Genomic DNA, 72,089 nt, shown 5'->3' on the forward strand with positions numbered 1-72,089 from the left:
TACAGAGATAATACACACAGTGATGTCACAGTACAGGGATAATACACACAGTGATGTCACAGTACAGGGATAACACACACAGTGATGTCACAGTACAGGATAATACACACAGTGATGTCACAGTACAGGGATAATACACACAGTGATGTCACAGTACAGGGATAAGACACACAGTGATGTCACAGTACAGGATAATACACACAGTGATGTCACAGTACAGGGATAATACACACAGTGATGTCACAGTACAGGGATAATACACACAGTGATGTCACAGTACAGGATAATACACACAGTGATGTCACAGTACAGGGATAATACACACATTGATGTCACAGTACAGGGATAATACACACAGTGATGTCACAGTACAGGGATAACACACACAGTGATGTCACAGTACAGGGATAATACACACAGTGATGTCACAGTACAGGGATAATACACACAGTGATGTCACAGTACAGGGATAATACACACAGTGATGTCACAGTACAGGATAATACACACAGTGATGTCACAGTACAGGGATAATACTCACAGTGATGTCACAGTACAGGGATAATACACACAGTGATGTCACAGTACAGGGATAATACACACAGTGATGTCACAGTACAGGGATAATACACACAGTGATGTCACAGTACAGGGATAATACACACAGTGATGTCACAGTACAGGATAATACACACAGTGATGTCACAGTACAGAGATAATACACACAGTGATGTCACAGTACAGGATAATGCACACAGTGATGTCACAGTACAGGATAATACACCCAGTGATGTCACAGTACAGGGATAGTACACACAGTGATGTCACAGTACAGGGATAATACACACAGTGATGTCACAGTACAGGGATAATACACACAGTGATGTCACAGTACAGGATAATACACACAGTGATGTCACAGTACAGGATAATACACACAGTGATGTCACAGTACAGGATAATACACACAGTGATGTCACAGTACAGGATAATACACACAGTGATGTCACAGTACAGGATAATACACACAGTGATGTCACAGTACAGGATAATACACACAGTGATGTCACAGTACAGGGATAATACACACAGTGATGTCACAGTTCAGGGATAATACGCACAGTGATGTCACAGAACAGAGATAATTCACACAGTGATGTCACAGTACAGGATAATACACACAGTGATGTCACAGTACAGGGATAATACACACAGTGATGTCACAGTACAGGATAATACACACAGTGATGTCACAGTACAGGATAATACACACAGTGATGTCACAGTACAGGGAGAATACACACAGTGATGTCACAGTACAGGATAATACATACAGTGATGTCACAGTACAGAGATAATACACACTGTGATGTCACAGTACAGGGATAATACACACAGTGATGTCACAGTACAGGATAATAAACACAGTGATGTCACAGTACAGAGATAATACACACAGTGATGTCACAGTACAGGATAATACACACAGTGATGTCACAGTACAGAGATAATACACACAGTGATGTCACAGTACAGGGATAATACACACAGTGATGTCACAGTACAGGATAATACAGACAGTGATGTCACAGTACAGGGAGAATACACACAGTGATGTCACAGTACAGGATAATACATACAGTGATGTCACAGTACAGAGATAATACACACAGTGATGTCACAGTACAGAGATAATGCACACAGTGATGTCACAGTACAGGATAATACATACAGTGATGTCACAGTACAGGATAATACACACAGTGATGTCACAGTACAGAGATAATACACACAGTGATGTCACAGTACAGAGATAATACACACAGTGATGTCACAGTACAGAGATAATACACACAGTGATGTCACAGTACAGGGATAATACACACAGTGATGTCACAGTACAGGGATAACACACACAGTGATGTCACAGTACAGGATAATACACACAGTGATGTCACAGTACAGGGATAATACACACAGTGATGTCACAGTACAGGGATAAGACACACAGTGATGTCACAGTACAGGATAATACACACAGTGATGTCACAGTACAGGGATAATACACACAGTGATGTCACAGTACAGGGATAATACACACAGTGATGTCACAGTACAGGATAATACACACAGTGATGTCACAGTACAGGGATAATACACACAGTGATGTCACAGTACAGGGATAATACACACAGTGATGTCACAGTACAGGGATAACACACACAGTGATGTCACAGTACAGGGATAATACACACAGTGATGTCACAGTACAGGGATAATACACACAGTGATGTCACAGTACAGGGATAATACACACAGTGATGTCACAGTACAGGATAATACACACAGTGATGTCACAGTACAGGGATAATACTCACAGTGATGTCACAGTACAGGGATAATACACACAGTGATGTCACAGTACAGGGATAATACACACAGTGATGTCACAGTACAGGGATAATACACACAGTGATGTCACAGTACAGGGATAATACACACAGTGATGTCACAGTACAGGATAATACACACAGTGATGTCACAGTACAGGATAATACACACAGTGATGTCACAGTACAGGGATAATACACACAGTGATGTCACAGTACAGCGATAACACACACAGTGATGTCACAGTACAGGATAATACACACAGTGATGTCACAGTACAGAGATAATGCACACAGTGATGTCACAGTACAGGATAATACATACAGTGATGTCACAGTACAGGATAATACACACAGTGATGTCACAGTACAGGGATAATACACACAGTGATGTCACAGTACAGGGATAACAAACACAGTGATGTCACAGTACAGGATAATACACACAGTGATGTCACAGTACAGAGATAATGCACACAGTGATGTCACAGTACAGGATAATACATACAGTGATGTCACAATACAGGATAATACACACAGTGATGTCACAGTACAGGGATAATACACACAGTGATGTCACAGTACAGGGATAACAAACACAGTGATGTCACAGTACAGGATAATACACACAGTGATGTCACAGTACAGAGATAATGCACACAGTGATGTCACAGTACAAGATAATACATACAGTGATGTCACAGTACAGGATAATACACACAGTGATGTCACAGTACAGGGATAATACACACAGTGATATCACAGTACAGAGATAATACACACAGTGATGTCACAGTACAGGGATAATACACACAGTGTTGTCACAGTACAGGTATAATACACACAGTGATGTCACAGTACAGGGATAATACACACAGTGATGTCACAGTACAGGGATAATACACACAGTGATGTCACAGTACAGGATAATACACACAGTGATGTCACAGTACAGAGATAATACACACAGTGATGTCACAGTACAGGATAATACACACAGTGATGTCACAGTACAGGATAATACACACAGTGATGTCACAGTACAGGATAATACACACAGTGATGTCACAGTACAGGATAATACACACAGTGATGTCACAGTACAGGGATAATACACACATTGATGTCACAGTACAGGGATAATACACACAGTGATGTCACAGTACAGGGATAATACACACAGTGATGTCACAGTACAGGGATAATATACACAGTGATGTCACAGTATAGAGATAATACACACAGTGATGTCACAGTACAGGATAATACACACAGTGATGTCACAGTACAGGGATAATACGCACAGTGATGTCACAGAACAGAGATAATTCACACAGTGATGTCACAGTACAGGGATAATACACACAGTGATGTCACAGTACAGGATAATACACACAGTGATGTCACAGAACAGAGATACTTCACACAGTGATGTCACAGTACAGGATAATACACACAGTGATGTCACAGTACAGGGATAATACACACAGTGATGTCACAGTACAGGATAATACACACAGTGATGTCACAGTACAGGGATAATACACACAGTGATGTCACAGTACAGGGATAATACACACAGTGATGTCACAGTACAGGGATAACACACACAGTGATGTCACAGTACAGGATAATACACACAGTGATGTCACAGTACAGAGATAATGCACACAGTGATGTCACAGTACAGGATAATACATACAGTGATGTCACAGTACAGGATAATACACACAGTGATGTCACAGTACAGAGATAATACACACAGTGATGTCACAGTACAGAGATAATACACACAGTGATGTCACAGTACAGAGATAATACACACAGTGATGTCACAGTACAGGGATAATACACACAGTGATGTCACAGTACAGGGATAACACACACAGTGATGTCACAGTACAGGATAATACACACAGTGATGTCACAGTACAGGGATAATACACACAGTGATGTCACAGTACAGGGATAAGACACACAGTGATGTCACAGTACAGGATAATACACACAGTGATGTCACAGTACAGGGATAATACACACAGTGATGTCACAGTACAGGGATAATACACACAGTGATGTCACAGTACAGGATAATACACACAGTGATGTCACAGTACAGGGATAATACACACATTGATGTCACAGTACAGGGATAATACACACAGTGATGTCACAGTACAGGGATAACACACACAGTGATGTCACAGTACAGGGATAATACACACAGTGATGTCACAGTACAGGGATAATACACACAGTGATGTCACAGTACAGGGATAATACACACAGTGATGTCACAGTACAGGATAATACACACAGTGATGTCACAGTACAGGGATAATACTCACAGTGATGTCACAGTACAGGGATAATACACACAGTGATGTCACAGTACAGGGATAATACACACAGTGATGTCACAGTACAGGGATAATACACACAGTGATGTCACAGTACAGGGATAATACACACAGTGATGTCACAGTACAGGATAATACACACAGTGATGTCACAGTACAGAGATAATACACACAGTGATGTCACAGTACAGGATAATGCACACAGTGATGTCACAGTACAGGATAATACACCCAGTGATGTCACAGTACAGGGATAGTACACACAGTGATGTCACAGTACAGGGATAATACACACAGTGATGTCACAGTACAGGGATAATACACACAGTGATGTCACAGTACAGGATAATACACACAGTGATGTCACAGTACAGGATAATACACACAGTGATGTCACAGTACAGGATAATACACACAGTGATGTCACAGTACAGGATAATACACACAGTGATGTCACAGTACAGGATAATACACACAGTGATGTCACAGTACAGGATAATACACACAGTGATGTCACAGTACAGGGATAATACACACAGTGATGTCACAGTTCAGGGATAATACGCACAGTGATGTCACAGAACAGAGATAATTCACACAGTGATGTCACAGTATAGGATAATACACACAGTGATGTCACAGTACAGGGATAATACACACAGTGATGTCACAGTACAGGATAATACACACAGTGATGTCACAGTACAGGATAATACACACAGTGATGTCACAGTACAGGGAGAATACACACAGTGATGTCACAGTACAGGATAATACATACAGTGATGTCACAGTACAGAGATAATACACACTGTGATGTCACAGTACAGGGATAATACACACAGTGATGTCACAGTACAGGATAATAAACACAGTGATGTCACAGTACAGAGATAATACACACAGTGATGTCACAGTACAGGATAATACACACAGTGATGTCACAGTACAGAGATAATACACACAGTGATGTCACAGTACAGGGATAATACACACAGTGATGTCACAGTACAGGATAATACAGACAGTGATGTCACAGTACAGGGAGAATACACACAGTGATGTCACAGTACAGGATAATACATACAGTGATGTCACAGTACAGAGATAATACACACAGTGATGTCACAGTACAGAGATAATGCACACAGTGATGTCACAGTACAGGATAATACATACAGTGATGTCACAGTACAGGATAATACACACAGTGATGTCACAGTACAGAGATAATACACACAGTGATGTCACAGTACAGAGATAATACACACAGTGATGTCACAGTACAGAGATAATACACACAGTGATGTCACAGTACAGGGATAATACACACAGTGATGTCACAGTACAGGGATAACACACACAGTGATGTCACAGTACAGGATAATACACACAGTGATGTCACAGTACAGGGATAATACACACAGTGATGTCACAGTACAGGGATAAGACACACAGTGATTTCACAGTACAGGATAATACACACAGTGATGTCACAGTACAGGGATAATACACACAGTGATGTCACAGTACAGGGATAATACACACAGTGATGTCACAGTACAGGATAATACACACAGTGATGTCACAGTACAGGGATAATACACACAGTGATGTCACAGTACAGGGATAATACACACAGTGATGTCACAGTACAGGGATAACACACACAGTGATGTCACAGTACAGGGATAATACACACAGTGATGTCACAGTACAGGGATAATACACACAGTGATGTCACAGTACAGGGATAATACACACAGTGATGTCACAGTACAGGATAATACACACAGTGATGTCACAGTACAGGGATAATACTCACAGTGATGTCACAGTACAGGGATAATACACACAGTGATGTCACAGTACAGGGATAATACACACAGTGATGTCACAGTACAGGGATAATACACACAGTGATGTCACAGTACAGGGATAATACACACAGTGATGTCACAGTACAGGATAATACACACAGTGATGTCACAGTACAGAGATAATACACACAGTGATGTCACAGTACAGGATAATGCACACAGTGATGTCACAGTACAGGATAATACACCCAGTGATGTCACAGTACAGGGATAGTACACACAGTGATGTCACAGTACAGGGATAATACACACAGTGATGTCACAGTACAGGGATAATACACACAGTGATGTCACAGTACAGGATAATACACACAGTGATGTCACAGTACAGGATAATACACACAGTGATGTCACAGTACAGAGATAATACACACAGTGATGTCACAGTACAGGATAATACACACAGTGATGTCACAGTACAGGATAATACACACAGTGATGTCACAGTACAGGATAATACACACAGTGATGTCACAGTACAGGATAATACACACAGTGATGTCACAGTACAGGGATAATACACACAGTGATGTCACAGTTCAGGGATAATACGCACAGTGATGTCACAGAACAGAGATAATTCACACAGTGATGTCACAGTACAGGATAATACACACAGTGATGTCACAGTACAGGGATAATACACACAGTGATGTCACAGTACAGGATAATACACACAGTGATGTCACAGTACAGGATAATACACACAGTGATGTCACAGTACAGGGAGAATACACACAGTGATGTCACAGTACAGGATAATACATACAGTGATGTCACAGTACAGAGATAATACACACAGTGATGTCACAGTACAGGGATAATACACACAGTGATGTCACAGTACAGGATAATAAACACAGTGATGTCACAGTACAGAGATAATACACACAGTGATGTCACAGTACAGGATAATACACACAGTGATGTCACAGTACAGAGATAATACACACAGTGATGTCACAGTACAGGGATAATACACACAGTGATGTCACAGTACAGGATAATACAGACAGTGATGTCACAGTACAGGGAGAATACACACAGTGATGTCACAGTACAGGATAATACATACAGTGATGTCACAGTACAGAGATAATACACACAGTGATGTCACAGTACAGGGATAATACACACAGTGATGTCACAGTACAGGATAATAAACACAGTGATGTCACAGTACAGAGATAATACACACAGTGATGTCACAGTACAGGGATAAGACACACAGTGATGTCACAGTACTGAGATAATGCACACAAAGTGATGTCACAGTACAGGATAATACAGACAGTGATGTCACAGTACAGGGATAATACACACAGTGATGTCACAGTACAGGGATAATACACACAGTGATGTCACAGTACAGAGATAATACACACAGTGATGTCACAGTACAGGGATAATACACACAGTGATGTCACAGTACAGAGATAATACACACAGTGATGTCACAGTACAGGGATAATACACACAGTGATGTCACAGTACAGAGATAATTCACACAGTGATGTCACAGTACAGGATAATACACACAGTGATGTCACAGTACAGAGATAATACACACAGTGATGTCACAGTACAGGGATAATACACACAGTGATGTCACAGTACAGGATAATACACACAGTGATGTCACAGTACAGGATAATACACACAGTGATGTCACAGTACAGAGATAATACACACAGTGATGTCACAGTACAGGATAATACACACAGTGATGTCACAGTACAGAGATAATACACACAGTGATGTCACAGTACAGAGATAATACACACAGTGATGTCACAGAACAGAGATAATTCACACAGTGATGTCACAGTACAGGATAATACACACAGTGATGTCACAGTACAGGATAATACACACAGTGATGTCACAGTACAGGATAATACACACAGTGATGTCACAGTACAGAGATAATACACACAGTGATGTCACAGTACAGAGATAATACACTCAAAAAGATATCTGTGTGACTGTGATATCACAACACACAAAGAAAGTAATTCTAATGATGTCATACAAGCATTAGTGAAGTGATGGAGGTTCCTTTGGTTTTCCACATCCTCTCCCGTCATTCATAATTATCGCTAATTACATCCTAGTTCTCTATGGCTATGACCTTCCTTACTTGTTGGGCCCCTTCGCGGCCTCTTTGCTTGCTATACTAGTAGTAGTGCTCATGGCTGCGGCAGTGACCTTAGAACAAGGGGAAGTCACAAGAAGATGTCGTCCAGCACTGACAGCAGTTACATTTACAAGCTAAACCATCTTCAGCCTTTAGATACATTTTTTCCAACATTTAATCTGGGTTTTTTTTTCCTGACAATCTGCGTTTTTCTCAAGAACATGAAATTCTTCCAGTTTTGCATACATCAAGCTTCATCTGTGAATAAGCAGTGCGCTGCTCCCTTGCTGCCTCCTGGTATTGTATCTGTGAATCACACTTACACTGTTTGTTTAAAAAGCTTTAAAAATACATTTCAATTACCAATTCCATCAATCGGGGTGTTAATTAGACAATTATCCATCATAAATACAAAACACAATGTAACAAATCTGATGTTTTTCTCAGCTTCTCGATTGCGTCAATTCACTGAGAGACAACCTGTTACATTCAGCAGATGGACATTTACTTTATTTAGATTATTACATGTGTAACATTGTAACGACGTGTGCGGTAACATTCCCATCATTCACAGCATTGTGTGATAGAAGCTGCTAAGATTTCATCTTCTCCAAGATATGCACAGCAGTGCAAAAGTTTTAGGTAGGTGCATATAAAGTGCTGCAAAGTAAGAAGGTGTTCAGAATTAATACTTTATTTAGTTCAAGTTACAAAATGAAGCGATTAAATGTAAATCCCATCAATATTCGGTGTGACCTTTGCCCTTTGCCTTCCATCAGTTCTTCCCGGTACTTGCAGACACTTTTTGGCAAAACTTGCCAGGAAGGTTGTTGCCGCCGCCATCTTGGAGAACTAAGCACAGATCTTCCGTGGATGTCGGCTCGCTCCAATCCGTCTGTCTCTTCATGTCATCCCAGACAGACTGGATGATGATGAGATCAGGGCTATATCTGCGGGGGTCATATCATCACTTCCAGGACTCCTCCTTCAAAGGGTAAAGGTCAAATATCGATTGGATTTACATTTCTTTTTCATCCACTTAATTTTGTTAGTTGATTTAAAAAAAAAAATAATCTATTAACCCTTCTATTTCCGAAAGTATTCTCACTTTGCAGCATTTTTTCCACTCCTGTCTGACCTCAGCTTCTTTACCAGACTCTGACCGTGTTCTACCTGCCCTAACCCATTGCCTGTATTTCAAATTGAAAAACTCTGCCTTCCCTGACCTCGGCTTGTCCACTGACTATATCTATGCCTATCCCTTTAGTGCTGCATACCAATATATATTGACCATCCTGGGCTAGCTACCATGATACAGAGACTAATCCTGGTGGTTCTTTCCAGTAAAGTCAAGTTCCAATTTCCAATTTTGAACTCCAATGGCCGATCTGTTCACCATTTGGTTAAGGGCTCCAATTTCTCAAGAAACCAATTCAACACAATATCACAAGATTCTAACCAAACCTTAGAGAGGCTGCAATTCACAACACAACCACTAGGAAGCCACAAATAGATCCATAACGAAGTAGATATCTTGCGACAGAGTATCAAAAAATCATGTTGTTATGAAAAGCTGATCACACAGACCTGGATATGTCCAATCAGGTGGAAAGGTACAGAAGGACACGTGTATATCACCACAAAGTGTTTCAATGAATAATAACTCCTAATTAGAGATGAGCGAGTAGTACTCGATCGAGTAGGTATTCGATCAAATACTGCGATATTCAAAATACTCGTACTCGATCGAGTACCACTCGCTATTCGAATGGAAAAGTTTGATGCAGAACCAGCACTGATTTTCCGAATGCTATACAGTCGGCCAATCAACGCTGGTTCTTCTCCTACCTTTAGAAGTCTTCTCCGTGCAGCTTCCCCGCGGCGTCTTCCGGCTCTGAATTCACTCTGCCAGGCATCGGGCCTGGGCAGAGCCGACTGCGCATGTCCGCTTGTAGTGCGGACATGCGCAGTCGGGATCTGCCCAGGCCCGATGCCCGGCAGAGTGAATTCAGAGCTGGAAGATGCCGCGGGGACGCTGCATGGAGAAGACTTCTCGGAGGATCCAGCCCGACCCTCACTCGTGGACTTGGTAAGTATAATTTGATCGAATGTTGCCTACCCCTGAAACGAGCATTTTTCCCCCATAGACTATAATAGGGTTCGATATTCGATTCGAGTAGTCGACTATTGAGGGGCTACTCGAAACAAATATCGAATATCGAACATTTTACTGTTCGCTCATCTCTACTCCTAATACATCCCCATATTAAGAACGTTCTAGGATAGGCTTACTTTTGCAGATGCACATCCATTTTTAAGAGCAGTGTCCCTTTAAGCCGTCATACTTGTAATATTAAGGTTGTATTAACATCCTTTGGCTTTGTATAAATGCAGACGCCATAAAATATTGCAAAATAAAGCGCCTCGCCCTCCTGCGGATGATGTGTACTGATGTATATGGTTAATGCATACATCTGTCACCTCATCATCAGACTGAAATCATCAGAAAATTGCCCACAGTGATGATGATAAATACTCTCTAATGGTTTATTCGGAGCTCCAATGTTTTTCTTTTTGTAAGATTTGCAGCAGTTAAAACATTTTCCCCTGAAAAGTAATTATCTTGTAGCGCAGAAATGAAGAAAACAGAATATTTCATGAAAGTAATGGAAAATCCTTTTAAGTCATCTGTCTACTTATTTACTGCATCGATTGAGATGAAACTTTCGAGCCATGTTCACTTCTTGCCTCGTGACTACTCAGGTTGGCATTGTATGTGTCAGGCATAACTTAAATCTTCGGGGGCATAATGCAAAATCTGTAGCAGGTCTCCACATATATGGCGGGGGGTTGGAAGGTCAATGCGTAACTATGATGTCTGCACGCCCTATAGATCTGCCACTGACTCTCATCGACACCTGCATTTGTATCCATTTAAGGACCAAGGAAAATGGTTGTTATAGGAGTTTTTGGAGTACGGACCTTTATGACACATAGAGAGGATTGTTGAAGGTTCAGCCACTGTGGCACCCCCAACTCAATAGGGGCCTCATCATGGGAAACCTATAGATAATGGTCAACTATGCAAACCTTTGAATAAAGGAGTTGTCCAGGAACTACGTTTTTTATGGCTGATATCTGTGGTGGCGAACCTATGGAAGGTGGCACGCATAGCCCTCCTTGTGGGATCCCATCTGTGGAACAGATGGACTATGTGGGGGTCACTTTATAGCAGATTATACTCTGTGGCAGTCACTGTGGAGCAGATTGTACTGTGTGGGGATCACTGTGGAGCAGATTGTACTGTGTGGGGATCACTGTGGAGCAGATTGTACTGTGTGGGGGCCACTGCGGAGCAGATTGTACTATGTGGGGATCACTGTGTAGCAGATTATTATGGTGTGGGGGCCACTGCATAGCAGATCGTACTGTGTGGGGATCACTGTGAAGCAGATTGTACTGTGTGGGGATCACTGTGAAGCAGATTGTACTGTGTGGGGATCACTGTGGAGCAGATTGTGCTGTGTGGGGATCACTGTGGAGCAGATTGTACTGTGTGGGGATCACTGTGGAGCAGATTGTACTGTGTGGAGTCTCTTCACTATTTATATCACACAGTATCTGTTTTATAGCAGACGTGATATTAGTACAGGCTGTAATAACATTGCACGATCACTATAAAACAGATCCTGTGTTATGTAAATAGTGAACATTAATTGCTCAAAATTATGCCAAATGCATACGTCTACCTTTCAGTACAAAGTGGTTTTTTATCATTGATAGCTCTCTTAGGCCTGGTTCAAACATGCATTCGGGTTTCCGTTTGTGGAGTCCACTTGAGGACCTCCAAACAGAAACCTATACACATTATAAAGCAGTAACTTAAGGAAACCTGACATAGACATAGAAACGTAGACTATAATGGTGTCCATGTGGTTTCCGCTTGGTGTCCGCCCGAATCATACGAAGAGAAAAGTTCTGCTTGAAGGACTTTTCTCTCCACATGTTTCGTGCGGAAAACGAGCAGAAAACCATACAGACCCCATTATATTCTGTGGGGTCCATGGATTTCCCAGGTAACCGCTTTTTAATGCATATAGGTTTCCATTCGGAGAGTCCCCAAGTGGATTCCACAAACGGAAACCCAAACACAGAGCCTAAAGTCCCATTCGCATGACAGTACTTTGCAGGTCCATAATTGTCAGCAACTGTGGATCTGCATAGTATTACAGTTAAGTTGCCGTGTTGGCACATTGCCATAAATTTATGGATTTTGGGTTGTAATTTGGGCACTCGGTCTCTAAAAGGTTCTCCATTACTGGCCTATATCATACATGTAGGAACAAGACAGCACATGCTATCATTTTCTTCAGTATTGGATGGAGGGGTCCAAATGAGGATGGATGTGCTCTCCCTTCTGGGACCAGTAGGATGGGTTATAGGGATGGGTTATAAGTAGAGATGAGCGAACACTAAAATGTTCGAGGTTCGAAATTCGATTCGAACAGCCGCTCACTGTTCGAGTGTTCGAATGGGTTTCGAACCCCATTATAGTCTATGGGGAACATAAACTCGTTAAGGGGGAAACCCAAATTCGTGTCTGGAGGGTCACCAAGTCCACTATGACACCCCAGGAAATGATACCAACACCCTGGAATGACACTGGGACAGCAGGGGAAGCATGTCTGGGGGCATAAAAGTCACTTTATTTCATGGAAATCCCTGTCAGTTTGCGATTTTCGCAAGCTAACTTTTCCCCATAGAAATGCATTGGCCAGTGCTGATTGGCCAGAGTACGGAACTCGACCAATCAGCGCTGGCTCTGCTGGAGGAGGCGGAGTCTAAGATAGCTCCACACCAGTCTCCATTCAGGTCCGACCTTAGACTCCGCCTCCTCCGGCAGAGCCAGCGCTGATTGGCCGAAGGCTGGCCAATGCATTCCTATGCGAATGCAGACTTAGCAGTGCTGAGCCATTTCTGCTCAACTACACATCTGATGCACACTCGGCACTGCTACATCAGATGTAGCAATCTGATGTAGCAGAGCCGAGGGTGCACTAGAACCCCTGTGCAAACTCAGTTCACGCTAATAGAATGCATTGGCCAGCGCTGATTGGCCAATGCATTCTATTAGCCCGATGAAGTAGAGCTGAATGTGTGTGCTAAGCACACACATTCAGCACTGCTTCATCAAGCCAATACAATGCATTAGCCAGTGCTGATTGGCCAGAGTACGGAATTCGGCCAATCAGCGCTGGCCAATGCATTCTATTAGCCCGATGAAGTAGAGCTGAATGTGTGTGCTAAGCACACACATTCAGCACTGCTTCATCAAGCCAATACAATGCATTAGCCAGTGCTGATTGGCCAGAGTACGGAATTCGGCCAATCAGCGCTGGCTCTGCTGGAGGAGGCGGAGTCTAAGGTCGCTCCACACCAGTCTCCATTCAGGTCCGACCTTAGACTCCGCCTCCTCCGGCAGAGCCAGCGCTGATTGGCCGAAGGCTGGCCAATGCATTCCTATGCGAATGCAGACTTAGCAGTGCTGAGTCAGTTTTGCTCAACTACACATCTGATGCACACTCGGCACTGCTACATCAGATGTAGCAATCTGATGTAGCAGAGCCGAGGGTGCACTAGAACCCCTGTGCAAACTCAGTTCACGCTAATAGAATGCATTGGCCAGCGCTGATTGGCCAATGCATTCTATTAGCCCGATGAAGTAGAGCTGAATGTGTGTGCTAAGCACACACATTCAGCACTGCTTCATCAAGCCAATACAATGCATTAGCCAGTGCTGATTGGCCAGAGTACGGAATTCGGCCAATCAGCGCTGGCCAATGCATTCTATTAGCCCGATGAAGTAGAGCTGAATGTGTGTGCTAAGCACACACATTCAGCACTGCTTCATCAAGCCAATACAATGCATTAGCCAGTGCTGATTGGCCAGAGTACGGAATTCGGCCAATCAGCGCTGGCTCTGCTGGAGGAGGCGGAGTCTAAGGTCGGACCTGAATGGAGACTGGTGTGGAGCGATCTTAGACTCCGCCTCCTCCAGCAGAGCCAGCGCTGATTGGTCGAGTTCCGTACTCTGGCCAATCAGCGCTGGCCAATGCATTCTATTAGCCCGATGAAGTAGAGCTGAATGTGTGTGCTTAGCACACACATTCAGCTCTACTTCATCAGGCTAATAGAATACATTGGCCAATCAGCGCTGGCCAATGCATTCTATTAGCTTGATGAAGCAGAGTGTGCACAAGGGTTCAAGCGCACCCTCGGCTCTGATGTAGCAGAGCCGAGGCTGCACAAGGGTTCAAGTGCACCCTCGGCTCTCCTACATCAGAGCCGAGGGTGCGCTTGAACCCTTGTGCAGCCTCGGCTCTGCTACATCAGAGCCGAGGGTGCGCTTGAACCCTTGTGCACACTCTGCTTCATCAAGCTAATAGAATGCATTGGCCAGCACTGATTGGCCAGAGTACGGAATTCGGCCAATCAGCGCTGGCCAATGCATCCCTATGGGAAAAAGTTTATCTCACAAAAATCACAATTACACACCCGATAGAGCCCCAAAAAGTTATTTTTAATAACATTCCCCCCTAAATAAAGGTTATCCCTAGCTATCCCTGCCTGTACAGCTATCCCTGTCTCATAGTCACAAAGTTCACATTCTCATATGACCCGGATTTGAAATCCACTATTCGTCTAAAATGGAGGTCACCTGATTTCGGCAGCCAATGACTTTTTCCAATTTTTTTCAATGCCCCCAGTGTCGTAGTTCCTGTCCCACCTCCCCTGCGCTGTTATTGGTGCAAAAAAGGCGCCAGGGAAGGTGGGAGGGGAATCGAATTTTGGCGCACTTTACCACGTGGTGTTCGATTCGATTCGAACATGGCGAACACCCTGATATCCGATCGAACATGTGTTCGATAGAACACTGTTCGCTCATCTCTAGTTATAAGTTTGCTAAAACATGCTATGGCAGTCAGGATGAGTGACCTTCTGTACCCTTCACTTCGACATTGTAGCTAGATCATCCTCTCACTGAACGTTGTCTGTTGCCGGATTATCAGGCAATGCTGAGGGTGTATCGCCAACGATTGAGTGGAATTTTCTTTGTGTCCTGCGCTTGAGGACCACATCGCAAGTATCCAAATGGGTACCTATGACCTTTCTTATTAATTTGTCCATTTTTCTCCCAATTGGAAGCCATTGCCTTCCCCCCATATGATCACACCAAAGACCACTGCCCCTGCTATGACAAAATGGTCGAGGTCTCAAGGATATATTACACAGTTCTCCATACTCACCTGTACTATCCATCGATGTAACGTTACTTTAGAATACGGGGTACACTTTACCTATGCACTGCTTATATCTACATTATGACAAGGGGTGTTATTTAGAGATGAGCGAACACTAAAATGTTCGAGGTTCGAAATTCGATTCGAACAGCCGCTCACTGTTCGAGTGTTCGAATGGGTTTCGAACCCCATTATAGTCTATGGGGAACATAAACTCGTTAAGGGGGAAACCCAAATTCGTGTCTGGAGGGTCACCAAGTCCACTATGACACCCCAGGAAATGATACCAACACCCTGGAATGACACTGGGACAGCAGGGGAAGCATGTCTGGGGGCATAAAAGTCACTTTATTTCATGGAAATCCCTGTCAGTTTGCGATTTTCGCAAGCTAACTTTTCCCCATAGAAATGCATTGGCCAGTGCTGATTGGCCAGAGTACGGAACTCGACCAATCAGCGCTGGCTCTGCTGGAGGAGGCGGAGTCTAACATCGCTCCACACCAGTCTCCATTCAGGTCCGACCTTAGACTCCGCCTCCTCCGGCAGAGCCAGCGCTGATTGGCCGAAGGCTGGCCAATGCATTCCTATGCGAATGCAGAGACTTAGCAGTGCTGAGTCAGTTTTGCTCAACTACACATCTGATGCACACTCGGCACTGCTACATCAGATGTAGCAATCTGATGTAGCAGAGCCGAGGGTGCACTAGAACCCCTGTGCAAACTCAGTTCACGCTAATAGAATGCATTGGCCAGCGCTGATTGGCCAATGCATTCTATTAGCCCGATGAAGTAGAGCTGAATGTGTGTGCTAAGCACACACATTCAGCACTGCTTCATCAAGCCAATACAATGCATTAGCCAGTGCTGATTGGCCAGAGTACGGAATTCGGCCAATCAGCGCTGGCTCTGTTGGAGGAGGCGGAGTCTAAGGTCGGACCTGAATGGAGACTGGTGTGGAGCGATCTTAGACTCCGCCTCCTCCAGCAGAGCCAGCGCTGATTGGCCGAATTCCGTACTCTGGCCAATCAGCACTGGCTAATGCATTGTATTGGCGTGATGAAGCAGTGCTGAATGTGTGTGCTTAGCACACACATTCAGCTCTACTTCATCGGGCTAATAGAATGCATTGGCCAGCGCTGATTGGCCGAATTCCGTACTCTGGCCAATCAGTGCTGGCCAATGCATTCTATTAGCTTGATGAAGCAGAGTGTGCACAAGGGTTCAAGCGCACCCTCGGCTCTGATGTAGCAGAGCCGAGGCTGCACAAGGGTTCAAGCGCACCCTCGGCTCTGATGTAGGAGAGCCGAGGGTGCACTTGAACCCTTGTGCAGCCTCGGCTCTGCTACATCAGAGCCGAGGGTGCGCTTGAACCCTTGTGCACACTCTGCTTCATCAAGCTAATAGAATGCATTGGCCAGCGCTGATTGGCCAATGTATTCTATTAGCCTGATGAAGTAGAGCTGAATGTGTGTGCTAAGCACACACATTCAGCTCTACTTCATCGGGCTAATAGAATGCATTGGCCAGCGCTGATTGGCCAGAGTACGGAACTCGACCAATCAGCGCTGGCTCTGCTGGAGGAGGCGGAGTCTAAGATCGCTCCACACCAGTCTCCATTCAGGTCCGACCTTAGACTCCGCCTCCTCCAGCAGAGCCAGCGCTGATTGGCCGAATTCCGTACTCTGGCCAATCAGCACTGGCTAATGCATTGTATTGGCGTGATGAAGCAGTGCTGAATGTGTGTGCTTAGCACACACATTCAGCTCTACTTCATCGGGCTAATAGAATGCATTGGCCAATCAGCGCTGGCCAATGCATTCTATTAGCGTGAACTGAGTTTGCACAGGGGTTCTAGTGCACCCTCGGCTCTGCTACATCAGATTGCTACATCTGATGTAGCAGTGCCGAGTGTGCATCAGATGTGTAGTTGAGCAAAACTGACTCAGCACTGCTAAGTCTCTGCATTCGCATAGGAATGCATTGGCCAGCCTTCGGCCAATCAGCGCTGGCTCTGCCGGAGGAGGCGGAGTCTAAGGTCGGACCTGAATGGAGACTGGTGTGGAGCGATCTTAGACTCCGCCTCCTCCAGCAGAGCCAGCGCTGATTGGTCGAGTTCCGTACTCTGGCCAATCAGCGCTGGCCAATGCATTCTATTAGCCCGATGAAGTAGAGCTGAATGTGTGTGCTTAGCACACACATTCAGCTCTACTTCATCAGGCTAATAGAATACATTGGCCAATCAGCGCTGGCCAATGCATTCTATTAGCTTGATGAAGCAGAGTGTGCACAAGGGTTCAAGCGCACCCTCGGCTCTGATGTAGCAGAGCCGAGGCTGCACAAGGGTTCAAGTGCACCCTCGGCTCTCCTACATCAGAGCCGAGGGTGCGCTTGAACCCTTGTGCAGCCTCGGCTCTGCTACATCAGAGCCGAGGGTGCGCTTGAACCCTTGTGCACACTCTGCTTCATCAAGCTAATAGAATGCATTGGCCAGCACTGATTGGCCAGAGTACGGAATTCGGCCAATCAGCGCTGGCCAATGCATCCCTATGGGAAAAAGTTTATCTCACAAAAATCACAATTACACACCCGATAGAGCCCCAAAAAGTTATTTTTAATAACATTCCCCCCTAAATAAAGGTTATCCCTAGCTATCCCTGCCTGTACAGCTATCCCTGTCTCATAGTCTCAAAGTTCACATTCTCATATGACCCGGATTTGAAATCCACTATTCGTCTAAAATGGAGGTCACCTGATTTCGGCAGCCAATGACTTTTTCCAATTTTTTTCAATGCCCCCAGTGTCGTAGTTCCTGTCCCACCTCCCCTGCGCTGTTATTGGTGCAAAAAAGGCGCCAGGGAAGGTGGGAGGGGAATCGAATTTTGGCGCACTTTACCACGTGGTGTTCGATTCGATTCGAACATGGCGAACACCCTGATATCCGATCGAACATGTGTTCGATAGAACACTGTTCGCTCATCTCTAGTGTTATTGAGTTGGAAACGGAGCTTAAAGAGGAGCTTTCACCGATTTGGGCACAGGCAGTTCTATATACTGCTGGAAAGCTGACAGTGCGCTGAATTCTCACTTTCCCAATCTGTGCCCCAGGTAAAGCACTATCGTCCTGGTACCGTAGCTCTTCACAGTCAGAGGGGCGTTCCTGACAGTCAGTCAGGAACGTCCTTCTTCACAGCAGCACCTATCGCGCTGTGTTGTGTAAGCAGGGAGGAACGCCCCCTCCCCTCCTGATAATACTCATCTATGGAGGAGCACTGTGAGCACAGGGAGGGGGCGTTCCTCCCCGCTCACACTCTACAGCGCTATTGGCGCTGCTGTGGAGAAGGACGTTCCTGACAGACTGTCAGGAACGCTCTTCTGACTGTAAAGAGCTACGGTACCGGGAATGATAGCTCTTCACCCGGGGCACAGATTGGGAAAGCCGACAGTGTGCTGAATTCATTGCACTGTCGGCTTTCCAGCAGTATATAGAACTGCCTGTGCCCAAATCGGTGAAAGATCCTCTTTAATTTTCAAGAAATAATTTCCTCCTGAGATTTATAACATCTCCGGCTTCGCCGTCGCCATCGCTAAGCATCTCTTTATGGCAGATAGTTTGCAGAAAGTAAACTTTGGATCACGGCTTCGGATACATTTTCTGCTATGACATTATTATGACATTATTGTTAGTAATCCGAAACTGAAAAAGAAACATTTTATCAATATTAATCCATCTCTGCCGGGCTTTCAAAATAAATATTCATTCGGATTTTCCCCGCGCTGCGCAATTTGTTGTGTTTCGTATTCATTATCTGCAAATCTCCCGGGAAGCGCGGGAAATGAAGTTAACCGTAGCATAAACAGCGGTCTATAAACAAGGCGTACAGCGGCCATACAGTACGACGCTAATGGATACATTTTGTGCACTGACGATGGGTTCTGTTATTTTAGTCTTATTCTATTGTTACATGTAATAGTCACAAAAGGCAACAAATAAACAAGATCGGAATAAACACAAGTATAAGCTGTTTATTTTACGAGGGGAACAATCAGATGTTTGACTGTTGTGATCATAAATTGGAAGACGGATGTCTCTGGCATTTACAAGGCACAATCAACATCAGTTATACGCGGGATCGGTTGACACGTTTGGAATATATCCAACAGTGATATAAGTGTCAGCGGGGGATACAAAGTATACATTGTTAACTTAGCATCAATCCTCGTTTGCTATGTGGTAAGAATTTCAGATTTTTTTTAATTAAAAAAATATGTTTCATGACAAAGAGGACTATTTAAGTGATGACCTATTTTTAAGATCGAAGATCACCGGGAGTCCGACACCGGGGACCGACGCAGATCAGCAGGAGTGCTCACTGAGCTCCAAATCCACTGTATAAGATACGTGTTTGTTAAGTACTAAAGAGACTAACACTTACCTGAACACTGAGGCCTCTTCATACAGCTGGTTGGATGGGGGGCCCGGTGTTGGCCCCCTGCTGATCTTTAATTGATGACCTATCGATTACTTGGAACAATCCTATTCCAAGATTAGGAAGAATTTTAAAAAATACTACCCTTTTTCCCCTAGATACAGTGCAATTCTGGTAGTGATGGGAAAATTGTTTGTTAATGGATCGGATTCAAACAAATCTCAGCTTTTCACACTTTCTGGCTAAAATGGAAGCCACCAGATGAAGCATGAAGAAAGTAGAGAATAATATCTGGAATCATGCAGGGGTCTTCATGGTGCCTTGCAGAATAGCCTCATGGTGGGGCAGGGAATCTTTCGGAACTATAGCTCAAAGGCAGTGGCGTAACTAGGAATGGCGGGGCCCCGTGGCGAACTTTTGACTTGACCCCCCCCCCCGACCGACACCGAAGACCCCGACTGACCCCCTCCTCTGCATTCCTTCTCGCTCTATTATGCCCCATAGTGGCCCCTGAACACAGTATTATCCCCATAGTGGCCCCTGCACACAGTATTATCCCCCATAGTGGCCCCTGCACACAGTATTATACCCCATAGTGGCCCCTGCACACAGTATTATGTCCCATAGTAGCTCCTGCACACAGTATTATGTCCCATAGTAGCTCCTGCACACAGTATTATCCCCATAGTGGCTCCTGCACACAGTATTATCCCCCATAGTGGCCTCTGCACACAGTATTATCCCCATCGTGGCCCCTGCACACAGTATTATGCCCCACTGTGGACACCCATAAACAATTATTATACTCTGGGGTCTTTTCAGGGGTCTGACCCCCTCCTCTGCATTCCTTCTCGCTCTATTATGCCCCATAGTGGCCCCTGAACACAGTATTATCCCCATAGTGGCCCCTGCACACAGTATTATCCCCCATAGTGGCCCCTGCACACAGTATTATACCCCATAGTGGCCCCTGCACACAGTATTATGTCCCATAGTAGCTCCTGCACACAGTATTATGTCCCATAGTAGCTCCTGCACACAGTATTATCCCCATAGTGGCTCCTGCACACAGTATTATCCCCCATAGTGGCCTCTGCACACAGTATTATCCCCATCGTGGCCCCTGCACACAGTATTATGCCCCACTGTGGACACCCATAAACAATTATTATACTCTGGGGTCTTTTCAGACCCCAGAGTATAATAATTGGAGACCCATGGGGAGAAGAACATAAAAATCCTCTGTTACTCACCTATCTCCCGGCTCCTAAGCTGTCGGCCTCCAAAGTAGTCCATCTTCAATGACGTCAGACGTCACATGACCCGGGACACAGGCTGGGGTCATGATACGTCAGACAACTAGGCCTGAAGCCTGCCCAGATCGTGGAGAGGTAAGTAACAGTGTTTTTTTATGTTTCTTGCCTCTCCCGGGCCTCCAATCATTATACCCGAGGGTCTGAAAAGACCCCCGAGTATAATGATAGTGTTTTTGGGCCCGGGGTGTCACTTACCGATTCCAGCCCTGCCAGGATCAGTAAGTAAATAGGGCCCGTTACTGGCTAGAGTAACTCCTGCCGGTAACGGCCTATTAAGAGAAAATTAAAAACCGCAGCGGTAGCGGCTGTCACCGGGCCCCTAATGTCCTGGGCCCTGTGGCCGCTGCCTCCGCTGCTATGGCGGTAGTTACGCCCCTGTTCAAAGGTCATTGATAACAGTGATAAGCCATTTAGCCTCATAGACATTATAAAAGGCCAAGGCAGGAGGTGAAGGTGGGGAGAGATCAGACAGATAGGAGAGAGATAGGAAATGCAGATATACAGATAATACAATGTGAAGACGTGTACTGTGTTAGGACTGGAGAAGACTTAGATTTACTTGACAGAGAGAGATAGGAGAATAGAGCCAGTGGGGAGAATTTATTATCCCATGTACCTGGTGTAGATGGGTAATAATGTGGCATATCTTTGGCTCAAGGCCCTTTCTCAAGACAAACATGCAACACATCCCCAGTTCTGCGCCTCGCTCGCCACTTTATCTAAATATGGGTGGAACAGAGCGGAGAACGGGGCGGCAGCTACAGCTGGGCTATGAGACGGCATAGGAGAGGCATGGGAAGGAGAGTATCAGTGTTTATTATTTTGGGGGGGTCTTGTGAGCCTCTAGAATGTCCCCAAAGTATAATAACAACTCGTGGGTGGTGAGACCTAAAAATTTCTGGATGGGTCCTTTTTTTTTTAATTTTAAAAAAGTTAATAAAATTCCTACAGTGCAATGTGTTACTAAACAGGCTTGCGAACTCTGTTGTCGTCACTTTGACATTACTTTGACCGTGGTTGCGTAAGGGGTTGTATCGAGTCCTCGGATCCCCAGATGTCCCTGTTCACTCTGCAAGAGTATATCATCTCTAGTTCTTCTGACCAATAATACAGAACCAATGCGAGAGCTTGTCCTCTTAGTGTAACTCTGTACAAAACAGATTAAATAGTAAGGCGATAAGTGAAGTTTTCACATGAAAAATATTTGGCATGTTCCGTCATGAAGAGGTGTTTCTTCTTCTACAGCTTACACATATGTACTGAAATATTCCTAGAATTTTCCAAAAATAGACATATGTCATAAAACAGAGATCACTTGACATGACTGCTGCTTTCAAGACTGAAATATCATGATGGACCGAAATCTGACTGAAGAAGAGAAGAACAGTGGGATCGAAGACGCGTTGCAACACTATACACCTGTAATGCACATGGCTGTTACTGTTTTTTCAGATCGATCAAGGTGAGGGGTTCCCTGCCACAAATAGTTACTGAATGGTACAGGGATTGACATGTTTGATTAAAAATATGGGTTCTGCATTTGCCATTTCCAGAGGTTGGTTAATGGACAGAGCAAATCTATTCTCGTTAAGAATTTTCCCAAAAAATTGTGGTCAAAGCATCATTAGCTCAACAACAACAAGGGACTGCTGAGGTCCAATCATGGCCCCAATGGTGTCCTAAGGCTGATGAAGTGAGTAAAGTGGCAGAAGAAGCAGGAGACACCAGGGGAAAGAAGACAAATGTATGTTTGGTGTACATGTCAGGGGAAATGTATGCTAAACATTACATTTTTTGTACCTTCCATGGTCTCCAATACATTGTCTACCAATAAGTATTTGGACACCCATGCAAATGAAGATATTTGTGGCCATGATGTACGTCACGCCTTCCACCATTAAATAGGAAACAGCATTGGCGCTGGTCTCATGAAAGATGCCACAAAGTGCAGAGTTGTCCCATTTCGATAAAGGGTTAATTGTGGTGTACCACAGAAATGGTTGATCCTTAAGGGACATAGCAAGCGAACTGAATTACCCAAAATCGACAGTGGCCTATGTGATTACCAAGTGGAAGGTGAACGGTGATTATCAGAATGTGCCCCGAGTTGGCAGACCCCCGAAAGTGAGAGATAGACACCGACGAGTGCTGGCCAGACAGACCGCACCCAACCGATGGCTCACATACACCAGGAGTGTCACCAGGCATCCGGGAGTATTGTGTCCATCAATCCCATCTGTGAGGAAGCGTCTGCTGGAGTCTACCAACTATTGGATAGGAAGAAATGTTGTTTTTCTATTCTACCAGTTTTCCAAATACTTATTGGTAGACGGTGTATACAGCCTGGAGTCTGAAGAGATCCCAGAGTAAAAAATAGCACTTCCAGTTTGAACCAAACTGGTTTGGCTCAGAATTAAATTTGCAGATAAACCTCATGAATAGTCACAAAACCAACCTTGAGAGTTTTAGCCACCACTAGACAATGGACAAATAATTTTCTGTTTTCATATCACCCATAGATCTCAAAACCATCGGGGCTTCCATAGATAAAACAGACCTAAATTTTACCGTCTCGGTGTGTTATAGACGATTGAAGTGTGAAAACTCTTTAGATAAGTTTTTGAGGTCACCTCAGGTCCTCCATTCCTATGGTTTTTGTTCTTACATTTGTTCATGTTTCGGCCTGAAATCAGATTTCTATCAGTTCAATAGACAAGAAAGATAGCTAGAGATTAGGGTTAGTGTTCCTGTAACATGTGGGTATTTTGCAATAAGGAAATCAGATTTGTGACAGAGTCATCATTCATTCACCCTACCTCAAGCTTCTAAAGTTGCAAAGGGTAACAGTTCACACCTGTTCCTCTCCCCGTCTCCTAATTCTGAAATACTCCTCCTCCAAAAGATGATAGCTCAAAATGTTGAGAGGAATTACATATTTTCTTTTCTTCATTCACTTCATTTTGGTACTGGACTAAAATGAAAACTAAAAACTCTTCTATTTTTGAATGCATTTTGAAACATTGTTTCCACACCTGCCTAAAACATTTACACAGTTCTGTAGGTCTCCTTAAGGTGCTTTCAGGCCACCATTTGCAGGTAAGCAAGGTCCTACAGATTGTTCAGGTTCTGTGAAGAATCCTTGGAAGGGATAGGCGAATAAGCTCTCCTTGATGGAAAAAAAGAAAACTGTCTCTAGCACCACCTTTTGGAAAGTAGCTCCCTATAAATCAATGCTTGGTGACATGACCTGGGATGAATGCCAAATTATAATATCTCCTCCAAAATGGGAAGAAACCCATCTTCTCACAACTGGTTGTCTGATGAGAGGCCATGAATGTGGGTCAGGAGGGGGAATATGTTTCCTTTGCACATAATACTTAAAAATGACCAGTCTGGCCAATACTTGGCTTTGGTTATACTATTGTATATTGTTCACAATACCTTTAATATTGCTTTTTTACATTCCAGGTTTTCCTAAAAAGGGCCAAGATTCCTTGATGTCTTGGAGGGCAGGGCGCGTCTTCCTGCTATTTGTATTCTTCTATTGCATTCCGTTACTTGTCAAATCCTTGAAACCTAAATAAAAATTACCAAGAAATGCAAAAATAAGACGATGATTTAGAGATGAACGTTCCTTTCGAAATTTTTGAAAGCACTGGAGAATGGGTGGATCGTAGAGAGCAATCCCTCCTGATTATCCAGATTTTTTTTATTTATCGAATAAAGGGCCTTCAGATTCTCTTCCAGACAAAAGCTGTAACACTAACAATATGATTGGGAGATGAGATCAGTTTTCACGGCATTTCTGATGAAAGACATATTACATGTCTGCACAAGTGACTTGCATTTACTTCGGTTTCACCGCAATGTCAACTTGAATTTATTTACATTTCTACGCAAAGAAAGTCCAGGTTGGGTAACATCTCGATGAGGACATATACATATCACATTCTGACAGGGAACAAACAAGATGCAAACAAGGAGCCAACTCAAATTTGTCAAAGTAGTGCGAGAACTTTCTATGTTTACAGAAGCATTCAACCATGGCTCGTGCTGCAGTTAGTCTGGAATATTTTTATCCGTGTGAGTGACAGCTATTGAAACATCACCAGATGGATTCGTCAGTTGTACCTAAGTTATTCGAGGTCTTTATATAGACAGATAAGTAAGAACGAGTCATGAACTCTCTCGTTCTCCCCATGTTCCATTCTCTTCCTGTAGGAGGTGAACCTTTAAGGGACCCTCTGAGATAAATACGGGAATCTAAACCCCCCAGGGTGATGGTAGTGTCCCAAAGATGCCAATTGTAAGCCTGTTCAGCCTAGGGATATTAAAAAAAATCCCTAAAACCTACTGAGAAGTAAGTCCAACTGGTTTATCTTTGGTGATCCTGCAGTTCTCCAAAAAAGTTTGGGCTGCGCACATCAACTTTACTGACCATGCAATCAACATTGAGTACAGTGAAGGCGAAATTTATGTAGGTGCTAGTAGCAGATATTGGGAAAAAGGATTGGGGATGTTGTTTTTTTGGGAATTTTCACTATCCTCATTCAAAAAACATGCATGCTTGGTCACATCCAGTGTGTATGTTTTTGATAGTCAAGTAGACAGCTCATTTATAGAGATGAGCGAGTAGTTAAATACTCAATATTCGATATTCGTTTAGAGTAGCCCCTCAATATTTGACTACTCGAATCGAATATCGAACCCTATTATAGTCTATGGGGGGAAAATGCTTGTTTCAGGGGTAGGCAACATTCAATGAAATAGAACTTACCAAGTCCACGAGTGAGGGTCGGGCTGGATTCTCCAAGTAGTCTTCTCTGTGCAGCATCCCCGTGGTGTCTTCCGGCTCTGAATTCAGTCTGCCAGGCATCGGGCCTGGGCAGAGCCGACCGCGCATGCCCGCACTACAAGAAAATGGCCGCTTACAGTCAAGCGGCCATTTTCTTGTAGCACGGTCATGCGCAGTCGGCTCTACCCAGGCCCGATGCCTGGCAGAGAGAATTCAGAGCCGGAAGACGCCGCAGGGACGCTGCACGAAGAAGTCTTCTAATGGTAGGAGAAGAACCAGCGTTGATTGGCCGACTGTATAGCATTCGGCAAATCAATGCTGGTTCTGCATCAAATTTTTACATTCGAATAGCGAGTGGTACTCGATCGAGTATGAGTATTTTGAATACCGTAGTATTCGATCAAATACCTACTCGATCAAATACTACTCGCTCATCTCTACTCATTTAGCCAATCAAGTACAAAATATCAGATCAATGGGGTCCGGTGAAGGTCCAAGTGAAAAAAGGAGCTGAGCTCCTATAGTGTGGCATGACCCCTACATAGTGCATGGAGCAGTCTCCTTCGCGCTTTGTGAACAATGCAGATATAGGCTGAATGGTTGGGTTGTTGGGCTTCAGACCCTCACAGTCCAATATGGATGACCGCGAAGATACATCGTGGAGAACGGAGAAAAAAAAATTATAACAAATAAATTCCCAGATGCTTTAGTGGTCGATGATTGTCTCGCATGAGTTACCAGATGGATATTTTTTTTTTGTTTGTTTTTTTACTATTTTCCCAGATTTTTATTATTTTACCATTTCTTTACTCTTAGACAACCCATTGGACCTGGAAGAAAATATCTCATGTCACGTTATCGACCCCGGTTGAGTGATGTACTTCTTATTCCAAGTCAAGAGGAGTGACGGGACATAAAATAATCATAACCCTGGGCATAGACCTCCTTTACAAGTCAATCCACCCAATGGTCTGATATACCCACCAAAATATCTCTGCGTTATCAGCTCTTATGCTACTTCTGTCTGACAGAACATGGGTGCGAATGGGGATGAGAATTTTTATATCTGGCTGGAGTCGCTCTATAAAGACTAGAACTTCATAAATATTAACCAGCATGGAAGTTTTTCAATCTCTTGGAGCTTAGAGGGATAAGATAATCTTGTATATTGTATGTTTGACTTTCTCCGCGTGGCTGCTCTCTCTGATCCCACAACATCTGTGAGCTTTGCTTATAGTCAAAAAATTACATTTTAGGGTCTTTCTTGCGTGACTGGTTTTGATACTTTCTGTATCTACTAGAGCATGTCTTTATAGAAAACCAACATTCACTTCGGGTTGAGATGTCGGAAATGACTCTGATGTAAATTACGATCAAGATGGGAAATGTTTACATACATGTATTCATGGAAGGTGCATTTTTATGAAGTTCCGATTATGGTTCTTAAGGATATCCTTCTCCTAAACTTTGTCAAAAGTCTTATACACCTCCATAAAATCCACCTTCGAAAAATCATGTAGATCCTTCGCGTTCCACCAAAACAGCTCTGACATGTCAATATGTGGTCTCTATAAGACGTTTGAAGGAGTCCTGTGCTAGCTGGCACTGAGATGCTAGCCACAAATCCTATAAGTCCTGTAAGTTGTGAGGTGGGGGCCTCCATGAATCAGACTTGTTTTTTCAGCAGATCCCACAGAGACTTGATCACTTGGAGATTTGAGGAATTTGGAGGCCAAGACAACACCTTGAACTCTTTGACGTGTTCCTCAAACCGTTCCTGAATTTATTTTCCAATGTGACGGGGAACATTATCCTGCTGAAAGGGGTCACTACCACTAGGGAATATTAAATACATTATTTAGTTAGGTGGTACTTGTCAAAGTAATGTCTACACGAATTCCAGTACCCTGAGCTTACCTCCTTCTTCTTCCTCCCCAATGCACGGGAATCCTCCACCACATGACATAAAAGAAAATATGATTCACTATACCAAGCTAGCTTCTTCCATTGCTTCATGGTTCAGTTCTGGTTTCATGCCCAATGTGGACAGATATCAGCATGGTCTCTGACCGGACTATGAATACGAGACACCATATGCACTAAACTGTGATGCAATGACTTCCTCCAGCAGTAACTCCCTCAGCAGTTGCGTTGCTATAGCTCTTTTTTGGGATCTGACCAAATGGTCTAACCTTCACCTAGTCTGTGCATTAGTGAGCCTTGATCCCCCATGATCTGTTAACTTTCCAACTTTTGATCACTTTTGGTAGGTAACCACTACATACCAAGAAGTGCCAACAAGACATACCATTTTGTACATGCCCCAATCCAGTTGACTAGTCATTTTGGTCCTGGTTAGGTTAGGGCTACATTACAACTGAGTGCACCACTCGCCTCAAGTGAACAGAGACTCATGTGTTAGCTTGGGACTCCTTCTTCAATGTAAGTGAATAAAGTTGCATTGAGACTACAAGGGTGCTGCAACTGTGACATCTAGTTGCAAAAAAAGCCACCAACGTTTGATCTTTTTGCAACTCGATGTTGCAGTGGCATCACCCTCGAGGTCGTAGTATGACTCCATTCACTTACATTTGGGAGGGAGTCATAGCATGACTCAAGGTCAAGGTCACCATGTAACCTTGGTTCCTTATAGAGATGAGCGAACACTAAAATGTCTGAGGTTCAAAATCCGATTCGAACAGCCGCACACTATTCGACTGTTCGAACGGATTTCAAACCCAATTATAGTCTATGAGGGGAAATGCTCGTTTCAGGAGTACGCAAAATTCGATAAAATTATACTTACCAAGTCCACGAGTGACGGTCGGGCTGGATTCTGCTTGAAATCTTCTCCCGGCGCAGCGCCCCCGCGGCATCTTCCGGCTGGAATTCACTCTGCCTAGGCATCGGGGCCTAGGCAGAGCCAACTGCGCATGCGCGGTCATGCGCGGACATACGCAGTCGGCTCTAACCGGCCCGACGCCTGAGCAGTCGGCTCTGCCTAGGCCGGAAGCCTACTCAGAGTGAATTCCAGCCGGAAGACGCCGCGGGGACGCTGCATGGAGAAGACTTCTAAAGGTAAGAGAAGAACCAGCGTTGATTGGCAGAATGTATAGCATTCTGCCAATCAACGCTGGTTCTGCATCGAACTTTTCCATTCGAACCTTAAACTTCGAACAGCTAGTAGTGTTCGATCGAGTACGAGTATTTCGAATACCGTAGTATTCGATCGAACACCTACTCGATCATCTCTAGTTCCTTAGAGTCTTACTTCCAAAACATTAACCTTTCAGATCATTCATTGCTAATAATATACCTAAGGACTTGACAGGTGACAATATAACAAGATAAATACCTCTGAGCATGTCTAACACTATAGCCGAGCTGTACATATATATATATATATATATATATATATATATATATATATATACTGTACTCCATACATAGGAGTGAAAGTAGGTCATGTTTCTTCTGATGTGTCATATAGGATACTATTGTTCCAGATGTTGCAGTGTTTTTGCACTCAGCTTGCTAGGCAGGAACACAGAGCCTGAATATTTATTTTACGGCGCGGCACAATTTATGTGATCTTATCATTTTATAGCTGAAATTTATGACAGTTAAATGGTGCGCTCTTTGGATATAAGATGCGGGTTACAAAGAATATTGCAATAATAAAATATATTAATATATGGGGAGATTCGTGCACATCTGTTTGCTTGGAAAATAATTATCTTCCCGTTCTGTTTGTATATTTTGCATTTGCTGACAAAGCTGGATTTTGACTTTTCTTTGATTTTTTTCCCTTCCCGATTTGACATTTGAAAGACTTACTAGCCCCTCGTCCTATTCTATTAATATGCATATCTAGGTGTTAGTAATCTTACTACGTGCACTTGTACGGTTTTATAGTATTTTATATGATTATGTTGCAATTCAGTTTTAGGGGTTTTACCATGATGAGCAGTGATGGAAACCCTCACGATACTCCATAAATACATAACAGGTGCCGTTCCATCTCTGGGACACGCACCATTAAGGTTAAAGGTGGTCAGATGTACCCATTCAACGATCCATTTTGTAAGTAGATTTTCCCACCGATAGCGATGGAGAGGTGACTCTGTATGTACACAGCTCTTTCTATGGGAAATATGGAAAAAAACTAAATTTCTATAGGAAATTGCTACAATTTATTTAAAGGCCACTGGGGTTCAACCAGACATGTCGGCAGCAATGGCCTCTAAATGTTACGTTACAGGGAAGCCATTCAAATGAATGGACTTCCAAGTGGATGACTTCACTTCGCCATGATGGTAATAATGTGTCATAGAGACTAGAGATGTGCGAGGAGTATTCGAAATACTCGTACTCGATCAAGTACCACTCACTGTTCGAATGTAAAAGTTCGATGCAGAACCAGCGTTGATTGGCCGAATGCTATACAGTCGGCCAATCAAGGCTGGTTCTTCTCCTACCTTTAGAAGTCTTCTCCGTGCAGCTTCCCCACGGCGTCTTCCGGCTCTTCATTCACTCTGCCAGGCATTGGGCCTGGGTAGAGCCGACTGCGCATGTCCGCTTGTAGTGCGGGCACCTCCACCTCCACCAACTCCAACTCTTTGACTTCTTCGATGGGTGCTGCTCAACTGATTCTGGTGCATTTTGATTTTTTTTTCTCTAGCCCTGACCTTCCCCTAGCAATCATTGCTGTTATTTTTAGCACTTTTATGATCTCTTTCTATAAGTCCTAGGGTCTAGGGCAGAAACGCAAGGACCACCCACCTGACAGTAGAGACCATAAATGTGCTGAAACTAACCACAAGGTTTCCTCATGAATGGTGGGGGCTAGAGAGAAAAATAATCCAACTGTGCAGGAATCAGTGGGGCTTCACCTATTTAGGGAGTCAAAAAGTTGGAGTTGATGGAGGTGGTGAAAGATATTCTTTAAAGGATCATATGTTTTTAGCAATATAATCTATACTCTGATACATATCCCTTTTCCTAATGGTATTGTAGAGGTTATCCTATGTTTTGCACAGGATTTTAGTTGCAGCCATCTTGCCTGAGCTGTGACATGTCTCCAGCACTTTAAGATTAAGTAGACAGACAGAAAGGATTAGTAAAGATCTCTTCCCTAACTAGCGTGATGGGCTCATATTCCCAAATGGCCATTTACTTGTGATTGGAATGTAATGAACGCGATGGATTCGATATATTAGAGCAGACATATGCTTATCTAATGCAAATGACATGACCATTACGTTTAACCACAATTATATCCTGTTCACATTCAGCCTAGCAACAACCTGATACAAATATTCATGACTTTAAGGAAAAATCACATCATCAATTTTTATATCTCAGACTGAATGCTGTCACAGTGTGTTTAACCTTTGTTACATTTTTGGTTTTAGGCGGATCCGGTGTGAGATTCTGTTTTCACTATACGTGACTTGTACATAGAGCCTGTACAGCTGCACGTGAGAAGCAAGGTATATACACTGCGATCCACGTTTACTCTTGTAGGTCCAACAATTATCTGCCCCTATGTGTGCTGCTGTGCGGGGCCTCCATGTATGACATGTTCTAATCTACTAGCAATGTCTCTAAGGCAAGAATATTAAAAGATTATCTTATCTTATCTTATACCACCATAGTTTGGCATCTATTGGAATGTGACCATATAGTATAGGATAGGTGAAGTTGGTGCATTGGGATCTGCACACAATGCGATGCAATGCTTTACTGTAGAAATCTATTAATGAGCATAAGGGTTACAAGGCCACTCAATGAATGAGAGCAGCACAATGTTGGTGGTGGGATCACATACTTCAGAAAGCGGGTCTAGTGCCATCTGGGGCTGCGACTGTGATGGCTGAACATTGCACCCCCAGACTGTAGCTGCTATTTCTTTCCTGTATGATGTCCTGACTACTTAAGAAGTCTTAAATCCTGCATACTATTTCCAGCCAATCTACTGCTCATGTCTAGAGATGAGCAAGTAGTACTCGATTGAGTAGGTATTTGATCGAATACTACGGTATTCAAAATACTCGCACTCGATGGAGTACCACTCGCTGTTCGAATATAAAAGTTTGATGCAGAACCAGCATTGATTGGCCGAATGCTATACAGTCAGCCAATCAACGCTGGTTCTTCTACCTTTAGAAGTCTTCTCCATGCAGCGTCCCCGCGGCGTCTCCCGGCTCTTCATTCACTCTGCCAGGCATCGGGCCTGGGTAGAGCTGACTGCACATGTCCGCTTGTAGTGCGGGCATGCGCAGTCGGCTCTGCCCAAGCCCGATGCCTGGCAGAGTGAATGAAGAGCCGGAAGACGCCGCGGGGACGCTGCAAGGAGAAGACTTCTCGGAGGATCCAGCCCGACCCTCACTCGTGGACTTGGTAAGTATAATTTGATTGAACGTTGCTTACCCCTTAAACGAGCATTTTCCCCCATAGAGTATAATAGGGTTCAATATTCGATTCGAGTAGTAGAACATTTTACTGTTCGTTCATCTCTACTCATGTCGACTATTTAAGGCATCTCCAAAGAAGTTTCTCTGTACTCTGCCTAATAACCATTTTTCTGATCTTGGATCTGTTTCCTTACCGGACTCTGCCCCATGCCCTGACCTGTGCCTGTATACCAACTCTCAACCTGTATCACCTTCCCTGACCTGCTTGATCACTGTGCTGAACATACTCTTCCTGTCTTGACCTCTGCTTGTCCTCTGACCACGTCTGTATCTTGACTAGCCTGAGATAGGTGTCACTGTATAGAGATAAATCCTAAAGATAGCGAATTGTTTGTGTGTGATTTGGTGGTCACTGCCAGGTACCACCAGGGTGCGAAGATAAATCTCCTAGGCTGATCAAGGGACACCACTGGTACTGACACGGCAAACATATTCAGAGGACAGGCCTAGGTCAGGGGAGGCATATTGAGAAGTGAAAACCAGGCTGAAAGTTAGGAAGAACTCAAGAACAGCCCCAAGTCCATCCATGGGCTCCGTAGTTCCACACCTGTTACATTAAAACGAAATGGAGAGAGGCAACTGTTGTCTGGTCAGAATGGAACGTACTATGACTAAAAGACATTACTGTAGCCCCGGTAGCAGTTCCAGCAGAATTCTCTTACTTATTGAGTCTCAGCCACTGTTGTCAGCTCATAGGATGGTAGTGACAGATTAACCATCTAAAAATCTCTGTAGCATACAGCTGAATAGTCTAAATTTCCACTGAAGAGGTTTATGGTTTTATCCCTGATGGTCTAGGGCTGTGATGGGGCTAATGGTATCATTATTAGTGGTCTAGGGCAATGAAGAAAGTTATAGATTTATTCATGATATTGTGGGTCTGTGATACAACAACCACAGTGGTCTAGAAAAGTGGGGGGTTACCAGTAATCTCAGTGGTGGAGGTAACTTCCACCATTTACGTGCCACCAAGGGTATTGTGACTGAATCATAACCCAGTAAGGTGAGAGGCTATCTGGTCAACCCATTTTCTACACTCAAATACCCATCTTGGTACCGTCAAATACTACTCTTAGTGTGCTCGGTGCCTCTTCTCTTCCATTTCTGATGGAGGCAGAGAAGGGGTAATGAAAACATCCCTTGTAGGCCGGGACAGTGAAGTGACTCATGATATTTCTGCCAAGTTGCAAGACCTGATGGTCCATCAGGTCCATCCTGTGAGTTGGTCAAAAATGTGCATGGTAGGAAATGACTTTAAAGAGAGTCTATCACCAGAACCCAGCATATAAACCAAGTCCAGCTTATAGATAGGTTAGGATTAGAGATGACCGAGTAGTACTCGATTGAGTAGGTATTCGATCGAATACTACGGTATTCGAAATACTCGTACTCGATCGAGTACCACTCGCTATTCGAATGTAAAAGTTCGATGCAGAACCAGCATTGATTGGCCGAATGCTATACAGTCGGCCAATCAACGCTGGTTCTTCTCCTTCCTTTAGAAGTCTTCTCCGTGCAGCTTCCCCGCGGCGTCTTCCGGCTCTTCATTCACTCTGCCAGGCATCGGGCCTGGGCAGAGCCGACTGCGCATGTCCACTTGTAGTGCGAGCATGCGCAGCCGGCTCTGCCTAGGCCCGATGCCTGGCGGAGTGAATTCAGAGCCGGAAGATGCCGCGGGGACGCTGCAAGGAGAAGACTGCTCGGAGGATACAGTCCGACCCTCACTCGTGGACTTGGTAAGTATAATTTGATTGAACGTTGCCTACCCCTGAAACGAGCACTTTCTCCCCATAGACTATAATAGGGTTCGATATTCGATTCGAGTAGTCGAATATTGAGGGGCTACTCAAAACGAATATCGAACCTCGAACATTTTACTGTTCGCTCATCTCTAGTTAGGATCACCTGAGTGATATATTTTTTTCCCCTTGTGAATCGCTGCCTGTTTTGCAAAGATAGAGCAGTTTTTGTCAACATGCAAATAAGTTTTTTGAAGCAACACATTTGCAATATCTTGGTAATGGGGGCAACAATTCACAAGTAGAGAACACTATTCAATTTAGTTGACCCCCTAACCTATCTATTGGGTTGCTTTGCTGGATTCTGGTGGCACACTCCCTTTAAAATGTAAAGAATTAGCTTTAGCTTCTTGCAGGAAGATCCTATGTGACCATTTCTATTGATTCCTGATGAATTCTAATTCCCAGAGTCTCTTGTTTTTCAGCTGTTACAAGACACGCTATATTTTAGCTCTTTATTTATACCCGGTCATCAACCTAGATTACTCCGGAGGATTATTTTATTTTCTTAAAGTTCTAAATCGTGACAGACAATGAAACGTTCCTTCTCCCTGAGTGACAACTATAGGTGCATTATGTTAAACTCATACCTAGAGGAAACATGAGCGACACAATTTTGTAAAGATTTTGCATTCTAAATTAGGCATCGAAAACTGTCAGCCTGCTCGTGTATTGTGAACGCTTCAGGACTCTCAGTCTGTTATTATGAAACAATACTTATTATGTAGAGACATTATTCTACTTAGTTAATTGTTCCGAGCTGCCAAGAAAAAAAAAAAAAAGGAATTTTAGTACAAAGCATAAAATATTTCATTGGAATCAAAGCAATTTGAAAATAAAAAGAATTGAATTCATCGGGTTTACTGATATACAGAGGAAACTTTTTAAAGAGTCAAAAATAGGAACAGCCATACTGTATTACCACTGTCCTGGTTCCACCACGCCTTGGGTTTTACAGGTTAACGTTTCACATGTACAAACTGTGCACCCCAAAAAAATCCACAAAATTGTGGCCATTTCCAGTATAGCGACAGTATGTTTGGGTTTTCCATCCCTGAATCCTGCAAATATGACTTTTCTCTCTGCATTTTTCCATCTTTTTCAAGTGGAAACTGGGCGGAAATCTGGCGGAACCCAGTATAGTCTATGGGGTCTGTGGGTTCCTGTGGGTAACCACATTTTAAGTGGATTATGTTTCCATCCTTTGGGCCCCTAAGTGCACTTATGGAATAGAAACCCGAACACAGGTGTAAGCCTACCGTAAAAGGTGTGGTTTTGCTGCTCCATACAGACAATAAGGCCCACAATGGACTTGTAGAATTTTTGCACAAAAATTTTACCTCCCATTCATTGCAACAAGAGGGAGATGCCTCATTATCCACCATCTAAAAATTCAGAAGAAAGAAGTGCTCTGCTGAATCTTCGGGCAGATTCGGCCAAACTGCCCATCGAAGTCAACGGGTGTAGGAAATTTTTCTCCAACTTGGACATCATCTTATAGACCCCAAAATCTCCAATGAACCTACCTACCAACATGCTGTGACTAAAACCTAGTACGAAGTGACTTGTGTTACAAGTCAATTTTTGCCCTGGGATTCCTCCAGGTATACCGCAGTAAAACTTACCAAATTTCCGGTGCTCATTGCCGGCCTGATGGAAATTCCATAGTGTGTCCATCCCATGTGACCCCAGCTCTTGTTTTAAGGCATTTTCAACTTTCTAATGATCTTTTCTTCCATAGTTACATGGATTTTTCATACAGAGTTTAGCACTTTTTGCTTTTTTTTGCTGAGTTGTTGATATCAGATATTTTGAAGATGACGTGAACTCTCATCGGTAACTTCATATCCATTATCTGAGGCTTTTCTGCTGAATCTCCATGATTAATACGTTTTATTGCCATTGACTCCTACAGTAGAAGTTCATTACTGGGTATTAAGTGACTCAGTTCTCATAAAGATCAGATTAATGTCCGTTCTGGAGGAAAACATTGATTATAGCCAGGAATAAATATTTACAAGGCATCCATGTCCTCGATTAGAAATCTTACAGAAGTAGCTATAAAGTGTAATGGAGGCAAAGGTGGCAAGACCAATCCCTGATACATCAGCATCACTGGAAACACAAGTGGGGTGGGGGTGTAATAATATAATATCTTATACTTAGTAGGTAGTAGTATATGTATAATTGTATTGCTATGATTAATATTATCATCCCTGGGAGATTATAGAGCAAGAAATAAAATTACGTTGAAAATCTGGCTCCTCACCCTACATAAATACAATAGATTAAATTACAAAAGTGGGGACCTAACTATGGAAAACTTTCAAGTAGTTTAATAAAATAAATCCAATAGGTGTCCACCTGCCACCAACTAAGAGGAAGATGAGACCCCCAAAGACTATTATACCCCAAATCACCCACCCCATACCCACCATTCTCCCCCCCCCCCAACTCCCCCCTCCACACACTTTAATTGCTTTGGCACTGCCAAATATTTTTTTGGACGTGCCAATAAAGCTTCTTTGATTGATTGATTGATTGATTGAATCTACATAAAAAGCTCGATATGAAAAGTAACACTTGTTAAAAGGGTCCCTTGTCCAAACCAGTAGGGTGGATGAAAACAGTTTATTAGAATCTGGGGTCTGTTCAAGACTTTCCTTGGCTCCATCGTGGGATCCTCCAGCATTCCAACCCTCTCCATGCGCCATTTGACATGTTCTTTGGCACCCAAAGGACCGTTATTGGGTCATGTGAGAGGGTCAACATCATCACACTTTGAGGCTACAATGTATGTAGAGAAGAGGGATGATGTCCATGCTCCCCCAGCCCCATGACCACTGAGGTCCAATCACAATGACCTGAGGCTGAAGAAGATATCGAATGGCCCAGGAAGAGAAGGATGCTGAGCCACAGACCAGAAAAGAGGAGTATTCTTATTATTATTATTATTATTATTGTTGTTGTTATTATTATTATTTTATTTTTAACACTTTTGCAGTCCCCTGAATCCCAATCATTTTAGGTTACATGGAAACCAAAATTTTAAGAAACTCGTAAAGAACCAGCCTCGTTATGTTCTGGTTCACCCATAGCTACTCACTAGTCTCACTCATATCAAAGAGGTTGATATTTTTTAACATTAACCACTTTGTCGAAGCAGATGAAACGTCACACCCATTCTTCAAATGTTATGGGGTGTGGGGAATCGCTCAGGTAGATGCTTGTAGCAGTGCAGGAAACAGGGACACAGACACTGGGTTGCACACAAGTACAGGCTTTTATTCACTTGTAACGCATACACTGCCTTTGCGAAGGCACAGAATAAACAAAACAAAACCTTTCTCGGCTGAGAAACTAATTTAAACGTAAGGAAACTTTTCCCTGACTATACAGTGGCTACCAGTCTCCCACCTTGGCAACAACAACGGGTGGTACAGTACCTGCTTTGGAGGTCCGCTCTGGACAGGTCAGCTCTGTCAGTGTAGTGCCACCCTGCTAGTCCTACACACGGACTATTATCAGGCCTGATTAATCAGCTGACCTCCCTGGTGTGAGTCTTTACCAAACACCCTTTAGCTGCCTGGCTGGGACATACCTGTCTTCCCAGACCACACCCTTCACTCTCTTCTTCTTCTTCTTTATTGTAGTAGCAGTAGTAATAATAATGGTGTTAGCATTTCTACTTATTATTATTATTATTATTATTATTATTATTATTATTATTACTATTTTTATTGATTTTATTATTAGTAGTATAGTGTTGTTATAATAATAATAATAATAATAATAATTATAATTATCAATAATGATATTGATATAGTAACATAGTATTATTATACTATTATTATTATTATTATTATTATTATTATTATTATTATTATTATTATTATTATTGTAAAACTACTACTACTACTACTACTACTACTACTACTACTACTACTACTACTAATAATAATAATAATAATAATAATAATAATAATAATAATAATATTGCTACGGTAAAATATTATTATTATTATTATTATTATTATTATTATTATTATTATTATTATTATTATTATTAATTTTGCTATTATTGTCATTACAGTTGTTTACATTTTTCACCACAATTATTCAGCAAATGATCAGCTTGGGCAAATTCATATTTTGGGAATTTGGCTTTCGAAGGTTCAAAGACCTTTAATTTGTTTTTATCTAGCAAGAAGCGCATCTGGGCTATGCAGGAACATTTATCCGTAGACATGGGTGGACTGCACAATCCTGACAGATATATATGCGAGCGGTGTGAGACTAAGGCGCAGCCCCGTCCATTGACTACAGATTGTATCATCCAGCAGGTTTGAATAAACAGACGGAGTGGAAAGATTTTCAGAAGTCACTTCCAACTATATAAATAATATTCTTCTATTTCATGCACATCAGGGGGCGCGCAGATTTATTGAGAAGAGTTAGCCCAAGGGATGGATGTTGTTAGAAGTGCATGCATAGTAAAAAGTTTATGTATTTTAAATATTTTTTTTATTAGTTAAAGGTTAATTTCCTTAGACTGAAAGAGATGGAAAATCTAGAATTTATGTACACACATATAGACTCGCAGGTGTTCAGAAGGGTCAATGGGACAAAAGAGGAAAAATAATAGCAAATATAATAAAGAATGAAGGTTATAACAAATAATACGGCATAAAAAAATCACCGGCAATGGTAAAGTGAACATCGAGCTTCTAGTGGCCATGGTGCCTGTTACGCTGGGTTCACACCAACGCCTGAACTCCATTTTCAGGTTTCCATCTTCTGCATGCAGAAGACGAAAACCTGTCATGCCGAGTCCGGCCGTGAGCGGCGGTGAGCGTTTTATGCTCTCCGTGGCGAAACTTTATTTTTTAAAACCAGACACAGAGTACTGCATGTCCGACTCGTGTCCGGTTTAAAAAATATGGTTTCACCACGGAGTGCATAAAACGCTCACCGGCGCACACGGCTGGACACTTTTCAAGTCCATTCAAATGAATGGGTATGAAAGAGTCCTGCAGGTTTCCATCTCCTGCCCCTGTTTTGTGCAGGAAACGGAAACCTGCAGAAGGGAGACCGGGCGCAGATGTGAACGAGCCCTAAGGAGGTGGGAGATGATGTGTCAAAAGTAGGAAAAATGAGAAAGAATAAAAACCTTAGTGAACTGTGATAGGGGCCAACTTGTGGCTATTAGATGTCTGGGTCATAACATTTCCAAAATGTCATCTGTTTTGAGTACAATGTCTCTGGATATCCTATATCCAGTGGCGTAACTACCGGGGTAGCAGTGGTAGTGGCTGCCGCAGGGTCCAGGACATTAGGAGCCCAGCGACAGCCACTACTGCTGCGTTTTTTTTTTTTTTTTTTTAATAGGCTGTTACCGGCTGGAGTAATGAGACGGTAATGGGCCCTATTTACTTACCGATCCTGGCAGGGGTCAGGATTGGTAAGTGACGTCGTGGACCCCACAAACACTATTATTATACTCGAGGGTCTTTTCAGACCCCCGAGTATAATGATCGGAGGCCCGGGAGAGGTAAGAAACATAAAAAACACTGTTACTAACCTCTCCGGGCTCCATACAGGCTTCGGGCCTACTTATTGAAGATGACCGACACCACAGAGGAGTGCAGCAGAGCCATGGATAGGTAAGTAACAGTGTTTTTTATGTTGGTATCCCCCTTCAGTATCTGAAAAGTCCCCGGAGTATAATAATTGTTCATGGGTGTCCACAGTTGGGCATAATACTGTGTGCAGGGGCCACTATGGGACATAATACTGTGTGCAGGGGCCACTATGGGACATAATACTGTGTGCAGGGGCCACTATGGGGCATAATACTGTGTGCAGGGGCCACTATGGGGGATAATACTGTGTGCAGGGGCCACTATGGGGAATAATACTGTATGCAGGGGCCACTATGGGGGATAATACTGCGTGCAGGAGCCACTATGGGACTTAATACTGTGTGCAGGGGCTACTATGAGGCATAATACTGTGTGGAGGGGCCACTATGGGGTATAATACTGTGTGCAGGGGCCACTATGAGGCATAATACTGTGTGCAGGGGCCACTATGGGGATAATACTGTGTGCAGGGGCCACTATGGGGATAATACTGTGTGCAGGGGCTACTATGAGGCATAATACTGTGTGCAGGGGCCACTATGGGGTACAATACTGTGTGCAGGGGCCACTATGGGGGATAATACTGTGTGCAGGGGCCACTATGGGGCATAATACTGTGTGCAGGGGCCACTATGAGGCATAATACTGTGTGCAGGGGCCACTATGGGGTACAATACTGTGTGCAGGGGCCACTATGGGGCATAATACTGTGTGCAGGGGCCACTATGGGACATAATATTGTGTGCAGGGGCCACTATGGGGGATAATACTGTGTGCAGGGGCCACTATGCGGCATAATACTGTGTGCAGGGGCCACTAAGGGACATAATACTGTGTGCAGGGGCCACTATGGGGGATAATAGTGTGTGCAGGGGCCACTATGGGGGATAATAGTGTGTGCAGGGGCCACTATGGGGCATAATACTGTGTGCAGGGGCCACTATGAGGCATAATACTGTGTGCAGGGGCCACTATGCGGCATAATACTGTGTCCAGGGGCCGCTATGGGGCATAATACTGTGTGCAGGGGCCACTATGGGGCATAATACTGTGTGCAGGGGCCACTATGGGGCATAATAGTGTGTGCAGGAGCCACTATGGGGCATAATACTGTGTGCAGGGGCCACTATGGGGGATAATACTGTGTGCAGGGGCCACTATGGGGGATAATACTGTGTCCAGGGGCCACTATGGGGCATAATACTGTGTGCAGGGGCCACTATGGGGCAATAATTCTGTGTGCAGGGGCCACTATGGGACATAATACTGTGTGCTGGCTCATCATAGACATATTACGTGTTATTGTAACCCTGCATGTGATGACTTCCAATAAGTGATCTCTACAGAACAGGAAGTGTCATTGGACAGTATGAAAACTACAATATTTCTATAAACTGTAAAACATCAGAAACATGCAAAATATAAACAGAAATTAAACAATAGATTACTTCATATCAGCTTAATAACACAAGGCCACCAACAGAGAGTTATCTAAATAGAAAAGATCTCTAGGAACAAGGGGAAGGGGAGGGGATGGGGGTGAAAGTACAAAACCTCAAAATGTCCTCCCATTGAAACTACAATTTATAAAAAAAAAAACACACAAAAATAATTCCATCGTGCCACGTAACTGTATGGGAATCTGTGTCTAGTCTTCATGGCAGTCTCTTCTATGTATATTGGAATGGCAGTCTCATGTTTTTCTTAACACTCTCCTTCTTCTCTTATGTTGTCTTATCGACTATTTTGTCTTTTTGCTGTAGAAGAGGTGAAGTGGTTTCTTCTACTGGAAGCAACATGTGCAGAGATACCGGGCGGACGCCCAAGAGCTTTCTTGATGAGCATGAAATAGAGTCAGCAGATCTTCCCTCCCCGCAGAGACAATTCTTCATTTAGATTAAAATCAGAATCTTCTTCTCTTCTTCTCTTACAGAGTCTTCTCCTCTGAAGATCAGAACATAAGCCCACTTGGATGATCTCCTTCCTTCCATAAAATGACTGTGTAATCTTTGATCTAGCATGAGCAGACATTTCTTATAGACATGGCGTGACACACCATGGGATGTATTCGTACACTGCACACTTACTAAACTTTTGGTAAACTTTTTATCGCGTTCAAGTCTACTGTCTGTATATTTTACACTACAGTTTTATGGCTCATTCAAGGGCACAATGAATTCCCCGGACCTGGAAGTCACGATGAACCCTTGATCCACATAATGTGACTAAGAACTGAAATAATTATGTCCTTGTCATTAAAGTTAATTGACTAAAAAAAAAAACTAAGCTCCACATTTATTGGGATAGACATAGGGTGAATAGTAATTTTTTCCCCTATATATTTGCGTTTTGCAGAATAAAAGTTTCAGAAAATAATCCTAAATCACTATCTCCTCTCAATTTGAGCTGGTCTTCCACATCGGAAACTCTGACCCTGTTTAACTTGTGACTAAGCCAGGAAGATCAAAATATCACCAATGACATGAAAATTTTGATTTTAAGAGGGAATTTTAAATCAAGAAAACAGCGACCGATTTATGAATGCAAGTGCATGACCCTATTTAAGACTCTGGATAATGGAATGAATACATCATGTGGGTTCATGTCATTCTATTCAAATCACTGAACTAAGACAGCCATAAAGATAAAGAACCTGGGAACTGGGAATTGAATGTTTTTTTTTAAATATGTATATAGTAATAAGCCTCTTCCCCCCTCCCTCCTGTAATCCTATCCCTATGTGTCCAGTTGTACATAAATATACAGCCTGCAGAAAGTATTTTTAGATATACCTGAAAAAGAAACCCAGAGGAAGCTTCGAAACATCATATTCTGTCATCATTATGAGTTAGCCATTAAAAAAGGTATCACCTACTGAAAACTTGCAAGTTTTTTGTTTTTTTTTATATTTTAAAAGTTGAAGTCAAGCTTTGACTTTCTGCCACAGGTTTACTCGCTGATGAGTCTCAGACGTAATAGGTTTAATCTGTTGCAAGAACAAGCAAATTCAGCCCGACCCTCACTCGTGGACTTGGTAAGTATAATTTGATCGAACGTTGCCTACCCCTGAAACGAGCATTTTCCCCCCATAGAGTATAATAGGGTTCGATATTCGATTCGAGTAGTCGAATATTGAGGGGCTACTCGAAACGAATATCGAACCTCGAACATTTTACTGTTCGCTCATCTCTATTTGTAATGCTTATTTTCCCCTGTGGTGGCGCTGCGGGGAAATGGAACGGGTGTGATAGCTGGCGGCATTCTTATTTTCAAGGAATCCTATAAAGAAGTCGGGATTGTTTCAACCAAAGAACCCTTAAAAGTAAATTTTGGCATTTTAGATTCTTTTGTCCTTATGTGTATGTTCAAAGATTATCAAATACTTTAAAAAATGTGAAATTTGGGAATCCATCCCCAGTCCTATCGTCTCCCGTTCCTTTATGTGCAGCTCTTTTATTCCGTGATGACTTTTTTCACTTTTATGCTTTTTTCCGGTCTTTGTTGCTCGCACTCTTTCCAGCAATCCTCCAGCTGGGTATTGGGATGGGCACTTATCTCCCAGTAACACTTCTGTGTTTCCGTTTCCAGAGAAGCCGCAGTCAGCAGCCGATTTATCAATGAAAGAACCACATGGCTGTCAGCGGTATCATTATATATACATAACTTCTGCTAAGCTATTTAGGACATGAGAAAGATCAGCTAAAACCCCAACTCTGCACAAGCTTTCAGGACAGACCTGGATTCAATACATGGCTTTAATCCGAGAATTTCATGGAGTAAAGCAATTAGGAAAAGCGGAAAGGTCAGCAAAGAATAAATATACTGGAAACCAACTTTACGAAGTGGCGGTATATACTGACATTCACCTCCGACATCCTATATTTGACTCTATTTAGGAACCGGCATGGTTTTATATACTGTTGTATTCCTCACCAGGAATGGACATAATATATTTCAGTATACAAAGTATTTGGGGGCTAAAATATAATAATTGAGGTAGATGGAATTTTAGAAAAGGAAATGTGCAATATTAATATATACCCTGGGCCTTCACTTATTATACTCTGAGGTCAGAGGAGATCCCAGGGTATAATAGTGTTTTGTGAGTAGTGAACCCCAAAAGTTTAGTGTTTGGGCAAACCTGAAACTTTTGGAAATTTCTGTGATTTTACACCTGTTACCACCATCAGATAGGTCAGGTAGACTTGTGTCACTCCCATGGTATAATGTTGGAGGGTGTAGAAATGAGGAGGGGCGCTCATGACAACCTTACACGTGACCCACTAATCTTATTAATATTATAAATGTTAAAGTTTGTGAGTTTGGATGTTTGTGGGTTTCTGTGTTTGGATGTTTGTTCCTCAATCACAGCCAAACGGCTGAACGGATTTAGGTCAGATTTCACACATACCTAGATATTCACTAGGAAGGAGCAGTAGGCTATTGCTTAGGTCGCACACTCTTCACAGTATCCCAACCGCGACCGGCGAACATTCTCTCTGCCTCCGCTGTAGGACCTGAGATGACGTCATCGCAGGTCTTTCAGCTGGGCTGTGATTGCGTGCCTGCAGTCTCAGGGCAGGCCGCAGGGGAAGCCGAGCAGCCTGATGGCTTTGTGGCATTGCGTGCACCAGTCACCAAGTCCGCTCTGGAGAAAATGGCGGCTTCTCCCGGGTTCCGAGAGACGACGCCAAGCCAGCCGGCAGTGTGGAGCCGGCAGAAGTTATCGCCGCATCAGCACACAATCGCCAGACGGCCGCATAAGCAGCAGGAACTTGCCGTCGGGAGAAACAGCCACATAAGCAGCACCTCTTCACTGAGTCCATCGTTCCTGGTGCTGTATTCCCTGTGCCAGTCCTGCAAATGAAGCACAGCCTAGACTACCACGCCACAGGGCTGAGACGCCTGTAGCGGCCTCCAGGTAGGGCTTGATGTCTGCGGGGATTAGTGGCTTTCACAGTGTATGGGGGGGGGAGGATAGAGGGATGTTAGGGCTCCGTGGATGAACAGGGTTGTTGTGGGGGGATGGGAAAAGGGATGTTGGAGGTCCAGCGGGGAAAGGGGAGCCAGGTATTCAGTGGTGGGCCTGCAGGAAACTGTGGTAGGGGTGCAGCGGGGGGTGCTTTGCATATCTTCAACCGGCGGGGGCCATTGTTGCGAGCCGCAGAGAAGGGACAGTGGAACATTCAGGCAGGACTGATGGCAAAGGGTGCACCATGGTGGGGGAGACACATGGGGGGGTGCGTTGAAGACGGTGGGCCCGGGCGTGCACAGGAGGTGGGTTGCCCAGGGGGTCAGGGGGCAGCGGACAAAGTCACGGGTACTGCTAGTGTGTTATAATGGGGCTGCTTTTACATATGGATATAGCCGGCACAAAGTGAAGCTTATTTCTGTGTCATTATCCCATGTGCTACAATAGTTCATAGACTGCCTTCTCCATCTGTACGTGGACGACTATGTGGCGGTTCATAGACTGCCTGCTCTATCTGTACATGGACGACTATGTGACTCTGTTTGTGTGTCTGTGAATTATGGAAACTGTGTAATAAAATAATTGGAAAGAAAATTAACACTGGCCATGGCAATGGCTGATTTTATACCATTTATTAGCAATAAGCAGAGGAGCCATTAATAATAAGGGCTTGTGTTATATCCTAGTAAATGATGGAGGTTGTGCTTCTTATCTCAGCTCCATGGAGTCTGAGCTCCTGTGATGGTCCATCTGCCCATCCAGAAATAAGGTCCTGAGATAAGAACCCCAACTAGATGATCCAAAGGAAGAAAAACCCCAAAGATTTGAGTCTCAGGGGAAAAAGTAATTCCTTCCTGACCCCAAATATGACAAGTGACGATATAACCCTGGATCATGTCTGTCCACCTGTCTACTGCGGCACCATACCAGAAACCTGCCGGCATCTCTGCCAGTGAACGCAAATGTGGTTGTGATTCGATGACTGGCAAGGATGCGATCGCCCAACGATTCAGTTTTGGACCTGACCATCAGTTGCAACCATTGCCATGTGCATTATAAACGCCATATTCATCAACAAGCGCATATACAATACACATATACAGTATATGTGGTGGCAGATCATTGGGAAGAGTAACATGAGTTCTCCTCTAGTTGTCTTTGAGCCCCACATTTCATGGGTCACTTCCTTATCCGGTACATTCTAAACTTTACTGAACCAAGTCTGGATGATTCATGTAACGAATATTAATCTGAGTAATTAAAACTGTCCTGTATCTAAATAATCCGTTCTACATCGTTGTAAAATTACTGGAACAAGCTGTGCCCATCGTGATCCTAAATAGACGAAGCGTCAGAACTCCGACTGTCACATTTCTTATAGTCGGATTAAGTGAAAAGAAAACAAAGTCATTTGAGGAAGCGACATTGGATCCGGAATACAAACAGTAACAAAGTGTTTAGGACATGAAGTGATAAGGACTACGTGTCCGTTCAGATCTGGGTTAGTTTAATGTCACTCATGCTTGCAGGCAATTATCTAATATTAGCTATAATACGCCACGGGCAAGTACACAGTCTGAACATCTCTAGCGATAAACTTGTTGTAGGGAAAATGGCAATGATGAGTTCTCGTCTCTCATATTCACTGTTTACTTTGTATTTCAATGGATTTTCTTAAAATAAACTTTAGTATCTAAAATGTCTTATAATGTTTCTTCAGAGGGGGGTTGAACGTTGAAAGATTCGAGCACAAGGACCTATAGCATTAGGGAGAACCTAGTTGGTGTTGGACTGGACCAACAAAGTACCAGGAGATCCAGGCGCTAACACAAATGTGATTCTGTAGAAGACAACCAAATTTGAAGGGTACTAGGGAGTTTCAACAGGCATCCAGTACTCCCGGATGCCTGGTGACACTCCGGGTGTATGTGAGCCATCGGTTGGGTGCGGTTTCTCTGGCCAGCACTCGTCGGTCTCTATCTCCCAGTTTCAGGGGTCTGCCGACTCGGGGGCACATTCCGACAATCACTGTTCACCATCCACCTCGTAATCACATAGGCCACTGTCGATTTTGGGTAATTCAGTTCGCTAGCTATGTCCCTTAAGGATCGACCATTCCTGTGGTACCCCACAATTCCCCCTTTCTCGAAATTGGACAACTCTTCCCTTCGTGGCATCTTGCATGTGACTAATGCCAATGCACTAATGCCAATGCTGTTTCCTATTTAACAGCAGAAGGTGTGACGTACATCACGGCCGCAGATATCTTCATTTGCATGGGTGTCCAAATACTTATTGGTAGACAGTGTATAACATACATATTTGCTTTGTGGCGGGAATAGTGAGAAACAAGAACATCACAAGTGATAAAATAATAAGCAAGACAATCAAGCAAATAAAAGATAAGAAACAAGAATATAGGCAAAAAAATATTGTATATTGGGGTAACCAATGTGTCATGCACCCAACATCCCAAGGTATACAGGTATTTCAAAAATATGATGTCTAAAATCAAATTGGCTAGCTCAATATTTTGCAACTTTTTCAGACTTAGGGCATAGACAAAAAAATTCTCAGGACACCCTCAACAAATAATTGGTTGATCCAGGGGTCCCCACATGTTAATCCGGGGATTTACACTCATTGGAGTGGGGAAGGATTTTTTTTACCCCTGATAAGGGGCAATTGGCACCAGCTTCATTTTGTTTTTATTTTGGCTTCCTCTGGATCAACACTGTAGGGTTATAGGTTGGACTTGTTGGACTTGATGGACCTGTGTCTTCATCCAATCTCATGTACTATGTCACTAGGTATGTCATTTTTACTAAAACACATAAAACATCCTAAGGACATAGATGATGATCCAAGAAGGAATGCCGTCATCTCCCCTGGTGGGAATTGAAGGGTGAGCTAGTATACTATATACTGATCCTTTATACCCTTTTAGCCCCTTTTTTTATAACGTAACTTTCTGAAAATAATAATAATAATAATAATAATAATAATAATAATAATAATAAAAAAATTTATTTCTATAGCGCCAACATATTCCGCAGCGCTGTACAATTTGTAGGGTTCAAATACAGACAGAAAGATACATTACAAAGAAAATAATTTCACACAATGGGACTGAGGGCCCTGCTCGCAAGAGCTTACAATCTATGAGGTAGAGGGGGTGACACAAGAGGTAGCAGGGGCGACATTGCTTATGCAGAGGTCAGACACTTTTGTAATAGAGGTGACTGTCATTACGTAAACATAAGACTTTATGAGCCGTCGACAGTCGTGTCCTTTAACATGTGTGTGTGTTGTGCCCTTGTCTATTGGACACTGGTCTAGGATGTGAACTCATGTCCTTCCATCACGCAGTACGTGAGCCCATTGTGTGCATCATGGGTTTGAAGAATTTGTGTAGGTGGCATGTGTACAGTCATTTTAGGATAGGCCATCAGCATGTGGTGGGGGGATCCAACACCAGGGGCAGGGGTGAACCTAGTCTTTGTGCCACCTGAGGCGGACATCAGAAAGCGGCCCCTTCCCCCGGGAGGAGGGGGTAGAGCGGAGGGGGTGGAGCCGAACGGAGGGGTGGAGCCGAGCAGAGGGGGCGGAGCTGAGCAGAGGGGGCGGAGGGGGAGGATCGGAGCGGAGGGGGCGGAGTGGGCGGCGTTAGCAGGCAGAGAGCAGGCAGGGAGAGGACCTGCTCTCTGCTAAGCGTGAGGAGCCCAATCCACTGCTCGGTGACAGTGACGCTAAGCCAGTCCAGGACAGCTTGTCCTGGACTGGCTTAGGACAGCAAAAAGGCCTCCACCGATCAGCTGGTTTAGCAGACCTCAGCATTTGGATTAGCGCTACAGCTAAGTGCTACACATATCATAGGGATTGTGCTTGGTGTTGTGGCTCAGCTCCATTCACCGGAGAACATTTGTACGGTTTCGACTTTTTTCTTGAGACAGCTTGTAGCCCTTGTTTAGTATGGAATGATTGCTGTTTGGCCATAAAACGTAAACTACGCCATATACTGCAGATCCAACCGGCTAAATATCACAAGCCTCGGTTTATTTAAATACTAAGTTGCTGTGATTTAGATGCTGAATGTGCTGAGAGCGTTATAAATCCTACAGTATGTAGGAATTACGGAAATGTGCGGTATTTATGGCTACAACACATCAAGTGTAAAAATCATCCCGTAAACGCCGTACATCATTTTAATGCTTTAAGAATATGCAAATGAAAAACCTAATAAAGTTCTGAGAGTTACAGTGTAAATAATGTTCTTAAAGGTCATTGGTATTGCTTACTATTAGATGCGCTGATTGTGAGCTCAATGCCGAGTTTGCCTTATATAAAGAGGGTCTTTTACCACCTCCACCAACTACAATGTTTTGTATCCTTTAATAGGTGCTACGGGATGGATTCTGGTACAAGTGGATTTTTTTTCTCTAGCCCACACCCTTCCTGAGCAAACAGTTCTGTTATTTTCAGTTTTCTAATAAGGCTCTACTGTCTACTCATAAGACCGCCCACTTGACAGTAGGGAGCCTAATTAGCATATTTGGAGCTGAACGTAACTGCTAAGGAATTGTGGGGGCTAGAAAAAAAATTCCAACCACGCCAGAATCAATGTGGTAAGAACCATTGAAGGATGCAAAGGGTTTTTAAAGGTATAGCAAAGAATTTTAGGACAGTCAAAAGGGACAATTGTCCAATTGACCTTAAATGGGATGTCCAACCCCATGAATGCTTTTATAGACAATGATCTAAGATAAGTAAGAAGTAATACCTTACCTATCCCTCGCCACTCCCACACTAATCTATGTTCACCGGGCTCCAGCGATGTTATGTCATGTTGACACTTGGCCAATGCAGTGTCATGACCTTATTTTTGTATATGTTGGTGTGTGTGTCAGCCGGGGATTTGATCCGGGCTCTTGTGTTCTGCTGGGGGTTTCTTTGCCACTGGACCATCGGTTTTGGTATTCAGTGCCAGTCCTCTGAGCATACTTGAGGTGCCAGGAATCGAACCTCAGGTGTGAAGTATTGCCATCAACCTATGGGAGGATTCTGGGGTCTTTATCAGGAAGAGGGCAGCTCCACTAGTTGCTGGTTTTTGTGGTCCCAACCTAAAATTCGTGGCCCTGGGAGGAGGAGTGTTTTGCTTGTGCTGCAACTGTCTAGGAAGGAGTTTGAGTGATTGTTTGTGTGTGAGTTTGGTTCTTCCCTCCACACTTCTACTCTACCTTGTCCTTCAATTCTGTTTGCTTGGCACTATCTGGTTGTTTGAGGTGGGTTCCAGTTTGTTTTGCCCCAGTCCTGTGTTAACCCTTTCCTCACCTCTCCACTGTCCCTCTCCTCATTCTCTTGTTTTGTATTGTGTTGTGCTGCGTGTCCATTGTCCCGCACATCCCATTCTGTTTGTTTGTCTGCAGCTGCACCTTGGTTTCTGTAGGGGTGACCACCTTAGAATCCCCAGTCCCTAGCTCTCCTATAGCTCTTGCCCCATCTGTCGGCTAGGTCTTCGTGCTAGAGAGCCAGGAGTTGTCGGGGCCAAGGCTAGCTTGGGGGCAGCTGACCACCACCCGTAGGCAGGGCCTAGCTAGCCACCGTAGTGCCAGGGATAGTCTCCTTCCCCTGTTTCCTTAGCGGTGCAACCTGCAGTCCGGAATCTGGGTCTGGACTCAGACACGAACATGACATGCGGCCAATCCCTGGCTCTAGTGATATCCTGGCCAGATCATCAACGTGGCTAGTGATTGGCTTGAACTGGGTAAACAGAGACTAGTGGGGACAAGGCAAGTGTCAGTGCATAAGTGGCAAGGGATTGGTAAAAGGGATATTACGGAAAACTCTAATCGCAATGTACAAATGCATGAAGGAACAGTGCAAAAACCTTTCTAGTATTAGGCCTTCAAGAACATTACTTCTAAGCTTTTGATAGTGTAAAGGGGACATCGTCTAAGAATATTGCGCCACCATCTTAAATGGACATTTTTTACTGTAAGATTGGTGTGGCTATGGAACTCATTGCCTCATGATGTTGAAATGGTGGGGGACCATAGGTGGTGTTGGACTGACTCACCAGCGTACCAAGAGATTCTCCGGTGGACTCAGGCTCTAACACAAATATGATCCAGCAGAAGACAACCAAATTGGAAGGGTACTATGGTCTATTAATTAGGTGGTAGGTGGGCTCAATGATTTTATCTAATCGGCACAAAGAACCTCTGCCCGGCACTGATATCTTTATAGGATCCGAGATCCATTTTCTGCATTGTAGGATGTTGAGATGGTGGAATTATTGTACAAGTTGAAGAAGGGTCTCTTGAAAGGGAAAACATTACAGGTAATGGGTATTAGATTTTTAGGATGACATGTCCATGTGACCACTGTGGCCCAATCACAGGCTTCAACAGTGACCCAGGAAGCAAGACATCACCAAGAAGACCGATAAAGAGTATTGGACGCCGCGAGTAGGCCCAAAAGAGAAACAAGAGGGTGAATATGAATTTTTTTTATTATTCTTTATAGCTCCCCTGGAACTCCACCTATTACACTCTGGGATCCTAAGAGACCTCAGAATACAGTATAATAATTTTACTTTGGGTTCGATCTGAAATTGTTTGACCCAAAACAAATCAGTGACCCGAGCCACCCGAACCTGAATCGACTCTTGGGAAATTCACCGATCCCTAATTTTATCCACTGGAAGTAAACAAAGAATTAAGCCAAGCTGAGATGTAGAAAACCATGAGGAATGGATACAGAAAGTATATTGGTGAAATTGTACAATTTTTTTTATTATACAAATAAAAATATTGGCTGAAACTGGACAATCCCTCTAGAAGTCTTCTACAGCAGCCTAAAGTGAGATTCTCTCCCATAAAGTCTGAGCCTGTTGTTCCAAAATATATCCATTGATAAAGATTTTGCCAGACAGATGGTTCACCCTGTTTTTGGCTCTTTAGTGGGTGCGCCTGTTATTATTGTTATTTTTGCTGTTTTTGCCGATGTCTTGGTCATTCTCGGCCTAGTCGCTGGACTGCTGAGACACAGACATACAAATAAACTCATTACTCATTGCACTGTGTCACAAGTCAAAGCCTTGCCAGGATCTAAGGAAAAAGAAAATAGTCTTACCCCGTGTCTAGACAAATGAATAAGCTGGTGAGCTGGTTAAAAACTAAGGGGACAAATAATTCCAGTTATGCGATTCCATAAAACTCAACACACATTTACCTAGAATTCTGCTGGCTCATGTTTCCATTATGTTACTGTGTCTAGAAATGACCAAACTGGTATGGATTGAACTTTACAAAAGTTTCAGGCTCAACTAAAACTCGAAGAATTTAGGGCTCATCACCTACAAAACACTATTAAACTCTGGGGTCTCAAAAGACCCCAAAGTATATTAAGTCGAGGCCCAGGGTAGGTGCCGCTCCTTCACAGTTATACTCACTTGCTTCACCTTTCTTGGACCCACCAGTGTCTTCTTCCATCCTTTGGCTGACAACATGCGCCCAAGTTCATTGAGTTGATCGAGTCAAAGCATCATGACATTGGCGTCCCCTACATGACTACTTATGGACTTAAGAGGTGACCCCAGGCTACATAATGTCAATCACAGGCCCAGACAGCCTGGAAGAGTATATCAGAGGACTGTTGGATGGCAGGAGGATGCCCAGGAAAGGTGAGTACAACTATTTATGTTACGGCACCTCCCCTGGGCCTCCACTTATAATAGTTGAGGGTCTCAAGAGACCCCTGAATCTAATAATTTTGCCCAACAAGTTTGTCCCGACTGGGCATCTAACCATGACGGATATTCATCGGAACAAATTTTATTAGGTTCACCCATCTCAAAATTCTGGCTCCATGCTGTTCTACAGTAACAGGTATACAGCTTATTACTAGAGATGAGTGAACAGTAAAATGTTCGAGATTCGATATTTGTTTTGAGTAGCCCCTCAATAGTCGACTACTTGAAACGAATATCGAACGCTATTATAGTCTATGGGGGGAAAATGCTCGTTTCAGGAGTAGGCAACGTTCAATCAAATTACATTTACCAAGTCCATGAGTGAGGGTCGGGCTGGATCCTCCGAGAAGTCTTCTCCGTGCAGCTTCCCCGCGGCATCTTCTAGCTCTAAATTCACTCTGCCAGGCATCGGGCCTGGGCAGAGCCGACTGCGCATGCTCGCACTACAAGTGGACATGCGCAGTCGGCTCTGCCCAGGCCCGATGCCTGGCAGAGTGAATTCAGAGCCGGAAGACGCCGCGGGGACGCTGCAAGGAGAAGACTTCTAAAGGTAGGAGAAGAACCAGCGTTGATTGGCCGACTGTATAGCATTCGGCCAATCAATGCTGGTTCTGCATTGAACTTTTCCATTCGAATAGCGAGTGGTACTTGATCGAGTACGAGTATTTCGAATACCGTAGTATTCGATCAAATACCTACTCAATCGAATACTACTCGCTCATCTCTACTTTTTACAGGTGAGAACTCTGATGTACTGTAAGGGTGAATACACACCAGACAGAAAGGCTAGACAGAATCTGCACATGGAAATCCCCAGTGTAATACAGTAGCTGGCAAGTGGATAAGACGTTAACAACTCTCATCTACATGTTGTGCAAATTTTCATGATGGATATTGGTATGCTGGTTATGTTGTGAGTAGGGTTGAGCGATCAGGATCGGGAAAGATCGGATCCCGATCAGCGATCAAGCAAATTTCATGATCGGGATCGGCTGGAAAATATCAAGATCGGCTCAACCCTAGTTGTGAGTCTTCAGCTTCGATTTCACCCTTAGGGCTCATTCAAAAGAGTTTTTTGGCAGCAGATTTTGACGCGGAATCCGCCTCAAAATCCGCTGCCAAAATCGGCTCTCATTGAATTCAATGGCTAGCTGGTAGTAGGAAAAAGAAGGAAGATGACCCTTCTTGCCACGAGATGACCCGTCCGCGGCGCAAGGTTCCCTCCTGATTAGGCCCATTCATTTACGTCTAATCCAGAGAGGAATGTTCACACGTGGAATACAAATTCCGCCGTGTGAACATATCCTTAGCAAATTGTAAGGAAAATTATGGGAAATTCACAAAAATTATACATCAAATCTTCAAAATAATAATAAAAAAATCAAAGCCCTCTATGTCTATAAACTGCTAGTACAAGGGCCAAAACCAAAAAATGTAAAAATTCTTTAGTCCTTTGCTGTGTCCTCAAGGAGGTTAAAGATAAAGCGACTGCTCAATAAAGAACATCAGGGCTGAAAATCCTGGAGAAACTTGCGACTCCCATATTGTGCTGTGCATTATTATAGTACTCCGCCACTGCGGCACGCACAAGGTTATTACGTGAGCAGTACATGACGGCCGCCTTTATATTCACACTGTATATACATTTAGACTCCTCGGGAACCAAGTAGCTTTGCAGAACACGATTTACAAGTATGTACGTAATAATCATCATGTATGGCCGGATGCAAAGAATTCGTGCAGACGGCTTTAGCTATAACTTATTCAGCAAAGTTTAACTTGTTCCAACGCGATTTACGAGCAGGGAGATAAATGTGGAAATGTTTTTTGGTCTGTAATAGAAATAATTTATGTTATCTCTTCCCCAATCTTAATAGCACATAATGCCTCTGTTTACTGGAGCTTATTTCAGGACCGGGATTGTACATTGCTATCTGGGTTATTATTTTTTCCAATCATTTTTGTTTTCCTTAGGGACACTTTGGAACCTGTCAGGCTGGATGCCTCTCGCAGACTTGGAGAATATTTATAGTGGATTAACTGCGGGAGCAATATAGGATGCGGCCGGAACTTGCATACGATGAAAAGTACCGCCAAACACGGTATGAGGTCCGTTCAGCAACCGAACTCAATTATATCAGGACATTTGAAATGCACAAGACGTTCTATATACTGGAAATACCGCGATGAAATATCGGTGCAAATTATGATCATCTCTTTTTGATGGTATCAAGTCTCTGCTCACATCCAGATCTGCTCCAAATACCCTGCCGCTTGCTGTTGGATAAGCTAGATACATAAGATAACCATGGGAGTGCATGACTATGAAGGTACAGGGGTGGGAAAAGAATATGCCAGTAAGTCCTCCTCGGTGGATAAAGGGGTCACCGAGTGACATGATCTGGGAATAAAACCAAGCCAGAATATCTCCTCCAATAGGAAGAGGGGGTGATCCACAGACAGCTGTTTACTGGTAGGTTAGGTGAGAAGTCATAGATGTGGGTCAGAAGATGTTGGCTTTATCAGGGAACCAATTTTAAGCCTAAGTGAAGGGTGAGTGCAAGATTTAGTGATTGGAGCCCCAGACAGTTACATCCACGTTACGCCTTAGGATGGTCCATAGAGGACATGGGGTATGGGCATTATAATTGTAGAACTGTCAACTAAATTCCCGAGATGCATTGCCCTCTGAATGAGACGTCATATAATTCAAAGCAAAAAAGAAGAGAGGCACCGAGCCAACCTTGGTGTAGTATTTTTGGAAACAAAAAGTCAGGGTAAGCAGAAACAAATGGTCGCTCACCTGGTGGAGTTGTGTGAGACACAACCACCTCTATAGTGTATTTTAGGAATGGATGGCACAGGTAAACGTGAGCGGCAGCTGGATATATGTCTGGGAGACGTCAAGGCAACAATATTGGGGGTGGACCTTCTCTGTTCTTCTGTTCTCCCCTCGAGTGAGAAGGTCCACCCCCAATATTGTTATATAATTCAAGTCCCCATTTTCCCCATTGGTTGGAGCAGTAGTCATTCATGGGACTGATGGAGACATCCAGGTTCTGTGCATGATCCCATAGATTCTTCATGTAGCACAGAACACATACATGGTGATCTATTTACACAATGGATATGGGAATACTAATGCGTGTTAGGAGAACCCCATTGATCAGACATTTATCACCTATCCTGTGGACTGGTGATACATTATTATGGTGGGACAACCTGTAGAGATGGGTGAAATTCTCAAGATTCTCAGAGGTGAGTCCATGCCAATGATGTCCTAGAAGAGTGACGGACGTCACCAGGAGAGTGCAGGATGCCATGAGGAAGTCTGAAAGAGGTAATAGAAGGTGAGTGTGAATTTTTAAAAAAAAAAAAAAAATTTCCTCCCCTGGGCTCCACCTATTATACTCTGAGGTCTGAACAAGTTGGAATATTCGTGTCAAACCCAGATCAGTACGTACCGATTAACCCATCTCTAGCCATATGAAAAAAGAGAATCTTATATTTCATATGATATCAAAGCCCCTGCTCTATGTTATGCAATGCCTAAAATATAACTTAGTGACCTACTTCCCATCCTCAGCTTTTCTGCATTACGCAAGAACCAGTACACCCTTACTCTTGTAAAAAGTTGTGAGAAAAATAAGAAAAAAATACAAAAAGTTCAGAAAATGGATTTCAGCACAGGATTTCACATAAAGGAGCCAAAATCTATTATAAAGTGTAATAAAGTATATTACAATATGTGTTAATGGGTTAACATTATAAAAAGGACTAGTGCCCGTATGGTGAAAAAAGATAATGATCTATCAGTTGCAGCTCCTCCCGGGCACCGTCCAAAAGGTGGTGAGCAAACATAGAATACAAAAGGGGTAAAAACCGGGAATGGAGGGAGCGCTACTGTGAATGAAGAGTGAGTCCAAGGGTTAATTGCGTCTTCTTCAGGCCAATGTGTATTCCACTGTCAGAGCGTGGGAACCTATTCAAAGGTTCCCACGCTCTGTCAGTGGAATACGCATTGGCCTGAAGAAGACGCTTGACCAGCGTCGAAACGCGTAGCCTATCATTTTATCTTCTGTCATTGGAACCAATAAAGTGTCGTTACTAGAGATGAGCGAGTAGTATTCGATCGAGTAGGTATTGGATCGAATATTACGGTATTCAAAATACTGATACTCAATCAAGTACCACTCGCTATTCGAATGTAAAAGTTCGATGCAGAACCAGCATTGATTGGCCGAATGCTATACAGTCAGCCAATCAATGCTGGTTCTTCTCCTACCTTTAGAAGTCTTCTCCGTGCAGCTTCCCTGTCTTCCGTCTTCCGGCTCTGAATTCACTCTGCCAGGCATCGGGCCTGGGCAGAGCCGACTGCACATGTCTGCTTGTAGTACGGGCATGCGCAGTTGGCTCTGCCCAGGCCCGAAGCCTGGCAGAGTGAATGAAGAGCCGGAAGACGCCGTGGGGAAGCTGCACGGAGAAGACTTCTCGGAGGATCCAGCCCGACCCTCACTCGTGGACTTGGTAAGTATAATTTGATCGAACGTTGCCTACCCCTGAAACGAGCATTTTCCCCCCATAGACTATAATAGGGTTCGATATTCGATTTGAGTAGTCGAATATTGAGGGGCTACTCGAAACGAATATCGAACCTCGGACATTTTACTGTTCGCTCATCTCTAGTCGTTACCAATTAACCCTTGGACTCACTCTTCACTCAGCAGCGCTCCCTCTATTCCCAATATGTAATATGTCACCAATGCTGCTGGAAAATCAGAAGTTGCTATAAGTTTGGGTAGACTTCAAGGCCAGGTAGCTGCCATAAAGCGAATTTCTCAAGCTATCGCTCATAGCTTAGAGCAAAAACCAAGGCCAGACAACTGCCCCCATAACCATGTACAGAAAATAAAATAAAATTAAAAAAATATCTACAATCTAAAGAAATAAGAGGTCATACATTCTCTTTAAGGTCAAAACAATTTAGACTCATAGCAAGATACAATCGAAAGAAAATATTGCGGTCACTTACACCCCATTTCTTATTGCCAGCAGCCCACTAAGATTAATTGGGATATAAAGGCTACATGCATACGCTGAGTATCGGTTGCAGATTAAACGAATGATACTCGATAAAAATCTGGCTAACCCTCACTTTATAGCTACAAAAACAAGCAAGGCCTTAAGTCATATTCCCGAAGAATTCCTGGCCATGTTTTTCATCTCCACGCATTCTGGAAACCTTCCAAAGTTCAGGTAGCTCTTAGTTTCTTCGTACTTCTAGATAAACATGATTTCATGTACAGATGTTAGTTCTCGCTTAATCTCATCCACCAATCACATTGTCCCCGGGGGCAGTAGGGTAAATCGTAAATTTCCACTTAGTGAGGTTAGCCTAAGAACTTTGTTTTTGGGCAGTGTCCGGGAGCGAAGGAATGTTTGTGGTCAGTGGAAGCCGCAGGCGGATGTTATGCAAGTCCACAGGCATAAGACAAAGTGTGCTACACATTTTCGACAACAAACTTTTGACTGTGCCCAGGCTCATCCTCGAGGCTTTCTCAGATTATGCATCACCTTGACATAACCCCTTCCCTTCGCAAGCGGGCACGAGTTGTCTTCAGTTTTTGCTTTTGATTTCTCAAGTCTTCCAAAGTCTCGAGCAATTATTTTTACCACGTCGATCATTAGAGGATGACTGAACAGCTGTTTTCCTCTGGGAGAGGAGCCGGAGATGTTGGCATTCGTATCTTGAACGTTCCCAAATATTTTATGGAAGACATCAGACTTTAACTCCCTCCCCCCCCCCCCCTATTGTTGAAAGTTTCTTTATCAGTGATGGAGTGTGAAGAGTTGTTGAGTGGACGGGGATCATCTCTCACAAGACTTTTTGTCTTCTATCGCATTCTTATCGATATGTGACTTTTATGTATAAAGAGCTTTAGTTGGGTTACGTAATCCTTTAAAAAATGAGCCTACCCTGCCAAACAATGCATAAACTACTGCGTATTAGTGTTTTGTGGTCCAAGGTTCGAGATTGCGAGAGTATTTTTGTTTACAGCGTTCCATGATGTCCCAGCTGATGTTTATGGGGGACTGAAATGCAAATTTTTTACATAGCAATGGGAGATGTAACTGGGATTCAGAGAGTCTCGCTGAAAAGTCTGAAACGGAGCATCCAATGTTTTACAGCAAATTGAAGTAAATATCACTATAGAGTAGGTATTTTTACTTGAGCAGAAGACAGGAATGGATTGTAGTGTCATGTATCAGATATTCCACAGCCTTAGGGATACACGCCGTTCCTTCATATTTACTTGTTGGCTCATCTCTCCAGGTGTCCAGTGTTCTCCTGCTTCTCCACTTGCATGGTGCTGACCTGCTTAAGGGTTATGGGCCAGTGTCTATGCCTCTTAAAGGGCCAGTGTGAGATTATTAGTCCAAATCTCAGCCAGTGCTATGGTGCCGTAGGCTTACTAAAGATTCTGGGTCGAAACAATGTCCATTTGGTTCCTTGCTCTGTTCCATGTGGATGATCAGATATGATCGCGTTCTGGACTTTGTCCTCTAGTCTGCTGCTCATCCTGACCCCTGTTTATTGCTAAACTGTGCCTGCCTTAACCCTGTCCTCTGCTTCAGTATTGCAAACCAGGAACTATAGTTCATCTTCAAGTCATGTACAACTCCAGTGTTAGTTACCTGTCTGAAAGTTCATACTATAACTTCTTAAAGGAGGTTATGGGAAACGGAACCCCCACAAATAAGCTGCTCCATAATTGGGCATCTCATGTTTATGTGCCAAGAGCAGCGCTTCTTACTCAAAGTGTAATGGCAGCTCTAGGTACTGCCCTATTGAAGTCTATGAGGCAGCTGATCTGTAGGAGTCCCGGCTGTGGGACCTCCACACATCTAATATTGATAAGGTGGATAACTCTGTTTAAACAACAGACAATCCTAAACACTCTACTTTCTGGCTTAAACCTAGACAAGTCTTTTAGTGACCGAATGGGTCCACTTCTCCACAGCCGGCCAGTGTTACATTCATGTAGTACTTTTAATAGGATGGTAGTCTATGGTCATGAGATACTTTGATCCAGTTGCCTTGGTATAGAAATAATTCTAGAGAACCTACTTATCACAGCAAAGACATCGGTCCATGTTTTCTTCTCCAAAAATGGACAAGGATTCTACACCTAAGTACAGGGTAGTACATCTGGAGAAACCACCAGGAATCTGGACAAAACCAAAGGAAAGAAGGTAAAGCAAACATTGTGAATTTAGTCTGGACAGTTAGATGTCATGGACATTTATCCTGGACATTATACTGGGAACCTGTGAGGTAGACACTAGAGATGGGTGAACTTCTTCAGGTTCATTTTCACAAATATATTTGTGAGGTTTGGTCCATGTTCCTTGTTCTCCAGCATCCTCTTCCATCCTGTGGCTGATATCACGCTAAGTCAAAGTTTTGTGAAGTCATTGTGTCCCACATGACCAAAGAGGATGCAATTGTCATCCAAAGTCCAGAAGAGGACACCAGAGAACCAAATTGGTTCACTCATCCCTAGTAGACCCCCAAGCACTATTTACGGGTCTTAAAAACGATTAGTTGGATACATCAATCAACTCTGCAACAGGGCAGCACCAATGACATGGAAAGTCACGAAAAAGTCACAACCACTGCCAACATTGGCCAAATTGGAACTTTTGTAAATATGTGAACCACCAAGTAAGTTTAGAATTTCAGCTTTCTATAGGGAACATTGCTATAGATTCCTTGGTGAGGTTATAGTATACCGCAACGACATACAGTAAAGTTGGTGTTACCTGCGTTGGGGAAGTAAACCCATGTGCCGCAACCCATTACAAGAAGAAGATGGATGCCGATGGAGTCGATAGATATATGAGCTTACAAATCAAGCTGGGAACCGTACAAATAATAGTGAGTTGACTAAACATCAAGCTTCCTGAACGTACCGTTATAAAACAAGTCACATCCATAGTATGATCCATTATTTATTCAGAGGAGAAGTTGTGCTAACAACGTGATATTATTTGAGGCTGGACTGCGAAAACAATGTGAAATGGGATCAACGCGGCCTCTTAATGTTATTCTGCTTGAGGCGTCCTTACAGCACAACGGCTCAGAGGAAGATTTCACTGAAAAGAAACAGAAGGCGAAAATAAGCAAGCCTCCCAATATCGCCGGATAAGTATTCCTGTCAATAATCCGAACGCGAGGGAGACGTGCCCAGAAAGGGATCGGACAGCTGCTTATGAGCGCGAACAAGACGGATCACAAGAAACAGATAAATTCTATAATTTACAAATGAAGGACAAAGACATTACCAGGAATGAGTAGAGAGGACGGCGCCGGTAGTGCGCCTTCGCAATAACGTAATCCTCACCGCCGCGCAGACCTTGTGAATGAAAAAGAGAAAAGTTTGGAAAGTTTAGGTTTGCCCGGCAGCGATGATAACTTGCCAGGTCTTATTGACTCAAAGAGATGTCTCATGCATTTCATTTTCATGTCAGTAAGTTTTTAGAAGAGAAGTAATAGGTTTGGGATGTTTTCTGTTTTATTTCTATACATAGGGCAGCCATATTGGAGGCTCAGACTTCCTGTATAGAGGTTGCGTGCGCTTTATGGCAATTTATGACACTCAAATGGCAGATTATGGCAGTCTCATGGAAGGGATCGACTACTGTGAAAAAAGAGTAGGAGGGAGACTGCAAATATATACCTTCCCCTGGGACATGACGCTTGGCGTACCCATGTCATTGGGCTTCACAGGTGACCCTGGTTGTATGATGTCACCAAGAAGGCCAATAGAGTATTGGATACAGCGAGGAGGCCCAAAAGAGGTTATGGAAGGTGAGTATAAATGCTTTTTTATTTTTGTCCCTTCCCCTGAGCCTCCCCGTTATAGTCTTACGTCTGATCAGACCCCCAAGTATAATAATTTCACTTCCAGTTCTATCCAAACGTATTTGATCAGAAACAAATTTGGGACCTGAGCCATGCAACCCCAAAACAAATCTTAAGAGGTTTGTCCATCTCTATTCAGAACATATCGAAGAGGAAGGGTGGTGGAATCTGTTCAGACTGAAGGGTTCTCCTTTCCCAAGCCTTAAAGTGAGTCAGCAGGAAAATCGGTATCAAACTAATGACAGTCCCACGTGGGGCGGCTTCTACACGGTCCAAAAACGTCTTTTTTATTCTGCTTTGCAGCTCCATTTTCACAAAAATCAGATTCCAGTCCTATGCAAATTGGCTGAAAAGGGCTTTAGGGGCATTTCTTTGCCTGCCAGGGCTTTACTTTCTGCACCAACCACACACAAAGAGTGACAAGTTGGGCGATGTCACTCCAGCAATGGGTAGGGGAGCTGGGCGACAGTTGGAGACTATTATCTAGAGCGGAGAGTGAAGACCCAGCAGGAAAAGAATTGCCCTAAAGCCCTTTTCAGCTCAAGAATAAGTGTAATTTTTTATAAAAATGGAGCCGTAATGCAAAATAAGAAAACTTACACCTTTGGAAAGTGTAGAAGAGTTTCTACAAGGTGGATCATTCATTAGATGTCATTAGTTTGATACTGTTTTTCCTGCTAACAGACTTCCTATAATTACCCTGTGTGTTCACCCCTCCGCTACCCAGCCCCTTCAAAAACTACAACTCCTAGCAAAAATTATGGAATCACCAGTCACTGAGGATGTTCCTTCAGTTGTTTAATTTTGTAGAAAAAAAAGCGGATCACAGACATGAAGAAAAACTAAAGGCATTTCATATGGCGACTTTATGACTTTAAGAAACACTAAAAGAAATCAAGAAAAATAATTGAGGTAGCCAGTAACAGTAACAGTTTTAGAACAAGCACCGGGAATAAATTATGAAAATCACTCAATTCTGAGGAAAAAATTATGGAATCATGAAATACAAACAAACAAAATAAGACTCCAACACATCACTAGGACTTTGCTGCACCACCTCTGGCTTTTATAACTGCTTGCAGTCTCTGAGTCATTGACGTCATGAGTGATAAACAGAACTCTTCAAAGATGGGACTTACCTACAGAAAAGCTATAAGAAAGCCATCACTAACACCTAAACAGAAAAAAACAAGGTTACAATGGGCTAAGGAAAGGCAATCGTGGACTGTGGATGACTGGATGAAAGTCATATTCAGTGATGAATCTGGAATCTGCATTGAGCGAGGTGATGATGCTGGAACTTTTGTTTGGTGCCGTTCCAATGAGATTTATGCAGACGACTGTCTGAAGAAAACATGCAAATTTCCACACTCATTGATGATATGGGGCTGCAAAGCAGGTAAAGGCACTGGGGAGATGGCTGTCATTAAATCTTTAATAATTGCACAGGTTTACATTGAAATTTTGGACACTTTTCTTATCCCATCTATCGAAAGGATGTTTGGGGATGATGAAACCATTTTTCAAAATGATAATGCATCTTTCCATAGAGCAAAAATAGAAAACATTCCTTGAAGAAAGACACATAAGGTCAATGGCATGGCCTGCAAACAGTCCGGATCTCAATCCAATTTGAAAATCTGTGGTGGAAGTTAAAGAAAATGGTCCATGAGAAGGTTCCAACCTGCAAAGCTGATTGATGAAAAGTACTGTTTATCCCTCATGAAGTCAATGCCTCAGAGAGTGCAAGCAGTTATAAAAGCCAGAGGTGGTGCAACAAAGTCCTAGTGATTAGAGATGAGCAAGTAGTATTCGATCAAATACTTTCCGCCCTAGGTATGCGTGAACATCAAGGGGTTAAGCGCATCAAATATTCAGTGCGCTTAACCCCTTGGTGTTCGGCCGCTTACACGCATACCTATGGCGGTGAGATATTTGATCGAATACTACTCATCTCTGCTAGTGATGTGTTGGTGTTATTTTGTTTGTTTGTTTTTCATGATTCCATAGTTTTTTCCTCAGAATTGAGTGATTCTCATAATTTATTCCCTGCCTTCTATTTTTGCCAGGGGTTGTATAACTGATTTACCACCCCTTTAAAGCCACAGAACCCACCAAGCAAACTCTTGAACAGAAAGCTAATATTAACCCTTCCAACCCTATTTCCTGCTGGGATAACCAGTTATACACCTAATGGCCTACAAAACTGCATGCAAAGTCTATGTGTGGACAATTCCAGAAAAAAAATTAGTAGTCATGTCCAGTCAGGCTGAACTAGGACCGTACTCATTGGAGCAGGTGTAAAACACAGGAGTAAGGACATAGAAATTACCACCAGGTAGAAGGGAGGCCATGGTGGTAAGACCATCACCCCCTTTTGTAACAGGTGATCCCACGCCACAATACACAAGCACAACTGTAATACAAGCTTTAGAGTGGATTGACTGTAAATGATGAATTATTCTAAGGATACCCCCACCAATCAGCTGATATACAGAAAATACAGCTCCGTTCTCAGTATAGTGGCCAGACCTGGTACTGCAGATAAGCTCTCATTCATTTAAATAGGACCTTAAGCTGCAGTGACTCCATTTCACCACTAAACAGAGAACAGCGCTGCATGTTATCTGCTCCATCCTTTATAAATAACCTACTAAGAAAAGCTGATCTATGGGGGGCAGCGGGAGTCAAACCCCCACACATCTGATATGAGTGACCTATCCTTAACATAGGTCTTCAATGTTTTTATCCAAGAAAATCCCCTGAAGGAATTGTACAATGTGAAACTGCAGGTCATGTTCAGAATCATTTTACAGGACTCTTTGTAGTGTAGATCAATAGCAAAAGGAAGAAATGGACATCATTGTCGCTGTTTCCTTAGAAGATTCCCCCGAGCAGAGATGTGCTTAAGATTGTTGCTTTATTTATGGTATATCATTGGGATTACAGAATACCTATAAAACAAAACCATAAAAGACAAGGCAAGAGGGCTATGTCAGGTCAGTCAAACCACTGGAATTTATTATATAGGTAGGAATGACGCCGGCATTCTACATTATGGAGGTCGGCAGCGGTAAAACTACAATATTATAACTGTTTTATGTGGCTACATAAGAAAGAAGAAACACAAAATAATATATATTCATACTTAGGGGTGAACCTAGGGTTTGTGCCGCCTGAGGCGGACATCAGAAAGGCTCCCCCCCGCCCCCCGAAGATGGGGGTAGAGCGAAGGGGGCGGGGCGGAGGGGGCAGGGCCGAGTAGAGGGGGCGGGGCGGAGTGGAGCGAGCGTCGTTAGCAAGCAGAGAGCAGGCAGGGAGAGGACCTGCTCTCTGCTAAGCATGAGGGGCGGCCGCTGGAGCAGCGCTGCATCCACAGGGCTGCCCCAATCCACCACTCGCTTCCCATGCCGGGCTGCCGAGACGGTGACGCTAAGCCATTCCAGCTTGTCTTATGTTACGTCCAGGGGCGTAACTACCGCAGAGGCAGCGGAGGCAGCTGCCACAGGGCCCGGGCCATTAGGGGGCCCGGTGACAGCCGCTACCGCTGCGTTTTTTTTTTTTTTTTTCTTATAGGCTGTTACCGGCTGAAGTTGCTTCAGCCGTTACGGGCCCTATTTATTTGCCGATCCTGGCTGGGCCGGGATTGGTAAGTGACACCGCGGGCCCCACAAAGACTATTATAATGATCGGAGGCCCGGGAGAGGTAAGGGAACGTAACAAACAGTGTTACTTACCTCTGCACGATCCGGGCAGACCTCAGGCCTACGGAAGTTGTCTGACGTCACATGATCCCGGCCTGCGTCCCGGGTCATGTGACGTTCGACGTCTTTAAAGAAGGATGAGAGCGGCGGCCGACAGCATAGAAGCCGGGGGATAGTTAAGTAACAGTGGTTTTTTTTATGTTTTCTGTAAAGACCCCAGAGTATAATTGTTTATGGGTGTCCACAGTGGGACATAATACTGTGTGCAGGGGACACTATGGGGGATAATACTGTGTGCAGGGGACACTATGGGACATAATACTGTGTGCAGGGGCTACTATGGGACATAATACTGTGTGCAGGGGCCACTATGGGGGATAATACTGTGTGCAGGGGCTACTATAGGGGATAATACTGTGTGCAGGGGACACTATGGGGGATAATACTGTGTGCAGGGGACACTATGGGGGATAATACTGTGTGCAGGGGCCACTATGGGGGATAATACTGTGTGCAGGGGCTACTATGGGACATAATACTGTGTGCAGGGGCCACTATGGGGGATAATACTGTGTGCAGGGGCCACTATGGGGGATAATACTGTGTGCAGGGGCTACTATGGGGCATAATACTGTGTGCAGGGGCCACTATGGGGGATAATACTGTGTGCAGGGGCCACTATGGGGCATAATACTGTGTGCAGGGGACACTATGGGGGATAATACTGTGTGCAGGAGACACTATGGGGGATAATACTGTGTGCAGAGGCCATTATGGGGGATAATACTGTGTGCAGGGGCTACTATAGGGGATAATACTGTGTGCAGGGGACACTATGGGGGATAATACTGTGTGCAGGGGACACTATGGGGGATAATACTGTGTGCAGGGGACACTATGGGGGATAATACTGTGTGCAGGTGACACTATGGGGGATAATACTGTGTTCAGGGGACACTATGGCGGATAAAAGTGTGTGCAGGGGCCACTAAGGGGCGTAATACTGTGTGCAGGAACCACTAAGGGAAATAATACTGTGTGCAGGGTCCACTATGGGGGATAATACTGTGTGCAGGGGCCACTATGGGGACATAATACTGTGTGCAGGGGCCACTATGGGGGATAATACTGTGTGCAGGGGCCACTATGGGGTAAATACTGTGTGCAGGGGACACTAAGAGACATAATACTGTGTGCAGGGTCCACTATGGGGGATATTACTGTGTGCAGGAGACACTATGGGGGATAATACTGTGTGCAGAGGCCATTATGGGGGATAATACTGTGTGCAGGGGCTACTATAGGGGATAATACTGTGTGCAGGGGACACTATGGGGGATAATACTGTGTGCAGGGGACACTATGGGGGATAATACTGTGTGCAGGTGACACTATGGGGGATAATACTGTGTTCAGGGGACACTATGGGGGATAAAAGTGTGTGCAGGGGCCACTAAGGGGCGTAATACTGTGTGCAGGAACCACTAAGGGACATAATACTGTGTGCAGGAACCACTATGGGTGATAATACTGTGTGCAGGGTCCACTAAGAGACATAATACTGTGTGCAGGGGCCACTATGGGGGATATTACTGTGTGCAGGGGCTACTATGGGGCATAATACTATGTGCAGGGGCCACTAAGGGACATAATAGAGCGCGCATGAATGCGGAGGAGGGGTCGGTGGAGGTCGTTGGTGTCGGTCGGGGAGGCCCCATGTCAAAAGTTCGCCACTGTGCCCTGCCATTCCTAGTTATGCCACTGGTTACGTCTCTGCCGTCAGATCCTCTCCATGTTTTATAGCATCAGATTTTTCAGTCTTGTTTATTTCTACGCCGCGGTTTCCTCTGTAGACCGCACAACGCTGACCAGATCTTCCTATCACCGGGGGAAGCTCGCACAATCTACAGCGGCCGTATCTAATGGGAAATTATTTTATCACTATCCCAACAACCAAGGCATTGGACAGATTCACCCCAGGGACACCAAATGTGCAAAGAGAGTGACACAAATCAATGCCCATGACGTAGACGAGATACACGGCGTCGGGAATTCACAGATATGAAAAATCGGCTATCTTTCTCTACGGCATTGTGTATACAGCGACATGGTAGTAGATTTTATAATCTTATACTTTTATGATAATTGAGCGTTTCTGCCTCATTTGATGCTACCTGATAGGATATTTATTGTGTGTCGCTTCCTGGAGAGAATCCATCATTGCCTGACTTGTCTGTCGTAGACTCTGTCATAATAACAAGATTTATCCTTCTCCCAATATATCTGGGGGGTAGTAGAGGTGGTAGGGTCTGTTTTATAGGAAATAGGGTCAAAATAGAGCACAAATTCTTGACATTTTTACAATTTCTCTAGTTATTTCCCTGCTTCCGAACTGCCCATAGACGTTATACATGTGAGGGGTCCACTCTTAACCTGCAAGGATGTATATATATATATATATATATATATATATATATATATATATATATATATATATATATATATATATCCTATTAATATTATAATATTATAAATGTGAAAGTTTGTGAGTTTGTGGGTTTGTGTGTTTGGATGTTTGCATGTTCGGATGTTTGTTCCTCAATCACGGAAAAACCGCTCCACCGATTTGGCTGAAAGTTTCCACAAACATAGTTAATACACCCGATTAAATAATAGGCTACTTTTCGTCACAATAGCGCACATACGTTTGTGCCAGGACCCCCACAAAACCCAAACTCACACCACCATCTTTGCAATCTCACACACTTTGGACCATAGCAAGCCACAAAATTCCTATTGCCCTCTACAGCCTCGCCCCTAACCCCACACAATCTCATATACATATACTTTACCACTTTGCCCCTCACTTTAACGATACTCCAGGAGGCGCTCTTTAACGCTCCGGAGCAGCCATGTTTGCCGACCCCCACCGCTCTGACAATCCGCGACACCGCCCACCCATGTCAATACCCCTAGGAGGTCTAATACATGCAAAAAAAAAGTTTAAAAAAAAAGTAAAAAAATATAAAAACAAAAAGGATTAAAAATTCAAATCACCCCCCTTTCCCTAGAACACATATAAAAGTAGTTAAAAACTGTGAAACATATACATGTTAGGTATCCCCGCGTCCGAAATCGCCCGCTCTACAAAGCTATACAAATATTTTTCCTGTTCGGTAAACGCCGTAGCGGGAAAAATGGTCAAAAGTGACAAACCGCCATTTTTTCACTGTTTTGATTCTGATAAAAAAATTGAATAAAAAGTGATCAAAGCAATAACATTTCCCGAAAATGGTAGAACTACAAAGTACACCCGTTCCCGCAAAAAAAGACGCCCTATACATCCCCGTACACGGACGTATAAAAAAGTTACGGCCGTCAGAATATGGCGACTTTTCAAAAAATAATTTTTTAACACAGTTTTGGATTTTTTTAAGGGGTCAAAATGTAAATAAAACCATATAAATTTGGTATCCCCGGAATCGTAACGAAACACGGAATACAGGGGACATGTCATTTTGGTTGCACAGTGAACGCCGTAAAACCAAAGCCCGTAAGAATGTCGCAGAAATGCATTTTTTCTTCAAATCCACCCCATACAGATTTTTTTCCCTGCTTCCCAGTACATTATATAGAATAAATAATGGCGGCATCATGAAGAAAAATTTGTCCCAGGAAAAATTAAAATTTGGCTCTGAGAGCGGAGAAATAAAAAAGTTATGGGGTTTAGAAGGAGGGGAGTCAAAAACGAAAATCAAAAAATACCATCGGCGGGAAAGGGTTAATTTCAAATACCTCTGTCCCAAAGTCACTATATAAAGTTTCTCACAACACCGTATATATAGCAGCTCAAATACAAAGTAACTGCAACACAAAAGTCTCACGGATTCTCTGAATTACAGAAACAACAAGATACAAACTTACATTTCATATCCCATCCCTTATACACAGTACGAAAACCTTACCCGCGCCTGTATATACCCACTGCTACAATCACCACAGACGAAGTCGCGGGTACCAGCTAATATATATATATATATATATATATATATATATATATATATATATATATATATATATATAGATAATGGATCAGCCCCAGACCCCTCCTCACAGAAGGAGGAAAAAGAAAGTTAAAATGAGACAGATAGGTTACAGTCACCAGACCCCAGCATATCACTCCAGCCCTGCAGATAGATAGGTTAGTGTCACCAGAACCAGCATATCACCCCAGTCCTGCAGATAGATAGGTTACTGTCACCAGAACCAGCATATCACCCCAGCCCTGCAGATAGATAGGTTAGTGACACCAGAACCAGCATATCACCCCAGACCTGCAGATAGATAGGTTAGTGTCACCAGAACCAGCATATCACCCCAGCCCTGCAGATAGATAGGTTAGTGACACCAGAACCAGCATATCACCCCAGACCTGCAGATAGATAGGTTAGTGTCACCAGAACCAGCATATCATCCCAGTCCTGCAGATAGATAGGTTACTGTCACCAGAACCAGCATATCACCCCAGCCCTGCAGATAGATAGGTTACTGTTACCAGAACCAGTATATCACCCCAGCCCTGCAGATAGATAGGTTACTGTCACCAGAACCAGCATATCACCCCAGTCCTGCAGATAGATAGGTTACTGTCACCAGAACCAGCATATCATCCCAGTCCTGCAGATAGATAGGTTACTGTCACCAGAACCAGCATATCATCCCAGTCCTGCAGATAGATAGGTTACTGTCACCAGAACCAGCATATCACCCCAGCCCTGCAGATAGATAGGTTAGTGTCACCAGAACCAGTATATCACCCCAGCCCTGCAGATAGATAGGTTAGTGTCACCAGAACCAGCATATCACCCCAGCCCTGCAGATAGATAGGTTAGTATTACCAGAACCAGTATATCACCCCAGCCCTGCAGATAGATAGGTTAGTGTCACCAGACCCAGCATATCACCCCAGCCCTGCAGATAGATAGGTTACTGTCACCAGACCCAGCATATCACCCCAGCCCTGCAGATAGATTAAGGTAACCTGAATCACAATGTACATTCCCATTTTGTTGCCAAAATATCAATGTTTTTGTCAGTGGCATAACTAGGAATGACTGGGCCCGAAGGCGAACATTTGACATGGGACCCCAGAGTATAATGATAGCACTGTTTGTAGAGTTTGGTGGCCCATGGCCTCACTTACCAATCCCTGCTCCTGATCATGGCCGCCTCTTTTTCCGCAGCAGGGGAAGCGCAGGCGGCTGTGAGAAGGAGCGGGCATTGGTTAGTAAATAGGGCCTGTTATCTGCTGGGGTTACTCCAGCAGGTAACAGCATATTAATTCATTTGCAATAGAGTCACAATGGGGAAAACTTTGCTTGATTCAGGTTACCCTAACCGATCTATCAGCCATAGCTCCCCATCCAAAATAGCATCTAGGCTTATCTATTATATATAATAGCCCTATCGCTCTGATACTGGGCCAATGTCACAGGTTTCTGTCTCAGAATATTTAGTGATTTTTTCCTTTACAATATTTGTTGACTTCTCCTCCTTGTGTTTCTTGCTGACGGCTATATCTAGTCATTTTTTACAATGCCCTTAAGGGCCTTCCTTTCTTAGAAACCAAAGAAAATACTGAATATATGTCACTCATTGTTGGCCGAATTCCATGCAAGGAAGCATCTCTAATCAACAGCTGGCCATACAATATCTAGCAGCGGCGCCCCCATTAGGCCATTAAAGGGATTTTCTCAAGAACGCAAACCCTTTCTACACTGAATGTCCCATTATCACATACAGATATTACAAAGAGAGGACTGCTGCATTTCAGTGACAGGACATGGCTCATCCCTATAGCACATTGCACCAATATACCTCTATTAACCCTTTCACCCTCCTAAATTGTATAATAAACTGTATCAGAGATACAAAGAGATATTAGTATATCCCTGGGATATAAATACTAACTTACTATGAATAATCTTCCTCTTACTAAACTCTCCGCTCTACAATCTAAGACTTCTGCACTTATGCTCCCCAAACTAACCCTCCTCTGTCACCCCCATTATCCCCACAGGACACAATGCCTTTATCTAAGTGTAACCCTGTATGCTTAAGTATTTTGGATCTGTATGTAAAATTGCATTGGCTGGTGATGACTCTACACCAGGATCCTGCGCAGATCATTCGGAAGCTTGCAGAATACTGGT

Source organism: Leptodactylus fuscus, chromosome 2 (genome assembly GCF_031893055.1).
Source record: "Leptodactylus fuscus isolate aLepFus1 chromosome 2, aLepFus1.hap2, whole genome shotgun sequence".
Taxonomy (NCBI): domain Eukaryota; kingdom Metazoa; phylum Chordata; class Amphibia; order Anura; family Leptodactylidae; genus Leptodactylus; species Leptodactylus fuscus.